This window comes from Adiantum capillus-veneris, chromosome 19, assembly GCF_014529385.1.
Source record: "Adiantum capillus-veneris isolate H3 chromosome 19, ASM1452938v2, whole genome shotgun sequence".
NCBI classification, from domain to species: domain Eukaryota; kingdom Viridiplantae; phylum Streptophyta; class Polypodiopsida; order Polypodiales; family Pteridaceae; genus Adiantum; species Adiantum capillus-veneris.
This window is the reverse complement of record NC_140949.1, coordinates 143,789,292-143,861,380: the sequence shown is the minus strand read 5'-3', so window position 1 is coordinate 143,861,380 and position 72,089 is coordinate 143,789,292. Positions and strand designations below refer to the sequence as shown.

At 44.0% G+C, this 72,089-nt stretch overlaps 1 protein-coding gene across 1 annotated transcript; it reads left to right on the top strand.

The window, feature by feature from the left end:
* Positions 1 to 13,715: 13,715 nt before the first annotated feature.
* On the top strand, positions 13,716 to 48,335 carry LOC147435010 (3-oxoacyl-acyl-carrier synthase-like protein (Protein of unknown function DUF455)). The gene is given in 7 exon segments (XM_086489712.1): positions 13,716 to 13,844; positions 15,112 to 15,170; positions 16,606 to 16,798; positions 16,933 to 17,052; positions 46,663 to 46,893; positions 47,005 to 47,036; positions 47,142 to 48,335. Coding segments are annotated over 7 exon segments (1,074 nt in total). The 3' UTR covers positions 47,452 to 48,335.
* Positions 48,336 to 72,089: the final 23,754 nt, after the last annotated feature.

Genomic DNA, 72,089 nt, shown 5'->3' with positions numbered 1-72,089 from the left:
AGTAAACGGTTAACCTTCGAAGTTATTCGCCGATGCTTGTAGGGTGCCAAAGGCACATGCATTTGCGCTCTGGTCATGTGCTAGAGATGGAGCAACTAGAGAGAATTTTGACTTACGCGAGTTCTCATTATCCACCTACCTTAGGTTCCGGGCCCTTCGCGGGGACCCAAGGTAGTACAAACCAAGACCCAAACATAGCGGCTAGTGACTCTTCCTCTAACTACGACGTCATGGAGGGTTTCCCAATGCCTAATCTCGATAGCTCAAGCCAAGACATGCATGCCATTGGCCCATGGTCCGGGCCGAGCGTGCTTAGCCGCTTGAAGGAAACCTTTAGTAGAGCCACTCACTCTGAACATCGATCTAATGATGTAAATGAGGGGGGTGGGGAAGTAAATTCGCCATTCATGACCAACGTAGACCCTGTGCCCTTAGAGAGTGTGCACGTGAATACTCCATTCACTGCACCCCCTGACTCTTCAGAGCTATTCCCCTCCGAGGTTATATTACCTGATGGTAGAAACCTTCGCCGAAGTGCAAGAGATTGAGTGGTATATCCTTGCAGCCAGGGAAAAGGAAATTGAGAGCTTACGCAAGGCGGAGCAACGAAGAGAGTTAAAATCGAAAGCTCCTATGTCAATATCCTTGCTAGGAGAGCCATCGAGTGCTCTTGAATTAGCGACCACTAAGGGTCAACCCATAGAGAGCCACATTGCATCTAGTTCACAGGACACCCCTAGCACCTCAAGCTTAGATGGAGCGTTCCTAAATGAGAACTAGGAGTACGACCTACAAACGAAAACTCTAACCGACCTATACACAAGTCACACCTATCACGTGGGTTGGTTAGATGTCCTACAATTCACAATGGGTGCTACTAGTGTGGAGGATCAACAACAAAGAGTTTGTGAGGTCATCCATAGGGTCATTGAGTTAGAGAGATAGAATAAGGGGATCCACATGCCTTCAACGGGTCTCATGTGATTCTTGGATACAAGGAAGGCTAAACAACCAACCTTATCGCAAATGGAGACTCCCTTGGTAAGTCCGATGGATCCTCCATATGTTGTTTCTCCAGGGGTCTCAGTGCAATTTGAACCCACAAGTGATAATTTTACCTTTCCAAGTCTACCTCATCTTTCCCTTGATGACACTATGGCTACCATGCCTACCCCAATGATGGGCATGCCAAGAAACACGCCATGGACCTCATTCATTAGTAAAGCACCACTACATGGTAGCTCAATGCCTGCAACAGTATCTACAAGTGTGTATCAATCATATACACCCATGGTTCCTCGTACTCATGTAGTCCCTACCCCTCCCATTGTTTCAACGACCTATGCTCCACAACCACAACACCCAAGTTCTTATTTCCATGGGACTATACTGGCTAGCATTAGCACGTCTACTATGCCTAGGGACACACATATGAACTTTGGGCCACCACATGGCACAACATCGTACCCGACGTGGAACCCAAGGGCTTCCTATGAGCCAAGCCCAATGCCAATACCTACTCCACATGTAGTCTCTGGAGCACCTTCACCCACAGTGCCTGCTCACTTAGGTGACTTGGCAACAGTTGCTCAAGCTATTGGTTGATCTATTGCTTAGAATATGCGTAACACGCCTGATAGAGAACCTAGAAGTAAAGCAGTACAAATAGCCAAGCTCACACAAAAATTTAGTGGAGATGGGGATGTGAGAAAGCATATCGAAGTGTTTGAACAAATATGCGATTCTCTAGGAGAACACAATGACCTGCATAAGAGTAATTCTTTAAGCCTAACCTTAAGTGGAAAGGCTAGGGATTGGTATAGAAACCTAAGGGTGGAAGAAAAAACGATTTACCCTACTCTTAGGAGACTGTTCTTGAAAGAATACATATGAGAGTGAGTGCTTTGGGGTGTAGCCTCTCAGCTCCAGAAAGCCCAATAAGAGGAAGGAGAGTTAGTGAGACTTTATTAGTCGCTTAAAGCATTTGAATTCTCATTGCTTCCAAATGAACGCTTCAACAATAACCAATTGCTTGATAGCTTCATTAGGGGATTACGACATGACGATATCTACAATAGCCTAGTCATTAGAGGTATCACCACTTGGGAAGCAGTCACCACCAATGCGATCCAATTGGAGGATAATTTAATGATTCAAGGAGAAAGAGTGTCTGTTGAGCCTAAATCTATTAGCTCGCAAGCATCGGGGCATCAGCCAATGACCCTAAAGCCTATCTCTAAGGAGCCAAGGATATCTGAGATGACTTTAGCAGATCTCACCAAGGCTATTCAAGAGAGTCTTAGAGACAGTTGTGCTTCCCAAAACAATCATATGTATCCAAGAAGGGAGCAACAATGGTGCTCAGTATGCTATGGACCGCATAGTACCAGTGAATGCCCTACTTTAGAGTAAAATTCAATGGGAATTGCAATGCCTGTTGAAGGTATGGTCATCAAGCTAAGGATTGCATAGTATTTAAGTGCGCGATGGCTAATAGACCAACCTTAGCATGGACAGACACACCTCGAGTGCCTGCATTGATGCCGGCCCCACCTCTTGAACAAACAGCACAACACATGCTCCCTAGGGCCCAAAATGTTTTTCAAACAACACCCTTACCACCTCCAGTGCTAGGATCGCAACCACCACATCCGAGAATCACTTTTTTGAATCAAGTGGGTTGTGAGTCATCAATTGCTTGTTTGGAAGGCTGTGAGGAAGATATAGACCCCCTATTGCCTATGGGATGGATGTGCTTAAACAAAGTCCACAATACTACTGTTAACCCTCGTGGCTCACGGACACCCTATCGCCTACGACGGACACCGTAACCGTATTATTTATTTAAGTAGAGTCAGGCACCGAGCTTGTCGGTCCAATAGGGAAAGGTAGAGTGATCGCCGATGAGAGGCGCACACTAACATGAACATGCTAGGGTTAGTTGGCTAAGCATGGGCGCCCAAGTGTGAATGGGGTGAGCTCACATAAAATCCAATTAAACCTAAAATTGAGTCATTCTCTCATTGTGCAATAGAAGCTGCTCTTGCTCCATCTCCACCTTCTCCTTCACCATCTCCTTGTGTGTGTGCGTGTGAGAGAGAGAGAGAGTGTCAGAGTGTGTGTGCGATCGAGCGTTGCGGCGGCACGACGGCAACGAGGCGGTTGAGCGCAGCGTAGCGGCGTCTCCCTCTTCTTCGCGGCGAGGAATCCACCACGAAGGCGAGCGTAGAGCAGTGAGTGACACACCCTTTGCTCTCTTGAGCTTGCTAGTTTAGGCTTGTTGTGTGCTTGGAGCCATTTGTGGCTCGCACACGGTGTATTGGCAAGTCCCTTGCTTCGACAATGCGGCAAGGAGCGCACATTTTTGGCGCCGTTGCCGGGGAAATGCCCTACACTAAGCTCGGTTAAGCACTTTACGCTTTCTTGTGGTGCAATTTCTATCATAGGAAAGGCAGGGAATGAGTGTGTGTAGTTGTGTGGAGATTTCTTTTTTTTGCGTTTTCTGCGTTTTCTGGTTTGCACTGCACAGTTCTGTCAAGTTTCAATTTCTGCATTTTCTGTGTTTTCTGTGTTTTCTGGTTTGTGCACAGTTAGGCGCACAGTTAGTTAATTAAGCAGGTTAGTAATTAGGTGAACCAGTGATTAGCAGGTCAGTAGGTAGGTGGGACAGTAAATAGTTAGGTGAGGTCAACGCGAACCAAAACGCGTACCAAATAATATCGCAAAAAAAAAAAAAAAAAACGAAAAATAAAAACGTGAGCGAGGGGGAGGTTAGATTTTCGAAAATAAAAAACGTGAGTTATAAAAACGGACGAGTTGGTTTGTATAAAAGTTAGATCGGGATCGGGATCATAAGCCTAAGCCCAAGCCCAGGCCCAGGCCTCAGTCCTCAATCTTATGATATATACTAGACTCACTCTTATATATATACCCTACCTCCTCAAGAGGAAATGAGAGCATGTGGGACAAGTCCTCCACTCTCCTCCCCTCTCTTCCCACTTGCACCCTTAGACTTGCTATTTGGAGCCTAGTTCCCCAGCTAGGAAAAGACTGTTTCGGGCTTTTTTGGAGCAAAATAGAACCAAACGGTGGGCTGTAAAGCACAGCGCATCCCTCCTAGCGATACGCTCGTTTCGAGCTATCACACGGCCCATTCCACGACACGCTCTAAAAAATCTAGCAAAAAAACAAACAAAAAACACGCTAAAAACTAGTCACAAGGCCTCCTAGAGCAGCTTTTTGACACCTTAGGGTATCAAAAGCACATGCACTTATGCTCTGGGCGGGTGCTAGAACACGAGCATATTGAGGGTGCCTCTGTTCATATGGACACCCATTACCCATCCACGATAGGCTCTAGACCCTCAGCGGGGACACAAGGTAGCACCACCCAAGACCCTAAAATAGCCGCTAGTGATTCCTCCTCCGACTCAGAAATCATGGAAGCATACCCTACCCAAAACACTGAGAGAGACGGCCATGCACCTCTCGAAGCTCCACAGCCTAGTACTAGTATGTTTAGCCGTTTCATGGATACATTAGGTAGAGCTACTCGCTCGGAACCTGATGCAAATGAAGCACACGAAGGGGGTGGGGAAGTGGACTCTCCTTTCACATCACACGTGGATCCCACACCCCCAAAGAGTGTCCATGTGGATATCCTGCCAACTTCTTGCCAAGAAGGCCCTGTTGAGCTGCCTCCTTCAGAAGTTCCCTCTAGAGTACCGTTGGTGACAAGTAAAACCACGGGGAGCAACATTGCTTCTACCTCACAAGAAACCGTTAACACGTCGACTCTAGAAGGATTGTTCATTAATGATCATTGGACATACGACCTCCACACTGAGGTGTTGACGGATCTACACTCTGGCCACGCCTACCATGTAGGATGGATAGAGATTGTACAATCCACCTCTAGTGCCACGAGCATCGAAGATCAACAGAAAATGATCTGTAATGTTATCCATGGCATTATTCAATCAGAAAGGCAAAACCGAGGGGTAAATATACTCTCAACTGGCCCCATGAGATTTCTGGATACGAGCAAGGCTCAACAGCCTACTCTATCACAAATGGAGACTCCTCTAATGAGCCCCATGGACCCATCTTACGTCATTTCACCTGGGGTCTCTATGCAATCTGAGCCTCCGAGCGACAACTTTAGCTTCCCTAACTTGGCTCAACCCTCTATTAAGGAAAACACAGTGCTCACTCCAGGGATAAGCTTGACAGAGAATGTACCGATGACATCTACGGTTAGCGCAGTGCCACTACCTAGTGTCGTAGTACCTAATATGGGGCCTCGACCGTATGTGCCTCTAGCCCCTTATGCACACATGGCCCCACACCTCCAATTGTACCACTTGTTTATGCTCCTCGAGTGCCGGTCCCTAGCCCTTATCCGAGTGGACCTATGCCCGGTTATGTTCCATATCCTGCATCATCCACACATATGCCAAGACCGGTACCCGTCCCTCTCCCACATATGATTCCAAGAGTACCTCCACCGGCCCTGCCTCCTCAAATAGCTGACTTGGCAGTGTTTGCTCAAACCATAGGTCGATCTATCACGAAAAATATGCGTCATGCATCTGATAGAGAGCCTAAGTAAGGCAATACAAATTGTCAAACTCAGGCAAAAATTCAATGGGGACGAAGATGCTAGAAAACACATTGAAGTGTTTGAACAAGTATGTGATTCCTTAGGGGAATGCAACGAACTACATAAGTGCAATGCCTTAAGCTTGACATTAAGTGGGAAGGCTGGAGATTGGTATAGAACCCTAAGGGTGGACGAGAAAACAATCTACCCTACCCTTCGAAGGTTGTTTCTAAAGGAGCACATACGAGAAGGTGTGCTTTGGGGTGTAGCATCTCAGCTACAGAAGGCCGAACGTAAGGAAGGAGAGTCAGTAAGGGACTTCATTAGTCGTCTAAAGCACTTAAACTCTCGCTGCCCTGTAAATGAGCGCTTCAACAATAACCAACTGCTTGATCGATTCATTCGAGGGTTGAGGAATGAAGGAATCTATAATGGACTAGTGATTAGAGGTATCACAACCTGGGAAGATGTCACTGCCAATGCAATCCAATTAGAGGACAACTTGATGATAGCAGGCATGAGGGTGTCTACTGACACGAGATCCACTAGCTCACAAGCCATTGAGTATGAACCCATGACTGCAAAGCCCATTGCCAATGAGCCAAAGGTATTTGAGACATTCTTGACAGACCTCACCAAGGCAATCCAAGAGTCTCTTAAGGATAATCGACCCCCTCAAAATAGTCACATGTATCCAAGAAGGGAGCAACAATGGTGTTCCATTTGCTTAGGTCCACATAGCACTAGTGAGTGCCCTACGTTTAGAGTAAAATTTAATGGAACTTGCAACGCATGTGGTAGGTATGGTCACCAAGCTAAGGATTGTTTAATGATCAAACGTATGATGGCAAATAGACCACCTGTAGCCTGGACGGATGCACCTCGAGCTCCTGTATTGATGCCTGTTCCACATGTTGAGCAACTACCGCAACACATGGTCCCTAGATCTCAAAATGTTGTACAAGCTACACCGCTACCACCTCCTGTGCTAGGACCGCAGCCCCCGCATCCAAGAGTCGCCCCTATGAACCAAGTGGGTTGCGAGCCATCTAATGCTTATGCAGATGGCTGTGAGGAGGAAATAGACATTAGTATTGCCTACGGACTTGATACATTGGAAGAGTGTCCTATATACTACATGGAAGATTGTTGGGGGCAAGTCAAGCCGGTTTATCAAGCTGCTGCTCTCGCATCCAGAGGTCAAAATATCAACACCCAGGCTAGGAGGCCACCTCTTCAATGCTACGAGTGTGGTGGACCACATCGGGCAGCGGAGTGCCCTATTAGGCTGCAAAAGAATGCTGCACAGATGCAAATGAATCAAGGAAGCACTTCTGCAATGCCAATACTCACATGTAATCGTTGTGGCATAGATCACTTGATTGCCCAATGCCCCTATAACCCAAATGCGCCTAAAATCACACCCCTAAATTTGGTCGAAATTGCTAGTGTGACATCGCCAATACCACCCGTCGCACCCGCTTATGCGATTACACGGTCCATGCTTCAAGGGCCAGGCCATATCCTCGAAGAGAGAGATACCGCGTCAGTTATCCAAGCAAAGAAAAAGAAGACACGAAGGAAGAGGTCGCAGAATACGAGAAATTCAAAGCCAAGTTCCAAAACAAACATAGGAACAGGAGATGACCCAGTGTATATGAATGACCTCGAGGATGATTCAGATTCAATCGAGACAATGGAGACTAGAACCAATACCACAAAGGGAAAGACCGACAAAGAAAACCGTAACATGGAACCAAATGAAAACCGAATAAGAGAAAACCATAAAGAGCCTCTGAAAACACCACAAGTGTTTCCAAATCCAATCCAAGACCCCCAAGATAAACCGCAGGGGCAAAAAGGGAAGAATCGTAAAAAGAAGATTGGGACGTACCCAAACCCAGTAGACGACATTGAGCAGGTGAAACATCTAAGAGGTTTAGTGGAGGAAACTCAAGGGGAACTAGAACCAGAACCCATGCATGTCAAAATTCATGACACAGTGTTTCCCACACAAGTTCATCCACCCCACATGAACCATAGACCGTTAGCCATATCTAGTATCATCCAAGAAGGGAGTGAGAACGGGACATCAGAAAGTGAGCATACACCTTTCTTGTTGGAAAGGATGTTTAACGAAGGAATACCCGATCCCATTGAGGAATGTGAGATTCCATCCTCACCAGTTCCTAGTCAAGGACCTACACCCTGCAAAATGCCAATGAATGTTGCCAAACTAGTGGACTTCATGTCTTCTGAGGTCCGAACCACGATCATAGCAAAGCTGTATGGAGATCCTGAGTTATTCCTTGCACTTCGAGCATTCCTTAACGGAGAGCTACGAACGAGATTACCGTAGTTTGCGCAACCAAATAGGCCTGACTCGATTATGATTGATGAGGAAAATCATGTGCAATCACTTGACTTAGATGGACACGAGTCTGTGATCGAGGTACCCATTAACGAATTAGGGCAGTATTTTGAAGGCGACGAGTCTAATGCGACCCTACCCATCACTACCAAGGGATTAACTATAAAGGGAATTCTTGATGGTGGTGCGGGAGTTAGCATCATTACAAAAGATTGTTGGGAATCCATGGGAAAACCCCGCCTCAGTGTTACTAACATTGTGGTAAAGATGGCAAATGGTACCATAGCCAAACCTATGGGGATGCTCAAGGATCTTAAGATCAAAGTTCTAGGACACAAGGTACGACATACGTTCATTGTAATGGATTTCTCTAAACACCTTATGTCATATGAAATGATTTTAGGACGACCATTCATGAGGGAAGCACAAATGGTTCACGATTGGTCTAAAAATCATGTCTATTTGCAATTCCAAGACTCTGTCCTTAGAGTGGATTTGGTGACTGGTAAGGTACACCCCTTAGGGAGTAAAACCATTATTGATCATCGCTCTGACACCACAGTTCACTCGGCCCCACTACAATATTGTTACACTTGTAAGAAGGATACAGACATTGGCCAAGATTCTCCTTACATGGATGTGTTACCGGGTATGACGGAATCAGACAACGTAGACTGGGTACACCTAGCTGCAACCATAGATACCTGGGGAAATAGAGGAACCACTTGGGTCACACCAGAGGGGGAAGAGGTACCACAAATTGCACCTCTGAACATGATAAGTGCCATACATGCATCTTCTACGGGCAAGGCAATTGTGGACCAATCTGACAGTGACACCGATAGCTCAATAGAAGACTTTAACCAACACGACTCAGACACTGACTTCCAGAGTGAAACGGATTCGGAATCTCATGAATTAAAGAGTGGAGCAAGTTCAGAGTCAAAACATTCGGAAGGACCGAGCACATCAACCCATGATAGCTCCTCCGAGAGTGAAGAGGACACCAACGAGGACTCCTTTAGTGAGCCAGATCTAAATGCAAATCAAAAGCAGGTCTCAAATAAGAAAAAGAAAAACCTTAAGAGGCGTCGATATCGAGCCAATGTACGTGCTAGGATAAAAAAGAAGAGATCCTCAGCAAAATGGCTCAGTTATATAGGAGCATGTGATGCTCATCGAAAATTGGTAGACAATTGGGGTGATTATCTCCAAAATGTTATGTGGTGTAGACCACGACCCCATGACATAGCCCAATTAGAGATCATAGACAAGCCAAAGTTGAGCCGCACTGCAAGGAGGCGTCAAAACCAAGAGTTAGCTCGACAACACAAGAAAGCAGAAATAGAAGCACAAACCAAAGCACAACCAGAATCCACAGACTTGCATCCTGCACCAGAACATTTAAATCTTACACCACAGGGGAAGCAAAGGTTGTGTACACAAAAGCCCAAAGAATACCTATCGATGGGAATAATGGAATCTATGATGGTCCGGCAATAGTTAAAGAAATAGAATTAGCCGACCCCGGTGAAGAATCAAAACCTGTTTTTATTGCCCAAGACCATGAAATATATACAAATACCTCTTCCATAATCCATCCTTCAACCATGCATGCCTCTGGCTAGGCCCGTAGTCGCACAAAATCTTTAAGAGTCTTAAAAACCCTCTCTAAAAAGAACATCCATCGTGCATGCACTACTCTACGTATAGATATCTCCTTAGCCACATAAACTAGGAGGTGGATTGACTAACAGGAATGGATCGAGGAAATGTATCCTTAATGGCACACACTATTTCATGGTAAGCATTTTAGAAGCAGGGATGGCATCTATTTCAATTTCTTTAGAGCTTACAAATCTACAAGATAACACACAAGTACACTAAGTGCATGTTGATGATTTAGTATATATAGAAAAGTTTAATGGAATAGAGATATGATGTACTTAACTAAATTATCAAATTTGGAAATATCTTCCCTCACTTTCTTGTCCCCACATGTGCACATACTCATGGGAAAAATGAACTATAATGTTTTAGTCAAAGCTCAAAATTCAATATCTAAACTATATGAACTACAATATTTTAGTCAAAGCTCAAAATTCAATATCTAAACTATATGAGGGACAACATACAAAGTTGAAGAATTACTTGTAACATCTAGTGCCAATTGTGAGACTTAAACCCATATAATTGGATGCTTTCACCTTTCTTTGCCTTTGTGAAAGGTCCCTTTAGTGATCTCATGTATCATGTTGGGATACATGTATAGAGGTAATGGAACCCTTCACTCGATTAAGCTCACTCTTTGGTTAAAATCCATGGGGCTTTAGAAAACACAATTTTTCCATTGGGGCCTCGACGTAGAGTGGTGGATGTGGGGAGACCTTTCAAGGCTTTCAAATCCTCCCTCGCTTCCAATGAGTCCTCCCTCGTTTCAAGGCTTTCAAATCCTCCCTCGCTTCCAATGCTTGTGCTATCTACCATTGTGCACTTTAGAGGTGTCTTCCCATTTGTCGGAGCCTCACATTTGCTATGACTTTGGGCTAAGAAATGATGGTTGTTTGGGTAGGTTACCTTGTGCAAGGCATCTAGCCGCTCCATCACCAATGATGGCCCGCAAGTAGGACAAGCATTTGTGGCCTGATGTAGAGAAAAGCTTGAAACTTCAAATGCTAAAGAACGAGAAGAATGAACACAACATACCAAAAATCTCTCCAAGGCCAGGATAGTCATCCATAGTCCATATAAAGATACCCCTCACAATGGCCTCTCTCCTCTCCTTTAAAAGTGAAACATCAACAATGGAGATGCCCTTCCATAACTCCTCCAAATCCTTAAGGTTGACATCAATATTTGTCACTTTGTACTTCCCTAGCACAAGCAAGGAAAGAAGTATACTACCCTTCTTGGTTGTCTCAAAGGGTGGAACATTATAGTTGATGATCACCATTGGCCAAGTGCTCCATGATGTAGATTTGGTACCAAAGGGATTGGCACCATCACTTGCCAACCTAGGCCTCAAGTGCCAAGGCTCTAGCCAAAACTCTGGCCATTGAGTCCTCGAGGGAGGTCACTATATGTAAAACCTATGTATCACTATATGTAAAACCAAAAAATAGACACTTTTTATTATAGTGACACCCTCCCCCCCCTTCCCCCCCGAGATTGAGTCTTGATGTGCCTCCATTCAGGTGAATCGATGGGGACACGCATCATTCCATCACCATCATTAGAGCAGTGGTTGTTTGGTGTGCCATGTGAGAAGCTCCACCATAGACTTGTATTTAAACATGTGTTGAATCCAAGTGTTAAATCATAAGTGAAAAATGCCTCAATAACTTACAGGGTAAGTGAACCCCAATCATGCCAGTCTTGTAGCACACTTCTCCGCACTCGGACAGAGGTGGCACGGGCATGTTGATTCTGGTAAAGTATGCAATCGTTGATGCATGCATGGATGTGCTCATCCTCCATGGCAAGTACAATGACATATGATATTCCCATTGACAATCCGAAGGCATGTGGTGATCTCTAGGAAGCATTTTGCCCATCAATCTCTATGGAAAGACCAAGAAGACATTGAAAAAAAAAGGAGGAAATAGAACTTACTTGAGGAGTACATCTACACTAGCATTGCTCCAACCAAATTTTTCTTGCAAGTTGAGGACTTCCAATGATGCTCGAGACACCAAGTATTGTGCACCATCATAAAGAGGTGTTTGGACACTTGATAGCAGCTTGTCATCCATTGCTTGTGTCCGTTTAGTGCATGGTCTATAATCCTCTTTGCACATGTTGGCTTCATATACCAACAAATCATCAACCATGGCGAACATGTGCTCATACTCAAACTTAAAGTGTCCTTGAGAGACCCGTGGAGGAGCCATCAAAGTAGAGCTAGTGTCACAATCACTAGACACCATGCTATCGCTCACCCGCTCTTGCCGTTCTTTCATTCTTGCATGCCCTCCCACCACCACCAATAACAAAAGAATGGTCAGCATCCTCAAGTGAGGGGAGAATGGTGCTCCTATCTATTTGGAATGCTTTTTTAAGGGATCCAAAGCCCCTCCTTTTCCACATGCTCCAAGGCAATGCATCGTAAGCAAGGAATTGCACCTTTGTACTTGGCACAAGAGCAACGGAGTTTGACCTTGGGCAATCACTCGCACTCGAGGCCGTTCGGAGAGACACGATCATCCTAAATCACCCTACACATGCGTAAACAAAAGTTATATTAATTACAAAATCTCTGAAAATTCACATGTGCTCTAAAAAAATGAATAGTTGGAAGATTAATTGTGTAAGCTAAATTTTGAATAGTGAAAGAAAAGAAAAGAATAAAGAAACAAATTTTAAAAATGTAATAAGTAGGAAAAGAGAGAAAAGCTTTAAAAAAAGTAAAAATAGTACTAAAGCTAGTGTGTATTCTAGAGAGGGGGTTGCAAAATCTAAAGCCCTACAACATCACATACTTTTTTGAACGTTTTAGAAATTTTGAATAGACATAGTACCAGAAGTGATAATATCCACAATAATGTATGGGGCTCCTAAAAAGGAAACAAAGCAATATATGCCGCATTTTTGGGCATACTTCTCTCTTCATTTCCCTGCCATCGCACTTGCTAGCCAAAACCTCTCCGACATTTATGAGCCATTGGTGGCTCTTTATGGTTGTACATATGAGTAGTAGATGTTGGGTCATCAGGAGTATCTTCTTGGTATATGGTCCAGCGTCATCGTCTAGAGTAGCGAGTCTATACACACAACACGTCTGCACCATGCCTGCACATCTGAGCCTTGACAGCCCCATTGTACCCGTGAGTTGTGGGCTAGAGTTGAGTGTGTTGTCACGCCAGAGTCTGTACTGGTTCCTTTGAGATAGTGGAGTCCATATTTTTTGTCTGCTGTTGTGTCTCTGTGTTGATTTGTTGTTATCTATTGTTTCTTGTGATTTCGTTCTGTTTTGAGTGAGATGTCACCACGCACATTGCAGTGAGGAGCACCCACTGTAGAGAGCACAACACACTATCCGTGCTACAAGTGCTCTCACCTTTGAGCATGACCAAGTTACCTTTTTTTATTATCCAAGAACCATTGCCAAACACTATAGTATATCGAAGATCATAAAGCTTTCTTGCTGAAACCAATCTCTTAGTTAGTTTTGACACGTCTAACACCTTGAAGTATGAACTTGGTACAATTATGCATACACAACTTCACATCTCTAATGCCACATATCTTAAGCTGATGAGAATCATCCAGCTTAATTGAACCATGTGTTGAAGCATAATTGGAGAACTACTCCTTGTGAGGAGTAATATGAAAACTGGCACTTGAGTCAATGATCCAATTCTATGCATAACAGTCATCAAAAACTAATAACGCCTCTAGATTCAAATTAGAAGTGAAAACTAGTACTTTTGATGATTGTGCCACATTAGAAATGATATTTACATGTGAAGACTCAACAACATTGAGCTCCTCTATCTTCACACTACTTTTAGAAGGTGCATGACTTATGTAAATGAATTTACCCTATTCTCTTTGCAACAAACAAGAATCCTTTTTCATGTGTCCTTTCTTGTGACAATGGTAGCATTGAATGTTCCTTATGTCATGTGCATGACTCTTACTACGAGCACTCTTGCAATCTTGAGAATGATTGCAACTACGACTATGACATCTTTGCCATTGATGTTTTTTTTGGCTACTTCCACTAGCCATATATGCATCACCATGCCCACTAGTGTCAAGAGATCAACGTCAAATCTCTTTCGTGAGCAAAGGACTAGTAACATCACAGAGGAAATGCATGCATGTGATGAACAAGATGAGGATAGCATCATTGATGCTTTCCATATTTTGGCAAGCCGATGACCGTGAACAACAAGCCCCAAAATTGGGAAAATCTATCTGCAATCGCATCTCCACTATCTATTGACAACTTTTGATCAATATCTTGATGCTCACAACTCCGTCTGACAATCCGTCACTTCTTGCTAGCTCCAAATGATCCGTACTACCTCTGTAGTCCCTAGTGAGCTTGAAAAAGCACCCAATGGCACATTTTCCATGGCAGTCAAAATGGTGCAAAACTAGTCCCTAACAAAACTTTTTCTGTCCATATCTTGACTATTCGAGATTCGATTGCTGATCCAAAAAGACCAGCATGGAGAGCATAATTTGGCAGATAAAATGGCATTTTTGACGATATTTGTGCATCATGGCATACATGCATTAAAAAAAATCCATACTGTGCATTTCCCTTGAAGAAGATAACAAGCATTTGGTTGCCTTGCCACCTGGCAGCTCTCAGTGAGGGTTCAAAATTTCATCACTACTCCTTATTATTCTATATGATTAAAAGAATAAATATGGTTAATACGATCAGTGTGATAAGTGTCCGGACAGTTGGCCCGAACCCTAACACAGGATAGTTCGATGCCACTTGCAAATTCTTATACACTCAACATATAAGAATTGCTTTATTAAGTTCAAAGACCAGCAACCCAATCATGTACACTATGTTGAGGAAGTGTTGCATGCTCGATTTCTGAACGCCTCCAATGAGCATTTCTTGACGCAATGTTTGGAGGGGTATATCAAAAAATTTCTAAAAAACAAGCAATCAAGTATGTGGCATGCCAAGGCCAACCGAGTCGCAAATCCATGGAGGAGCTATCGTTGTGGCAACATAGCAGATGCAGAGTGGAAGTGGGCCATGCAAAAAAGGGTGAGGAAGTGGCAACGGGCTCATCCCACAGACAACAACATGAAGCTCGGGCCGAGCAAACTCCCACACACCATGGTTCATGGGGAAAAGCAGAAAGATAAATATGTAAGTACTTTTTGATTGTGCAAGTTCTTAATAGACATTTTAGCTTATGAAACTTTTTTGGTTATTTTTAACTTAGGAAAATGTCACCTGACCTATCCTACTAGAGAAATGGTCAAGTACTGAGAAAGACACACGGAGTTCGATACTTGGCGATGATTTTTGGAAGACCATCGTATCTCTCGAGAGCAATTCTATTGAGCAATCAAATCTCTACAAGCGGTAAGTACAATTAATGAATATTATAATAATTGTTTTGAGTTATTGATTTATCTAATTTGGTTTTGGTGGTTGTAGAGTCAGAGCGATCAAACTTACATACCTCTGGATGAGGATGAGGAGGAAGAGGAATTAATGTGATATTTTTTTTGTTGTATTACTCTTTTACAAGTGCAACTATGACACAATAAACCCTAGTGATTTGTACATAAAACACATTTGAAATTTTGACTTTCTTTAAAATTTGATTTAAGCATTGTTCTTTTGTGCTTCAAATTATCCAAGTTTGAGTGGAAAGTCTGGTGGTGGCCCAAGAGCAGACATTTCCTTAAACCGCAAGCCAAAGATGTTTACCACACTTTAATGTTTGCAACTGATGTTTCCTCCCTAAACAAGCAGTGGAGAAAGCAATGGCTAGAATCAAGATGGGTGGCGATAGTGAACAACATCTGATGTCCACAAAGGCCACATGTGATTATGATATTTTTATGGAAGATACTTTGAAGGGAATTTTCGATAGGCATGAAGGTTCTAGCTAGAGGTATTGGCTCATATAGATGCTTGGGGTGCAAAACGGCTTGTGAGGACCTCTCACACTAATTCAAGGAGTGCTCGACGATCTGCTGTTTGGCAGGGAACATATGCAAATAGATCCAAAAGACCTGGAAGATAGGGTTGTTCAAGAATGATCTCTTCTTGGGTTGAAGGGTGATGAAAAGGGCTGCTTATCTGTATATAAATTGTTAGAGTCTGTTACTTTAAGCACGTTTGGAAGGCCACGAATTGCCTGGTTTTCAAGAATGTCCTCGCTACATCTAGCTTCACAGAGATTACACAAGAAAGCAGGGAAGTGATTGTTGCCATCAGTAAAAGGAAGAGCTTTGAGGAGTGGAATAGGGGACAATTGTGCCATAATGATCAAAATGCACTTACGTATCCGTGGGTTGTGGTCTACCTCTGCTCAGGCCATGTAATTTTTTGGTGTATTACGAGATTCCTCAAGGCTCGACACGAGCTTGAGGTTATCTTGTACAATTCTTTTGGAATATACATCCACTCACAATTGTGAATTTGAAAAAAAAGAAAGAAAGCCAACAATCCATTAAGGGGTCTATGAGGGAGGCTCTAAAGCTTGTGTCACACATGTTCACTCGGACATGTCTGCGAATAACTTGGCAAATAACTATTGGTGAGGAGTCATGTCTGCCATTGTACGAAGCCAACCGTTCTACCCCCTCGCCCATCTCCGCAACTCATAGGACATGGAAAAGAACAATGGCGAGAAATGTTGCAATAGGACCCTGCATCTCATGCATGAGAGATGGAGATTTTCCAACTTGCGTAAGCTGGTTTTCCATAGATACTCCGAAGAAATGTTGATGTCCACCACCCGTGTGACAATGCAATCGTGCATACAAGCTAGTTTGGGGCTTGCCCAACGCTCGTGTGTGACACGGGCCTAAGTGTTTTGTATGAAAGTCTACCATTACCAAGTGTTGACTTGGGAGTCGTTGAATTACAATTTGCTAATGAATAGTATCAGAAAGCGAAAATATAATGGCGGGAGAGCAGCGGCTTCAGAAAGGAGGCCCGCCGAGCACACAAGAGGGAAGCGGCCATCAAGGTGCTAAACACAGCAGACCCATGGCTCAAGGCTTCTTATGGGGATACTGCGGCCGCTCTCTGGAAAGGCGGTCTCATTTCTCACGCCTACTCTTGCAACGATTTTCTGCTTCTCCCTCAGCGTCCTGCCCGCCCCGATTCTGTACGTCTATGCTTCATTAATACGTCTAGATAGCTGCATTTAGCTGCCACTTTTGGGGCCAGTCTCCCTTTATCTGCTTAGGGAAAGATGCAGCGTGGGGCTAGATTGTATATAATTTTGCTAATTGTGACCAGGTTCTACTCGTTCCTCCCCAAAGCATGCCAAAGTTGGGGAAAGGGGGCAGCTTGCAGAGCAGGCAAGCCCTCTTGCATAGCTTGGTTCACATCGAAAGCTGGGGAATTGATCTTTCATGGGTGAGTTCCTCCATATAACCGTAATTTCTCTCTGTATGGTTTGAGGATTCTATTTCTGTTCAGCATGTGAGCTCTTTTGCATTAAGTTGAAGGAGCCGTTTGATTAATATAACTTCAATTTCTCTCTGTATGGTTTGAGGACCAGGATCTTTTTCCCACATTTATGGTGAAGGAGAGTCAGGCAGATTTGGAGAACCCCATATAGGGGAGCAGGTGCGCCCCCATTTTTGGTAAATTGTGCAATTTGCCTTGTACTCTCTTGTGCAGCTGAGCTTGACCTGTAGGGCTTGAGCACTTTCTCTCTCTCCATCAAGGTTGTCATTGTACAGTTGTATGGGTACGCTCGTGTATAGGAAAATACAGTGTATTTCAAAGGCCTATTTGAGGGGCGAGGTGGTCTCGGCCCTTGCTGCATTGGACCGGATGCTGACGTGTAGAAGCTTTGGGGAACTGAAGAAGTACTAGCATGATAAAAGCTAGGGGATGTGAAGTTGTTGTGCATACCTTGCATAGGAGGTGTTGTCAGCAGAGGTGGCATCTGGTTCTGATGGCTATATGGTGACACCAGGTTTGATGCAGGTGTAAGCCCTTGTTGGAGAGAAGGACATAGACTTTGTTGTATCTGCCGTAATCCCTTGATATAGTAGCAATCCTTGTCTTCATGCCCAGACTTCTCGTAGAAGTGGCAATAAGTCCGAAGGGGACAGTCCTGTGGAGGATGTCTTGGAGAGCGACACGAGCTGCACCATACCATAGCCTTAGTCTCTTGTTGAGACCGAAGCTCTTTCAGCTCTCTCTTGATTTGATCCAAAGCCTCAAGATGTGGAGGTTTCTCTTGGCGAAGAGAGATATTTTTCTCCTCTTGAAGAGCGCGTTGTAGTTTTAGGGCTTCAAGTTCTCTACGTAAAGAAGTCAATGGATCAGCAAGACTTTCCGAAAACACAGAGGGGGTCTCTATGTGAGGGGAGTTGTTGAACAACTTCCTATCCCTCTCTATCCTAGTAGCAGTTGCGATGAACTCCTCCAAAGTGGTGTCGGGTCGGAGACTCTCTCGGAGTTTTTGTTGAGAAGTTTTGGGAAGCGCCTTCTCCACCCACTTCTTCACCATGAATTCACCGGGTTGCTGAGGAAGCTTGGCAACCAGAGACTTGGTCTTAGTCATAAGCCTCCTCTGGCTGGAGCACCATGTTGGCTAACTCATCCAACACCTTCTCCTAGTAGTCACCGGGCCTGAAAGCTGCACAGAACTGTTGCCTTAAGGCTGCCCAGGTTGCAAAATGGTTCTCTGCAAACTGGCTATACCATTTGTTTGCTAAGCCATCCAAGGTGGATGGAAAGAGTACCAAATAAGCATCTTCCCTGTTAAGACCACGACCCCTACAGAGAGATACAAACCTCCTTGCATGGTCGTCAGCATCTTCTGAAGAGAGTCCTTTGAATGTAGGGAACTTGATGTTTACCTTAGCCAAAACGCTAGCCAACGGCTCCATGGCCCTTGCTGAGCCTGAGTCTGTTGCTCAGTAGCCTGTTGTAGCAGAATAGGAGAGAGCTTTGCTGGAGAAGGTGATCTGGAAGATGTGGAACCGGATGAAGGAATGGGTGATGTATGTGAAGGTATAGGTGATGAGGTTGATGGACTTCTACTAGGTACCAAAGGTCGTCTTCTGTTATGGGCTCAGTAGTGCGCTTTGACGCTCGACTGACCGCCTTGTATGCAGTGACCACCAATCCAACCAACCCTTGGGCAAGAAAACCTTTAACTGACTGAAGACTGGTCTAGACTCTACTAGACCAGGCATGACTAGACCAGGCTGGACCAGGGATGAGGAGGACTAGACCAGGGTCGAGGAGGTCTAGACCAGGGACGAGGACAGGTTGGACCAGGGCGAGAGAACAGTTGGACCAGGCGAGAGGAGAACAATGCTAGGCAAGGTCGACGAAGCTAGGCAAGGTAGGTGAAGCTAGATAGACCCAACTAGCTTCAAGATTTGCACCTCACAGGGTGAGATTTCAATTGAGGTCCCATCGTGATCGCCAAAATGAGAGCACCTGTAGCGCGGATAATGTGTCGTGCTCTCTACAGTGGGTGGTCCTCAGTGCAATGTGCATGACAATCTCACTCAAACAGACTGAACAGAAAGGAAATAATAGACATCAACATAGCTCACAAAGACACAACAGCAGACCAGAACATATGACTCAACTATCTCAAAGACTGATACAGACTCTGGCGTGGCAGCACACTCAACTCCAGCCCAGGACTCACAGGTACAATGGGGGTGTCGAGGCTCAAATGTGCAGGGATGGTGAAGATGTGCTTTGTGTCTCGACTCACTCTAAACGACTACGTAGAGATAATGCTAATGGCCCAAAACGACTACTCATATGTACAACCATAAAGAGCCACCAACGGCTCATAAATGTCCAGTCAGCTAAGTCTATCTCCAAACTGAGTGGTGGTGGTGACCTGGCCACGATGTCCACTAGACCACTGTCGGTACCCTGCCACGTGTCACTCCCCAGCCCAGAGGGTCCGTCCAGTGTGAACCAGACCAACTGTAACTAACTGTCCAACTGTCTGTCTGTCCTGTGAAGTGACACTGTAGCCCTGCTACAGTGCAGGCTGTGTGAATGTCAAAATGTGGTCCGACAGGTCTTCATCAGTGATGACTTCACCACCTCCCCCTATGCAAAGATAGTTGCAGGGGTTTTGTGTAAGGAGAAGACAGAGGATCTTGAGTTCTGGAAGGAGCTCAAGAGTTTAAACACACAGGTAAAACCGGTGGTTCATTTTCTTCAAGTTTTGGATGGCATGGACCCTTGCATTGGCAAGATTTATGAGGCAATGGACGGCATGATCGAGCCGCTTGCACAACTTGAGCCGGATGCAGAGCGATATGAGGAGATCTATGCGCTTTGCAGCTTGAGGTGGAATTCATATGCCTCTCCTTTACACGGGGTAGCGTACATGGTGGATCCAGAGTTCCAAGGTGCAGGGCAAGAGACAGATAGAGAAGTCATGAACCAATTTACTGAGATCTAAACAAGATGGTCCTAGATAGAGATGGGCGATGCATTGTCAGAGATGAGTTGGGACAATACAGAGAGATGCAGGTGTCATTTGGCAGTCCAGATGCTCAGATTGATCGCAGGAAGATATGTTCAATGCTATGGTGGGAGGACTATGGCTATGATAGCCCTATCATGGCCCTAAGCTTTAGAGATTGGCGATCCGTATTCTCAGCCAGTCAGTTAGTACCTCATGCTTGGAGCAATTGTGGAGTACCTTTAGCCACATTGCTTCCAAGAAGAGGAATCTACTTGGAGTGGAGAAGGCAAATGATCTTGTCTTTGTCAGCGTAAATTTGAAAATGCTTTGCAAGAGTGCAGGTAAACAAACAAATTCTTTTACACAGTGGGAGATGGAGCTAGAGGCTCCTCAAGCAGGTGGAGATACAGAGGCACTGACACCGGGTACTTTATCCATGGCTGAGGTCGAGTCCGGGCCTAGAGCTTGATGATGAGGAATGGGAGGATGCGCATGACGTACAACCGGCTACTACTAATTGGGAGGCTTCTCAAGCTAGTGGCTCTCGAGTCTTGAGTCGTTAGACTCGGAGTTGAGACTTTAGGACTTCCATTATCCATACCTTTTTGTATTGTTGCTTGCCCTCTTTGTAGCATCTTTATGGTATTTGTCACCTTTGGTCTTTTGGTATTGTGGTTTGCCCCCCTTGTTGTCTCATTATGGTATATGTCACCTTTGGTTTTTTTGTAGCGCCTTGGCGGGCCTTGTTAGTCGAAATGAAGCAAAAAGTATATTTTTCTCAATGTTATGGTTCAACTTTCAAGTCTTATCTTTAACTTCTACTCTTGCAATTATTTGAGAGCTCTAATATGTAATTGCATGTGTTATTGTGTATGGGCATTGTGTCTGTTGTGTATGTACTATGACCGTGGCACCGCACATCACAATCAAGTCATAATAAGGTTGAATGGTCTTCAAATCGTGTTTTCTGTGGGTATTAGAGTCAAAGGACTCTAGTACTACACGTATTCAAACATGTAATGGTAAAAATTGCATCATTTGGGTGTTTTTTAAGCCTCCCGTTTCGCGCCATTCCCGTTCCCATTCCCGTTCCGCACCCGTTCCCCTTCCCTCGTTCCACAGGGAGGCCCGTCGCCGTTCCCGTTCCGCATTCTGGGTAACTATGGTTTGGCATCATGCTTTACATACGTCTAAACACTGTTCTTGGCATATATTGTTGGTTTCCAGGCGCATAACCAGCCATGTTGTCACGGGACATCTAACCCTATGTGTACGTGGACAACCTACAGCATGACAAGGGTTCAGTTCAGTCCAGTCAGTCTAGAATAAGAAGTGATCTGGCACTTTTGTGAGTCTGTTTGCAAACCGTGCATGTCCAGACACTTAGACTAGATGAATATCCTTTGGTTGCACACAGCATGATCATCAACATTATCATCAGATTCCATCAGGATCATTTTCCAATGCATTAAACCTATTTTCCCTATTTTTGACATTTTTCACTTATTATTTTAAGTGACTTTTGTTGGAAACTAGATAGGGCAATTTTGCTACGTTTGTATATATAGAAACCTAGCGCTAGCACTTTCTGGCTGAAGAGGCAGCAGGAGCACTTGCTAAATAGGCACCTCTCAGCAAGACCCCCAACAGAGGAACCCTAGCATTTTGCAGCAGGCAAGGCCTAGCGTTTTTGCATGAAGAACCAGCCCTGGCGTTTTTGCACAACAGATCAGCCTCGGCGACAACACGACACAATAGATCAGCCCTAGCGTTAGCAGAGTCCACAACAGATAGCAGATTTCCCTAGCGTTAGCAGATTTCCACCGCAAGGTCAGTTTTCAGCCCTAGCGTTTTCGGTTGCAGATCAGCCCTTGGCGTTTTGCAGTACCATCGCGACAAGATCCACAGTAGCATCAGCGTTTTCAGTTTTCAGCAGTCAGACATCACAGAAGAAGTCCCGAACCTCGCAGATCTCACCTTCCCGTAACAGATCCTCGCCGTGCGGTCAGATCCCATGAAGTTTGCAGATTCAGCCCGGAAAACGCAGATTTCAACATCTGCATTTTCAGCGCGTCGTCGTCGCATCGTCGTCATCGACATCGTCACCGACATAGAGTCATAATTCAGCAGATAAAGATTTGCAGATTTCAGCCCTTAGCATTTTCAGATTTCCGCCCGTCTTGTCGTCGTCCTTATCGTCATCGACATCGTCGGCAAGTCCAAGCATTGTAGAGATTTGTGCAATCAATCTATCTCTCAGTCTCAGCACCTTCATTCACAGTGTTTATCCACTTTGTTTGTGATCACTTGCACTCTCTCATTAAAGAACGGAAGGCTCTCCCTTCCCTAAGTAAAAGGAATCTTGAGCACAGTTCGGAGCACTCATCTTGAGCAAAGTTCAACATTCACTTCCGTTGCACCTTACACATGTTCTGAAACACTGATCCACCCCCGAAATACCTAGGATGTACCGTGGGTGGTGGAAAAACGTGTTGCATAGAGTGGAAACTGGTTCCCTGTCCATTTAATGCAACATGCAGACTCTGAAAGGTGGCTGGTTGAACTGGTAAAGCCTGTGGAATAGGCGTCCTAACCACTCGTTCGTGGACAGAAGGAACTTGTCTTGGAGCCCCATGTGACTTCGCAACATGTGAGTGCTTCCCGCCTTGCTGGGACGCACAAGGGACCTGGGCTTGAGCCTCAACAAGCTCAACTGCATGAGACGGTGGCCTTGTCTGTTGTGGCATTGGCGGCGCTTGCAGATATTCCATAAATATAGGATTCTGCACCAACCGAGAGAACACATTCACAACAACAACAACGTGTGTCCTGAATGCATCCTCGTCTAGTTGCCCAGTGATATACCCTTGACCTTGTGGAGCATTCAAATCAACAAAGGTACAAACGGGGGTGGCCGTGAACTCTCGCCAACCTCGAACACTGGAGGAATAGCGTGTCTGTCTTGTGAAGAGGAACCGACCTCTTCCTTAGCGTCTTTTGTCCTTTCAGCCATAGTGTAATTCCAAGTTCCCGTGCTTTGTCTCTTCGTCGCAAACCAACCAAGGCTCACTCTTTAAGGAAAAAGTGATTCTATCCCGGCATTGGAACCATGAAACCGGCCCGTAAGGCGATAGACTTTAGCTTTCACCCGAATCTTTACTTGACTTTACGACACAGAGGAAAACTTAACGAATAAACTTGTGACCAGAATTAACACTTCACACAAACCACGGCTTGGTAGCTAGAGCACTCCCAAGCAGACAACGGCACCTTGTAGGCCCCAAAGACCGGCACCCGTTTTGGTATTTCTTTATTCTTATAAAACTTGAGAGAAAACCTGCAAGTTCCTACGAGCTGTCCCGCTTTTACCGGGCTGAAAATGGCCTACTTTAGCTCGATTTCGGCAGCATAACCGCAGTATGAGGCTCTACAAACAAAATCCCCATGTAAAAGATGACTCCCCCGGCGCATACGACAAACGTGGCGACAAGTTGCATGTCACAAAGTGATGACGTGGCGGACAACAGAAACCCTAATTTCCGGAAATCGTAGAGGCTGATTTTTTTTTTTTTGAAATAATGAGCGACGCGAATTTTGCTTTTTTTTATTAAAAAAAAAAGAGAGAAGACTCTCTAAGAGAGAGAGAGAGAGAACTGATGCTTTTTATTTTAAAAGCTTTTGGGGCATCCCTTGTATCTTTAAACAAGTGGTGAGGGCTTCACTGTTGAGAGCATCTGGACGCAGAGTCTGAGAGTGAAACCCTAACCGCTCTCTTGTACTTTGATGATTGATTAAAAAAAAAGAAAAAAAAAGGGCGCTAGTCTCTGGGGCCAATATCTCTAGGCACGGAACTCCGTCGGGCCAGTGCAAATCTATTGTGATCTGTGAATTGTTTTGAAGTGGTTATTTGGTGCTGTCACGGTTGATTCTTGACTTGGAGTGTCCAAGTTTGTTACAGTGGTATCAGAGCACGGCCGATTTCTCTTCTATGGGAAATCCGATCCCCGAATTTTTTTTTCCGCGGCACCTATGGCTTCAGGCAATGATCAGTCGACTCCCTCTGCATCTGGAGATGCGAGCTGGGATCACAACGAAGATTCAGACAGAGAGTATGGCCCGCCTCGGCCTACTCAGGCGGAGCAAAGAGAGATGGAGCGTCGTCAATTGATTGGCGATGCAACAAAGATGATGCTCAATTTTGCCAAGGACCCGAAGATGGCAAAATATATGAACCAGACCTCTTTGGAAGAGGTACAAATAGAGTGGCAAAGAACCACAACACCACTCCTGAAACCCGCTCTCAAGAAATCTTCTGCCTCCAAGAAATATACGGAGAAGGAACTGGAGAACGTGGTTGATGCATGGATTGCTCAGCTTTTCGACGTGCAAAAGAAAGGCAAAAAGCACGGCAAAAAGCAGAATAAAGGCACTGACTTCCCGGGATATTTGGTTCGTCGGTCGACATTTGACAAGGCAAAGAAACAGAAGAAGCGTGTTCGATTTGAAGGAGTACCCAGTTCTTCTTCTTCTTCTTCTTTTGATAGTTCTTCTAGCTCTTCAGATTCGAGCGAAGAAGACAGAAAAGGTAAAAACCAAAGCAAGAAACAAAGCTTCGGAAAGGGAAAGAAGAAGGCTACATCTCGCCCAGAGACTGACAATTCTACTGAGGACTTGTCTACAGACAGCTCAGATTCTGATGACGGAAAGTTTTATGCGAACAAGAAGAATTTTTACAAAGCCAACCAGTATGTTTTTCTCGAAGATAAAAGTAAGAAAGTCCGAGAGTTTAAGGAAGGTGGCCACTCGATCAAGTTTGATACTTTTCAGGATACTCAGATGCTTCGAAGGCTTTGTCTTTTATACAGCAGTTTGACATTGCTTTCGCGGGAGGACGCTATTCAGAGCACTCCAAGATTCGGAGAGCTACCTCTTACCTTATGGGGAATGCTCGTACTTGGTGGTCCACGCTTCTTTTAACAAGAGTGCGCCAGTTAAATGGCTGAAATTTAAGAAGCTTTTTATTTCTTCTTGGTTGACGCAAGAATATGAACGAGATGTATGAGCTGCTTGGAACCATCTTCGGATGACCAAGAAAGATACAATCAATGCTTATTGTGAAAGATTCTGGAGCTCTTTTCTACCCGCCTCTTCATTCAAGAAGATCTCGTTCAGAGAACAGATTGAGCGGTTTACCTGGGTCTACCTACAGAGATCCGAGATCACTGCTTGGAACAGAAGTTAGCTTCTATTCAGGAGTTGATGAGTCATGCGAAGCAGGGCTTTGCCATTCACTCTGGCAGTTTGACCTACCCCACAGATGAGGCCATGACACAACGAGCCGAACAGACTTCTGGGAATGAAGTAGAAAGAAAAAGAGCAACCCAGAGAAAAATGATGCACGACCCAAGCTTACTCCTGAGGAGAGAGCTCGCTTCATCAGAGAGGGGAAGTGCTTTGGATGCGGGGAATAGGGACATATCTCCGCGAAGTGCCCTAATAAGGCACAGAAAGAACAGAATGATAAAGACGACGACGTGTCTGAGAGTTCGAGAGCAGCTGAGGAATGTGGCAGAAAAGGCAGATAGAAAACCAGAACTGGCACCACATGGCGTGGGACCTGCACCGAATCTAATGAATGAAAGTACAAACTTTGCTGCTTTTGGGGCAAAGTGAAGGATCAGGAAGCTCTTTTGAAGGAGCCAAGGCCAACTTCTTTTCACTTGGAATTGGCGGCTCGATTTGGAATTACGCCCGACAGACTGACGCCACAGGCGGAGGTAGTTCGACTGGATGGGATGTTGCCATTACACCGAGCATTGGCAAACTTCGTTTGCAATGACAGGGGTGTTCAGGGCACGCGAGTGACGTTCTACTCAGGATCCCTTGGTACCACAAGAACTACGCCGTGGTTGACTACCGGGCCGAGAAAGCGACTTTGATAAATGAAGGGTTTAGAGATTGTACTTGATGAACTTCAGTGTCTTACTCATTCTTTTGGGAGAGAACTGAACGATGGATAAAGGTTGAATATGTTTTGACCTGATCAAAAGAACGCCAAGATTTTTCTCCGCACTCATGCCGATTGCTTTTCAGAGGGCCTGATCAGACCATTGATCTCATACCTGGAAGCACGCCACCGAATCGGCCACCTTACCGTGTGAGCCGAGTACAGAATGAAAAGATTATGAACCCAGTGAAAGACCTCTTGGAAAAGGGTCTTGTCCAGCCTAGTACTTCACCGTATTGCTCTCCAGTGTTGTTGGTTTTGAAGAAAGACGGATCTTGGAGAATGTGCATCGATTATAGCTCTCTCAACAAAATCACCATCAAGAACAAATTTCCGATTCCTAGGATCGATGATATACTTGACATGTTACAGGGATCCTCGTGCTTTAGCAGGATTGAGTTGAAGAGTGGATATCATCAGATCAAGATAGTGCCAGGAGATATCTACAAGACAGCTTTTCGAACGACTTTTGGGTTATTTGAGTTTTTGGTGATGCCTTTTGGCTTAACTAATGCTCCTGCGACATTTAACCGAATGATGGACATGATTTTTCGAGAGTACAGGCTATTTGTTGGCACTTTCTTTGACGACATCATTGTTTTCTCCAAGAATGAGGCTGAACACAGAGATCAATTGCTTCAAGTCTTTCAGGCATTACGAGATCACACGTTAGTGATTAATGCAAAGAAAAGTGAATTTTTCCTACCAGAGATACACTTTTTGGGACACATTGTGTCAGCAGTAGCAGGAGTGCAAATGGACCCGGCCAAGATAGAGATTATCGTGATTGGCCCGATTTGAGGAATGTCCATGAAGTTAGAAGCTTCTTGGGACTGTGTTCGTACTACAGGCGGTTCATACGAAAGTTTGCAGAGGTTGCTTCCCCTTTGCATATCTTGACACAGAAAGGAGTACCTTTTTCGTGGGGACCCACAGAGGTGACTGCCTTTCGGACATTGAAAGAGAAATTGACTACGGGACCTATTTTGACTTTGCCGGACTTGCAGAAGTCATTTGAAGTATATTGTGATGCTTGTGGTCGTAGTCTGGGTGCGGTCTTGATGCAAGAAGGCCATGTCATAGCTTACGAGAGCCGTTTGTTCTCTAGGCCGGAGATGACAACATAGATTTATGAGAAAGAGCTTTTGGCGGTTATCCATGCTCTTACTCAGTGGTGGCATTACCTACTCGGAACGGATTTCACTGTCTTCATAGACCATCAGAGTTTGCGCTACTTCTTGTCACAGAAGCAGCTTTCGGAAAAGCAAATGCGGTAGGTGAACATCTTGTCACAGTTCCACTTCCAGATTGTCCATGTGCAAGGACAAAAGAATGTGGTGGCAGATGCTTTGTCTCGGAAATCGTTGGTTCTGGCTATTTCCGCGATACATCATAGGAGCTTCGAAGATACGGTCGATCAGTATGCCACAGATACAGATTTTGCAGATATTTTCAGACGGCTACGGGATGGGGACACAATAGCTGGATACTCCCTTCGGGAAGGCTACTTGATGAAAAAGACTATGTTGTGCGTTACACAGCCGTTGAGGGAGAAGGTTATGACTGAATGCCACTGACCACTTTTTACGGGTCACCGCGCATTGCTACCACCATGAAAGGGGTAGAGAGATATTTCTTTTGGCCGAGACTCAAGAAAGATGTGGAAGAGTTTGTGCGCAGTTGCTTGGTATGCCAGAAGGTCAAGTTTGACAGGCATAAAGCACAGGGATTGTTACAGCCTTTACCCATACCCACCCACCCCTGGAAAAGTATTGAAATGGATTTCATTGATCTCCCAAGAACACAGAATGATCACGATGATTTTCCGATTACATGGCAGTCTGAGACGATTGTCTCCGACAGAGACCCCAGATTTATGAGTTTGTTTTGGAAGGCAATTTGGGAGAACATTGGCACGCAGTTGCAGTTCTCGTCATCGTTCCACTTGCAGACTGACGGGCAATTTGAGATTGCCAATTCAGTGATTTTAGATTTATTGAAGTCTTGTATCTCGGATCAGAAGACTCAATGGGAAAAGAACTTACCTTTGGTGGAATTTGCCTACAGTAACACGATACACTCTTCGACGGGGAAGACGCCATGTGAGATTGTTGAAAGTGCTGCGAAGGTTCCATCCTTCCTGAGCACGAAAGATTAGATATTTGAAGCGGATGAATATTCGCGAGATTTGGATACGGCTTTTGCCAAGGTTCGCGAGACTTTGCAGGAGTCTCAAGAACGACAGAAAAAGGCAGTGGATCGCCATCGTCGCGACTTGAAACCGAAGGAGGATGATTGTGTGCTCTTACGTTTTGAGAAGGCACGCCTACGAAAGAAAAAGGGAAAGGAGAGGCTTTTTCCAAAGCTTAGTATGCGATACTACGGACCTTTCCAGATAACTGAAAAGATAAATGATGTCTCCTTCCGATTGAAACTGCCAGATACTTGGAGGATTCATAATGCATTGCATGTGAGTCTCTTGAACCCTGTTAAGGGTGATGTGCCTAATGATGGGGAGCCTGATGAGCAACCCGAAGTGGAAGAAAACGAGGAGATCCTTGTTCCTGAATAGATTTTGGCACATAACGATACGAAGAAAGGTAAAGTCCGAAGGCGGTTCTTGGTTTAATTCAAGAACTTTCCTGCATTTGATGCGAAGTGGATGGAGGAGGAGGACCTAGCAGATACTCCTCGGACTGTGAAACTTTACCTCGATGTTTTGGTTTAGCATAGTCTACTCCAAACGGAACCCAGAAACTCAGCTTGGCCGAAGATCTGGTGCAGTGGGATTCACAAGAGGTGAGTTACTCCGCTCCTTTGTCAACAGATGCCTCGATTTTGATACTAAAGTCACTGATGTCTCTTTGAGCTTTAGGGATACTGAGAGCTGACAGTATTCTGCTGGATGACTTTATGGAATGGAATTCCTGATAATGATACTGATTTGTTCTTGACTTCTTTTGAGTGCAGGAACTGATAGCCGAAATGACTGCAGCATTTTGGTTTGATTGATCTCGAAAAGACATGGTTGCAATAGGGGTTAGTCAATCGGACATCGATGAGGTCCCGATTGGACCTAGATGTGATTGCTAGCTACATTGCCGATAAATCATGCTCTAAGATCCGAATGAATGTTAAATGTCATGTGATGTCCTGTGATGTCGTGTGATGTGACTGTCGATTTTGTACATGTGCTAGATGTGTGCTCCTAGTACGTAGGTACTAACAGTCAGTGTCTGCTAAGATGGTTTATGGCTTTTGTCGGTTTTGCAGGCGTAATCGCGGTCGATTACAATGCTTTCAAGAGGGGGGTATGTCACAAAGTGATGACGTGGCAGACAGCAGAAACCCTAATTTCTGCCAGAAACCCTAATTTCCGGAAATCGCGGAGGTTGATTTTTTTATTTTTTATTTTTTTGTTGAAATGATGAGCGACGTGAATTTTGCTTTTTTTATTAAAAAAAAAAGAGAAAAGACTCTAAGAGAGAGAGAGAACTGATGCTTTTTATTTTAAAAGCTTTTGGGGCTCTGCTTTTGGGGCATCCCTTGTATCTTTAAACAAGTGGTGAGGGCTTCACTTCTGAGAGCATCTGGACGCAGAGTCTGAGAGTGAAACCCTAACCGCTCTCTTGTACTTTGATGATTGATTAATATAAAAAGAAATACCGAAAGGGGCGCCAGTCTTTGGGGCCAATATCTCTAGGCACGGAACTCCGCCGGGCCAGTGCAAATCTATTGTGATTTGTGAATTGTTTTGAAGTGGTTATTTGGTGCTGTTGCGGTTGATTCTTGACTTGGAGTGTCCAAGTTTGTTACACTGCAGCAAGCTGAATTCTTTGTTTTCTGCCTCGAAAATGCACCCGATCACCTGTACAGTGATCCCATTGCTTCCCTGAGCTCCTCGGGGTATCAATTAGGGTCAAAACCCTAAACTTGCAAAAATACACAACAGGCTGTAATTCACTGTTTCGCGCTCCGTTTTGTGTGCTGGTCGCATCCGTAGCAAGCTCTGGAGCTCCCACACCTGTACGGCTACTTGCCCTTTAAATCGGACGAGATTTCTCGCATGAAATCTCTCCGAATTGACCTGTACCTACGGGGGCTTAGCAATTAGCTAATCTAGTACCTTTGCAAGAGGCTCTTGCCTTGGCAATCACGCATGAACCCATACAACTGTACATACCGATGAAAAGCCCTTGAGCAGGGCATCACGTTTTTGTATTCCAAGGGGGAGAGAGATGCACGAGAGCAAAATCATCGTGCTACATAGTGCAAGGGAGAAGACAAGCTTTCCATTAAAGCTGAGATCACCTGCACCCACTACTCACACACACATTGTAGTCACTTCGAAGCAAAAATCAGCCTCCACTCTCTAAATGGGCGGCCCCTCTTCATGCAGACTTGACAAATCAGCTTGGAGCCGCCAAGTGTCCACTTTGTTTCTTTTGAGTTAAATTCCTAGTACCCACCGACTTATAACATTTAGGAAGGGGCCTAAATGACTTTGAACTGAGCTTAGATACCCTTTTATTGCTCGGATTCCAGTGCCGATTGGCCCGACCATCTCGTGGCGACCTGCCCTTCCCGACTGCGGGTGAAACTCTCGGTCGTTGGCCGTTTCAAACTGGCCACACAATGTCTGGCCATTTGTGACTTCGAAAAGAGGGATACAATGGTCCTAGATGTTGAGATGTCGATGAGATCTTGCGGTGGATGCTTGAATCTGCGAGGCTAAGGGCTAGAAATGCAAAACGCTAAGGTACTTGGCTTGGATTTGGATACTTGAATAAGGGTTGGAAATGCAAAACTCTAAGGTACTTGGCTTGGATTTTCAGCTTTGAATGGGTCTCTCAAGGGATTAGTCATGGCCCTAAGAGTGTAGATAATTCTGGCCTCTCGTAGTCCAGAGGAAACTAGTGACAAAAGCGTCTGCCTTCGGTTTCTGGGTGCATAGTCCTGGTCGTTCTTCTTGTATACTTTTTTGGTTTATGAGGGGAGCGGCCGGGCGTGCCCTACCCGACTCCGAAAACAAAACAAAACAAAAAAACGAGGCTACGAGTTGATTTGCTATGGCCGATGTGGAGGGTTCTGATGATGATGACGGAAATGGGCTGAAATCTGAAAACGCTTGCTGATGATGGCTGAAGAGAGAAACCCTAGGCTGTTGTGATGCCGGAGGCTGATTTGGTACAAAAAACGCTGGTACTGGCTGGGAGTTTGACTGCTGAAAACTGCTAACGCTGATGTATTTGTTGGTCTCGAGGACGATGGGCTGAAAGTTCTGCGATGCTGAAAAGCGCTAGGGAAGATTGCTACTGGTTCTAGGGCGCTTGTGCCCAAGGGTGTTTGGCATTGCGTCTGATACTGTAGTGACTTATGCTTCTAATGGGTGACCCTGGGGTCACCTTTATAGGTATTTTAAGTTGGGTCCAGTAGGAACCTCATAGATTACCCCACGACTATATAACAGGCTGCTATATGTCACTTATTAATAAGTTGATGAATCTTTAATAAGAGGTGCTTCGTATGCGGTAACTACCTAGGCTTGGTGTTAATGCAACTGTATGAGAACACTCGTGAGTGTCTACACCTAGTAGACACTTATTGTGCTTATGTGCAATCAAAGGGTCTGCAACCAAAGTAAAGTGCCCGGGCATGCAGGTCTTGCGTACAGGCTCACAAGGGTGCGAGAACACTTCCTAGGTTGTCCTAAATCCTAGAAGTAGGAGTTAGCTTGTCCACATGCACATAGGGTTAGATGTGCACGTGACATCAAAGGTTCAATGTTGAGCAAATATTGCTGTTTATGTATGCTCTATGTATGCATGTAACATGTAGATTCTTCAAATGTTAGTCATGATAGACTTGTTTGTTTGATTGAGACTGAAAGATGAATGTTTGCATCATTGGATTTCTGCTATTTAGTGCATGTGATACATCACATTGAGTCTGTGATGACTAGTTAGTGGAACTAATGCTTTAGATATAGTCCGTTGGGTTTGATGAGTTAGACTTGAATGTGATGACTACTTAGTGGATAACTATTCCATCCGTAGGATCCGACCTGTCTAATGTGAAAGGTTAAACTTGGATGTGATGGGTAGCTATGTGGTTGCATGCATGATTGCATGTGGTTTGAATGCCAAATGTGTACTATCTTGCCTAGCGAGTTTCATGACATAACGGTAAACAAGATAGTTGGAAGCATTTGTGCACGATGTGAATGTTAGCTAATCTGTGTTGATGAATGCTTGATGTTGTGTACGCCATATTGTGTAGTGATGCACTGACACCATGATTCGCATACATGTTTGTAAGCCATGGTTACTAAAATTCTATGTTATCCACATGTGTAATCAACTCCTCTTTTAAGGGGAGGGAATGTCACCGATTTGGCCCATAGCCATGTGCATGGCTAAATTGAGTGCATTTGATATGCTTATTGATTCTGGCAAGAACCACTTTAGAAGCTACAGGAGAGCTGTAAGAGACTTTGCTGCTTGTGAAGCTCCAAATGCTAGACATTTGTAGGGCGACCAGGAGAAGGGAAGTTGGAAAAGTGTGCAGGGTGACCCATAGACTGGCAAAGAATGTAGAAGAAGAAGAAAAAGAAGAAGAAGAGGATTTTAACGTCGTAGAGAAAGGGGCGAGTCTATTGGTGCCCAACAACTGGAGGCAGGTGGACACTTGGATGGTTTATGCATGGCAAGTGGGAGTCCATGCAAGGCATGTGGACACTCGGATGGTTTATGCGTGGCAAGTGGGAGTCCATGCAAGGCATGTGGACACTCGGATGGTTTATGCGTGGCAAGTGGGAGTCCATGCAATTAACTGGAGTCCATGCAAGTCAATTGGAGTCCATGCTTGGCAAGTGGGAGTCCATGCATGGCAGGTAGTAGTCCAACTCCAACATGCAAGGAAGGTGGACACTCTGATGGTTTATGCACCGCAAGTGGGAGACCATGCATGGCAAGTGGGAGTCCATGCAAGTCAACTCAAGTCCATGCATGGCAGGTAGCAGTCCATGCAATTCATCCGGAGTCCTTGCATGGCAGGTGGCAGTTCAGAATGGCAGGTACTAGGCAACCCTAGTGAGGGCCAGTTCAAGCATAGTAGGAAGCAGGCGACCCTAGTGACGGGCTGTTCAAGCATAGTAGGAAGCTTGTGATCCTAGTGAGGGGCAGGGGGCTGCCATTTTCAGCCTAGGCACTTGGAGCTGAGGAACTGGCCACTTGTAACCTTGTCCAAAACAGCCCATTGGAGGCTCAGTCAAAAGAAGAAAGTACAAGCACTTGGCACTCGGGCTATGGTTAAACACACACACACACACACACACACACACACACACACACACACACACCCCTCTATTTAAAGGATTGATTTAGCCATTTGTAAAGGTTTCTTTCCGGTCCTTCTGGCACTTGAGTTCATTTTTATTTTGTACCCAGACATTGTATTAGATCCATCAAGATTGTATCAGTTTGGTCTCATAGGTCATTTTGGCCTTTTGAAGACGTTTAATATAATATTTCATTTCATTTCATCTCTCTCTCTCTCTCTCTCTCTCTCTCTCTCTCTCTCTCTCTCTCTCTCTCTCCTTCCTGAAGACCTATGGGACCAAACTTAAAATAGCAGTGTGGAACTGCAATGGGTCTCTCAAGCTTGATGTGGGTGCCTTTGAGGACAACTTTAGAGACAACGATATTGTGTTCTATTCAGAGACTCATTAGGCCTCAGATCAGATGATGCCACATGTGACTGGATACAGATGGGAGATGGCTCATCTAGTAGATGCGAGATTTGAGCATGGGAGTAGAGGATCGGGACGCGGGGGGGATTCTTTTCAGGGAAGATTTGTAGTCGCTTGTAGATATTGTTCAGAGAGACGATCATGCCAGTTACATGTGGGTGAGATTGAAGGCTGACACATGCAGAGTTCTCTATATTGCCATATGCTACTTTGCTCCAAGTACAACAATCTATGCGTCACCTAGTGGAGAGTCTCCTTTCTTTGTGCTTGATGATGACATATGGGAGTTCTCTAGGGATGGGGACATCATCTCTAGGGGGACTTCAATGCCCGAACGGGCAACCATTAGACAGTCTTCTATTACCTCAGAGGAGATGTTGAGAGAGCTCGACACCATAGACATGGGGCTAGATAGATTCTCACAGGATATAGAATGTACAGAGTATGGGAGATACTTGCTAGATATGGGCACCACACATTGGTTAATTATACTTAATGGATTACAGAGATCCCTAGCAGCTGCCGAGTTTACTTGCTTCCTACATTGTCACGGGGCTAGCACTGTGGATTATATTATGGCCACGCCGAGCTTTCTTTCCCATATTGAGGACTTCACAGTTGGACCCCGGCCCATTGGGGTAGCAATGGACCATGCCTTTTTGACACTCGACATCTCCTTCCAGTTCACCACAGTTCAGAGGACACGAGCAGGAGGTCCTACAAGATATACTTTCACTTCAGAGACGGACTTTGTTTACATGAATGGGATTTATGGACGCCTATGCACAGAGGATCCTAGGCGACCTTTGGAGGAGCTCACCCATATTCGGATTGAGACTCTACGGATGCGGCGAGGGAGGCTTATGCACATACACAGCCCGAGAAGAGACGATGTTCTGGGACTATGCCCCATAACAGTTGGTATGTCAGGTGTAGCGGAAGTGTTTAAGGATTTAGCTCGGATCTAATACTCAGCACAAATACAAGGTTACTTTACTTCACTTGAAAAGTGTTGTTACAGTGACTAAATACTGAGATGTTGACGGGAGCTTGAGCAGTTGCTTGGTACTGATGGTATTGTGTCACGTGGGCACTTCACTTGCGCTACGTGGACATGCTTCTGCTACAGTCTAGCATGAGTCATTAGCTTAGGACTGAGCCTGGCACGTTGTGAGTCTCTAGCAAGACGTGCATGTCCATGCCAGTCATAGTGGCATACCTCTCTTGCACAAAACAATATTTCAGTATGTAGGTAATTTGCCGCATGTGAGCCATGTCACAAGGCGGGCACCACGTGCCAATAGAAAAGAACAGATTGAACAGACTTTTAGCACTTCAATAACAACTGAACTGAAAGAGAGAGACGACACGCGACACGGAGTGGCAGAATTCCACCCCAGAGAGTATTGGCCCCAAACCTTGGCGCCCCTTTCGGTATTTCTTTATATTGCATCATCAAAGTACAAGCCAATACTTCAGACTCTGCACCTTCGTACTGAAGCATACCAGAGAATGAGCCTTAGCCTCATATTTAAAGGCCCTTGGCCTAAAAAGCAGTTTACATGAAAAGCTTTCAAAATCAAAAGCTTCTGGTCCAAAAAGCAGTTTACATGAAAAGCTTTCAAAATCAAAAGCTTCTGGTCCAAAAAGCAGTTTACATGAAAAGTTTTCAAACTCAAAAGCTTCTGGCCAAAAAGCAATGCCAAAAGCTGCCAGCGTAAATCACGGAAATCCGTATAGCCTGCCACGTCATCGGCCAACGCAAAACGCGGAAATCCGTACAGCTTGCCACATCATCATGTCAGCGCAATTTTCGGAATTTGTCTGCTGCCTTAGGGTTAGGGTTAGGGTTTTTGGCAGAAATTAGGGTTTGCAGGTTTTAGGGTTAGGGTTTGCAGGTTTCAGGGTTAGGGTTTCCAGCATTAGGGTTTTAGCAGTTAGGGTTTCTGGCAGACATTAGGGTTTAGGCCCCTCGGCCACATCTGTACGTTGACTCCGTTCTTTAGGCTTTGACACGTCAGCAGTTTGTTACAAGCCACCTCTTAGCCTGGCTTTATTAATAAGTGATTTTTCAGCCAAATTATCACTTGGTCGTGGAGTCTCATTTAGGCCTGCTCGACCTAGCCTGTGCATGCTATAAAGGAAGCCCATTGGGCGCTTGTAGAAGGCAGAAGACCTTGGGATGGCAGTAGCATCAAGCAGTGCAGCATGACCAGCAGTCCCCAACCTTTTCTCAGTAGGAAGGCTAGCGTTTTCCGCCCAAGGCAGCCAGCGTTTTCAGCCTTTCACGATCAGCGCTTTTCAGCCAGAACCGCCAGCGTTTTCAGCATGGAGCGCTTGCAGATTTCAGCCTAGCCTCATCATTGGTTGCAGTCCTTAGCCATCAACACCGCTAGCAAATTCAGGCATTCAGCCGTAGCGTTGTCTTCGTCGTCATCGTCATCGTCATCACCGTCGTCGACACAGTACCCCAACACCTAGTATCCCTTGTGCCTTGGCTCGGCATGAGGATCCACAGAACCCATCAAGAGCCTCATCGTCGTCGTCATTGTCGTCGGCACAGACCCATCAAGAAACTCGTCGTTGTTGTCGTCGTGACATTGATCCATCAAGAACCTCGTCGTCGTCGTCGTCATTGTTGTTGACATAGCCCCCATTAATACCTCATCGTCGTTGTCATCGTGGTCGACATAGACCCCATCAGTACCTCGTCATCGTCATCAACATAGAACCTATCAGTACCTCAGTACCAATCAATACCCGCAGTACCCCTCAGTACCTGCAGTACGTTAGTACCCAACATCAATACCCATTAGCATCAGCATCTCAGCATTTAGTCATTGTATCAGCATTGTGCAAGAATAAAGAAAGCACTTGCTCTGGCAACAGAGCAAGGGGGCTCTTGAGGGTTTGGGACCCGACATTCGGTGTCGTCTCCTTTATTTCTCTCTTGTATCTCTCTCTTTCATTCAGTTCAGTTCAATTCTTTCAAGTGAAGTGAAGTGTCCCTTGTGTTTGTCGGAGTACTAGATCCGAGCTAAATCTATAAACACTTCCGCTGCACCTGACATTGATATTAGAGCTTTTTGTGTGTTGCACCTGACAAACTAGATACTGATGCTTGGTACTTGCTGTAGGTACTTGGTACTGATGGTGATAATGGGGCTGAAATCTGTAAATGCTGATCTATTGAAACTGATGATGCTGAAGGCAGAAATCGATGGTGCTTAGGACTGAAAAACGTTGGTGCTTAGGGCTGAAAATCGCTGGTGATGAGGCTGAGGAAACGCTGAAACACTGATGCTGAATGCTGGTGCTGAAGGGCTGAAAACGTTGGACTGAGAAGGGCTGAAAACACTGGGTACTGATGCTACGGGTACTTGGTACTTCTGCTTCCTCTGCCTCTTCTGTTTCCTAGCGCCCCTCATGGGCTACATAAATACCATCAAAAGGTTCGGTCGAGCAGTCATTACAAAGCCTCCACGATTTGCAATAAAATGCCAAATGTCACTTATGAATAAAATGACCTAAGGGGCGGTTCACATGCAACTTTAGAGATGGTTCACATGCCTATATGCCGACTGACTGTACTGTGCAAGAGAGAATATGCAACTATGACCTACCTGGACATGCACGTCTTGCTAGAGGCTCTCAAAGTGCGAGGCTAGATCGTAAGATAGACTAAGACTGACGCTAGATCGTAGTAGAAGCTTGTCCACGTGGCTCAATTGCAGTGCGCACGTGACATGGTATGATGAGGAGTACAGAGATTTGAGAGCCCGACTACAGAGAGAGGTTTCTCTGGGAGTCGTCACTTATAGACAGTCGCGTATTGCCTTTTGGCGTTTAGTACGTAAGAAGAAGAGGGCCTTTCTGGCTACCCTTGAGCAGGAGTTATACCAACTCTTTTTGAGTCAAGATTTGGCTGAGGCTTGGCAGCTTTTTCATGAATCCTCTCCCGCTCTCGCTATTACTTCTCTGGAGGTGTGGGGCAGATATGCAACATCCCTATATACAGTGTTGGGGCAGCCATCTCTACTAGATCCACGGTAGCTTTGTGAATTTCCGCAAAGCTTTTGATGCAATACCCAGAGCTAGACTTATGCGGCGATTGCAGGTCATGGGGGTACCCATAGAGCTTATTTGGGGGATTATCGCTTTATACAAATTAGTTGCGGAGCAGGTACGCACTCCCAAGGCGATTTCTACCTTGGTTCACTCCACCATTAGAGTGAATTAGGGATACCCGTTATCTCCTACTTTGTTGGGTATGCATGTAGATGAGGCCTCTGATTACATTATGAGACTAGGAGACAAAGGAGCACAACTAGCAGGGACATGGATCCCACTTTTGTTATATGCTGATGATATTGTGCTTATTTCTGACCTCCCAAAGAGAATGCAACGCCATTGGATGCCTGATTGTCTGTCAACCTTGGTAAAACCAAGGTTATTGTTTTTAACACCACACCGTAGTGGGTCAGGAGGTCAGCTCCCACATTTACCTATGGGCAAGAGATTGTGGACTATACAGATGCATATACTTATCTGGGGGTAGTTTTCAGTGGGGCAGTTTTTTCGCTGAGAAGAACAATAGAGACTAGATTGACTAGAGCCTATGCAGTCTTGGGCAGACTTGAGAGGATGAGTTCACAGGTTTAGTTTCAAGAACCTTGAACCAAACTTTGGCTTTTTGATACTTTGGTGACCTCAGCTATCAAGTATGGGGTGTAGATTTGGGGCCTCTCAGTTGGTTGTCACGGTAGAGCTGGCAACACTAATGGATGGAAAGGGATGGGGAGGCCCTTGGTATCTATGATTTCCCGGATGATTAGAGCCAAGGCCTTAGTACCTCATGAGATTATTAGAGTAATGATAGCTGTCACTCCGGTGGTGATTGAGGCACTTACTAGATCAGTCTCTTTCACCTTCTTAAAAACAGATATGCTCGGCTTGCTCTCGAGTCTTCCCGGCAGTTGGCCTTACAGGAAGACACGGCCTGCTGGTATGGACAAATGACTTCTTGGTTCCACATGCATGGTTTTATCATGGACAAACTGCCTACCTTCCAGTACTCTTTGGAGGCCCCCTCTCTCATTGTGACATGAACAAAGATTACTAGACTTATCCGCCATGACTTGATTCAGATGGACACCAGGAGGACTTCGATAGAGCCTACTCAGAAGTTGGCCACGAAGATGGCTTTTTGCAGAGAACATTTTCTCCAACTTACGGCAGATGGCTTTGTAGTCAAGCCGAGCTATATGGATACACATTTATCGTATGGGGTGGGGGTGCGGTATGGTATTGGCTAGATACGCACATCTTCACACCAGCTTGAGATTGAGATTGACAGATATAGAGGAGTTCCGGCTGAGGCCAGGCTATGTCGTGTATACTATAGGGAGCCAGAGACAGAGCTTGGCGATTCCATTGCTTATTCAGGGAGGGTTTTGGACCACTTTCTAGAGCTATGACATACCAGGATCAGAGATGCTTGCGTCTGTTCTTGCTTGAGTTCCGGAGACATAGAGTTGAGGCGACCAGTCACCAGAGAGACATACTCAGTTTACCACTAGACAGCTAGACAGACAGGTTTTGCAGTAGACTTTGGATCCCACCTCCACTAGAGGCACACTGATTGACTGTGCGATGGACCTAGGGAGATCCAGGCGTACACGATTACAGAGGAGGGCATCCCAGCATAGACAAAGATTACAGAGGAGTATTCGGATTATTTGGCGCACCACGCATGATACCCAGTCAGGTTTTTGACCATGGAGGACATCGAGGAGATCCGACACTGACCGATGCTAGATTTACTCTGAGCTGGAGGATTATCCCCTTCTTAGTAGCTTAAGTTTCTTGCATCCCTCATTATTTTGTACCTTTGTATTGACTAGAGAGTCTCTAGTCTTTTCCCTACTTTCACTTTCACTACAACATTTTGTTTAGGATGCTAGTCTTTCTTTCAGCACACAGACTTTGTATTAGATTCACTAGTTGTAACTTGTTGGTCTCATAGGTCATTTTGGCCTTTTGTAGACAATATATCATTTCATTTTCATATCTCTCTCTCTCTCTCTCTCTCTCTCTCTCTCTCTCTCTCTCTCTCTCTCTCTCTCTCTCTCTCTCTCTCTCTCTCTCTCTCTCTCTCTCTCTCTCTCTCTCTCTCTCTCTCTCTCTCTCTCTCTCTCTCTCTCTCTCTCTCTCTCTCTCTCTCTCTCTCTCTCTCTCTCTCTCTCTCTCTCTCTCTCTCGGGCGAGGGCGAACTGCTGGTCTTGGACGAGAGACGAGCTCGACTGGGTGGGCGAGGGGCGAGCTGCTGGACCTGGTCAAGGGCGAGCTGCTAAGCCTGGGCAGGCTGCTGGTCATGTGTCAAGAGGTCGAGCTCCGTGGTCGACGAGGAGCCTACCAAGGGCGAGGACGAGTTGCCGGCCAAGGGCGAGGGCGAGGGTCCTGACCTTTGAAGGACGAGGGCGAGCTGCCTACCAAGGGCGAGAAGAGCCAAGGGCGACGAGACGAGACCAGCTTGCCAGGGCTAGGGCGAGGACTTTGGTGACGAAGGCGAGGCCAACCAGGGCGGAGGCGAGACCTCTACTCATGAGTCTTTGTTCTTCTCTCTCAGATGGACCAACCAGCCGAGGATGGTGATGCAAGTGGCTTCACCACCCCACAAAAAATGAAAGCGACTTTTAAGCGGAGGAGCAGAGATAGTATACTCTCGCCAAGCTCACTGAGGGCAGGGAAAACCGTCAGAGTCCAAGATGATTTAATGATGGAGAGGGTTCAAGTAATGATTAAATCTGAGCTCAGCTTTATGAGAGATGACATCAGGAAAGAGATGTACGCAAATGCAGATAGTTATAAGAATTAAATGTATGCAGATATGAGGAAAGAATTAGATAAAGCGATGCTTGATAGGGATGATGAGATGTATCTATCTGTGAAAGGGGAGATGCAGGCTCTAATGCGGGCAGAACTGAGTGTAATGGAATGTATTATGCAGAAAAAGTTGGATGAGGCAATTGCAAGCTTTCAATCTTGGAAAACCAATGTGGAAAAGTGCATGAAGGAAAAAGATGCAGTGATTGAAGAGCTTTAAGGGGAACTTGCAGCTTGCAAAATTATGCCCAAAACGGAAGGGGGAAATCAGCCCTCGATGTTAAAGGAGCTCGAAGATATTAAGGAGCAGGTGAAAACTCTGCGCGAAGGGGAAGAACAAAACTCGAAAGAGGCTTCCTCATGGGCGGAGCACCTATTTAAAACACAGGAGAAAGTTGACGAAGCAGAAAAATGGATTGAAGGTGCAAAGAAAGGGAAGGCCCGGATGCCAGAAGCCGCACAGACTTCTACCATCATCAATATGACCATTGAGGAGGAACAGAAGAGGAGGACTAGAGCCCTCCATGTGCGTATTACTGGTATCAAAGACACCGAAAATGTAGAAGACGAAGTGAAGGAACTTTTGCAGCGCATGGGCATCCCGGAACCTATGCACACAGGTGCTTGGAGAGTAGGAAAGAAAGGAGTGGATGAGAAGGGAAACGTCAAAGAGAAAGCACTTATTTTGCGTTTCCCGACTTTGGAAACAAGGAAGGAATTCCTGAAGAAGAGACCGGCACTTAAGAAAACTGGAATATTTATGGGGGATGACCTTACTTTAGCACAAATAGCACATATGCAAGAGTTGATGCCAGAGATCAAGGCAGCAAGGGAGAAGGGAAAATTTGCCTTTTATAGAGGAGGGAAAGTAGTGGTTTTGGAAAAACGCACAGCATGATGGTGCGAGACATATGGAACCACACTCCGGATGGCGGCATGGAATTGTAATGGATCATATAGGCTGGATGTGGGTGCCTTTGAGGATAGCTTCAGAGATAGAGACATTGTCTTTACTCAGAGACACATCAAAAATCTGGACAGTTGATGCCAAGTGTGACTGGTTATTTATGGGAGACAGCTTGTCGGCCATACGCTAGATCCCAGCATGGGAGTCGAGGTTCAGAAGGGGTAGCGGTTTTATTCAAGGAGGAGTTGCAGCCGCTATTACAGATTGTCCGGAGAGATGACCAGGCAAGATACATGTGGGTGAGACTGAGAGCTGAGACAGGCAGATTCTTATACATTGCTATATGTTACTTTCCCCCTAGCACATCAGTCTATACCTCACCTAGAGGGCAATCCCCTTTCTCTATACTTGATGATGACATATGGGAGTTCTCTAGAGATGGAGATATCATTCTCTTGGGAGACTTTAATGCCAGGACGGCCAACTCCCAAACGGTATTTTATGATACCTCGGAGGAGATGCTTAGAGAGATGGATATATCGGAGATGGGGCTTGGCAGACACTCACAGGATAGAGAGCACACAGAGTATGGGAGATATCTCATAGAGATGGCGACTACACATGGTTTGGCCATACTTAATGGTCTAGAGATTTTTCCTTCGTCTGGGGGATTCACATGCTTTCCACACAGACATGGGGCCAATACAGTAGACTATGTCATGACTTCACCGAGCTTCATCTCTAATATTCAGGATTTCAGTGTGGGCCCTGGGCTGTTGGAGTAGCAGTGGACCATGCTCTCTTGACTTTTTCAATCTCTTTCCAGTATAGTATTTCTCAGACACCACGGAGGATTGCACACACACGGTATACTTTTACACCAGAGACGGATTCAGTTTATGTGGAAGAGATTTACAGACGGATGTGGGCAGCCACACCTGTATATACAGTGGAGGAGATCACCACTTTATTGACGGAGATCTTGCATGGGGCAGCAGCAGAGGCATACCCACACACTCAACCAGATCAGAGAAGGCGTTCTGGGAACATGCCTTAGAATAGTTGGTATGATGAGGAATGCAGAGAGATGAGAGTTCAGATTCAGAGCGAGCTTATACTTGGAGTCATTACATCTAGATAGTCTCGGAATGCTCTTCGGCGTTTAGTGCAACGGAAGAAGCGGGCCTTTTTAGCCCAGATGGAACGTGATTTGTATCAGCTCTTTTTGAGTCGAGATTCAGGTGAGGCCTGGCGTCTCTTCCGTGAGCACTCACCTCCTCCAGTGATTACCTCTCCCGAGACTTGGGGTCAGTATGCAGCATCATTATATACAGTACTCGGGCAACCACCATTACCAGACCCTCTAGAGCCATGTCCAACCACTAGTACCTTCTTTACCACTGAGATGGTGAAAAACGCCATTGACAGGATGAGGACTAGGAGAGCATATGATCATGATGGTTTGGTGGCAGAGCACTTGATACATGCTAGAGATTACTGTCAAAGGTTCTTGCACGGTTGTTTAACCGTGTCATGTGTGAGGGACTACCCGAGTCGTGGAGATTATCTACTATTGTACCTCTCTTCAAGGCAGGGGACCCCACAGTGCCAAGGAACTACCGTACTATTATGATAGGGCACACATTGGCACGGTTGTATGCATCCATTCTTGAACAGCAACTGAGTAAATGGGCAGAAAATGAGGGCATACGAGCAGCAGGACAGGCTGGATTCAGGAGGGGTTTCTCCACTTTGGACCATATTCTTACACTCAGAGCCATTATTGAGGAGGGTCGGGCTCATGGGAGACGGATGTATTGCTGCTTTGTGGACTTCCGCAAAGCATTTGACACAGTGCCGAGGGCCAGATTGATGCACAGGCTACTGAAGCTGGGAGTACCCACAGAGATCATATGGGGGATCATGGCTTTATACGGCTCAGTGACTGGCCAGGTACGCACTCCTGAGGGGATTTCTGACATTGTTCATTCCACTATTGGAGTGAAACAGGGGTGTCCTTTGTCCCCTACACTTTTTGGTATGTATGTAGATGAGGTCTCTGACTACCTTGACAGAGAGGGTGACAGAGGCGCTCAACTAGCAGGGACATGGATCCCTGTATTATTATATGCTGATGACATTGTGTTGATATCAGAGTTGCCAGAGGGCATGCAGAGACATTTGGATGCATTGCACAACTTTGCAGAGGATAGTGGACTGTCTGTGAACCTTGGTAAAACCAAGGTTATGGTGTTTAACACCACACCACAGTGGGTCAAGAGATCGGCACCTGCATTCGTATATGGTCAAGACACTGTGGAGTACACAGATGAATATACATATCCGGGGGTGGTATTCACGGGACCGAGGTTTACTCTGAGGAGAGCAGGAGAGACTAGATTGTCCAGAGCCTATGCGGCATTGGGAGGGCTAGAGAGGATGTGTTCGCAGGTTCAGTTTCAAGAACCACGAACAAAGTTATGGCTCTTTGATACTTTGGTTGCTTGAACTATGCTTTATGGGGTCCAAGTGTGGGGACCATCTGTGAATCAAGACAGTTGGAGGAACATGGAGAGACCCTTGGTATTTATGATATCCCGGATGATTTGAGCCAAGGCCTCCGTACCACATGCGATTATTCGAGCTGAGGTAGCGCCCCTCCTATAGAGATTGAGGCTCTTACCAGATCAGTGTCCTTTATGCACAGTCTATGGGATACACATAGAGGCAGATATACTAGATTGGCTCTTCAGTCCTCTAGACAGTTAGCGATGCAGGGAGATGCATCATGTTGGTATGCGCAGATGACCTCATGGTTTCAGAGGCATGGTCTCAGCATGGATAGATTGCCTCCCTTTCAGTATTCCCTGGATGCACCCTCCCTACCAGTCACACGGACAGAGATCACTAGACTCATTCGGCAGGATCTTATACAGTTGGACACCAGAAGGACATGGGTAGAGCCGATGCAAGAGTTGGGCACCAAGATGGCTTTCTACAAAGAGCACCTTCTCCAACTTTCGGGAGATGGGTTTGTGACTCGTCCAAGCTACATGGACACTCATTTGTCTCATGGTCTGCGATGTGCTATTGGTCAGATTCGCACATCCTCACACCAGCTGGAGACTGAGACGGGTAGATTCAGAGGGATACCGCCGGAGTCTAGGATATGTCAACTATGTGGTAGAGAGCCAGAGACAGAGCTACACTACATATGCCACTGCACTCTGTATTATGAGATACGAGGGCGCTTCCATTGCTTATTTAGGGAGGGTTTTGGACCCCTAGATAGAGTCATGAGGTATCAGGATCAGAGATGCCTTGGCCTATATCTACTTGAGCTACACCGACATAGAGATAGGCTGTTGAGGAGACATGGAGTACGACAGTCGCAGAGACACATCATAGACTTCTTTGGATCGAGGGAGCCAAGAGACCAACCACCAGCACAGGGTTGTACCCGCATTCATACGAGAGGCACCTCATTGACAGGGCGACTGAGCTCGGGAGATCGAGACGACCACGACCGAGACACAGGAGCACACTACATCGACGGAGACTCCAGTAGAGGATCAGAGGCATTCTAGCACGACACCCAGATTGTCATTGAGGTCCTATTCTACATTTTCAGATTTCACATTTCACACTTCATTTTCAGTTTTCATTTTTACTTTTAAGTACTTTTTGTACTTGTACTTCAGACATTGTATTAGATTCACCACTTTGTATCTGATGGTCTCATAGGTCATTTTGGCCTTTTGAAGACGTTAATATATCATTTCATTTCATTTCATTTCTCTCTCTCTCTCTCTCTCTCTCTCTCTCTCTCTCTCTCTCTCTCTGACTACAACAAAGGATTAGAAGCATTCTAGCCAGACACCCAGAATGCTCCTAAGAAGTTTATCTAATACTTTGTATTTAGTTTTTCGCATTTATTTTCACACTTTCACACTTTTCAGACATTGTAACAGATTCACCACTTTTGTATCAGTTTGGTCTCATAGGTCACTTTGGCCTTTTGAAGACGTTAATATAACATTTCATTTCATTTCATTTCTCTCTCTCAGCTCTAATAGAAGCAAGGCACCATCTCTCATGGGCTTTGTATTGTACAGTTTTATCTAAATAAAACAAATAGCCAAAGGGGTGCCTATTCAGGGGCCGGTACAGTGTATGGGAGGAACTCCGTTTCTCCATTTCTCCCAATCTCATCTATATCTCTCAGCCTCTCTATCACCTTATTTCTCTGCCTTATATCTCCATCATCCAAGTGCTGAATTTCTGGTTTTCAAAGCTGAAAATTACTGTTTATGCTGTCTCGCACCGCCTCGTGGGCAGTAGGCCAGGTTACAGGCATCAATCTTCCACTACTGTCTTCATTGACAGCTAGACTTTCTTCTAGAGAAGTCAGCTTGGCGAATGTGCCTACGTAGGACAACCCTACTGATCTTTTCATGAAGGCTTTGCCTCGTGAGAAGTTCGAAGCTTTTCGCAAAGCATTGGGCTTACTCGCCTTAGTGGGCTGATCACATAGGGTTTGACACTTCTCTACGTGAGCACCGACTCATGTTCAGTGCATCACTCCCATGGGGGATTTGTTACCAGGTTGTGGTGATGATGTGTGTGAACATATTCAGGATGGCCGGGGCACTTCTTCCTTCACTAGGAGCTCCCCCCCCCCCCCTGCTTGTATATACGTAGATCATTCTAGGGCAAGCCGAATCTTTGTATTAGCACACTCATATTATCATACTCAGTAATACTACTTCTTGCCTTATCTTCGCATGCATTCCTATAGCTGTATTTCCAACACCCTAATGGGTGATATATTGAAGTTCATTTACAATTTACATATATTAAAGAAACCAATTTGTCAAGAACAGTTGTCATTTATTGGGCGGTTTACTTGTTTGTTCTTCCTCTCGTCTGGGTAGTAGGGTGCCTGTGTCTATATTTACATTTTTGATCCATTGGTGTTAGTCATATAGTTTCTGCAAAACATTTGCATTCAGGATATTATTGCACGATTTGGAAAAGCAGCATCTATGCCAAAGGAGTTTTTTGATGATTTCGTGAAGGTGGCAGAAGATGAGGCTTGACCCTTTCGATTGCTAGCAGCACGTCTGGTAGATCTGGGGTCCTCATATGGAGCTCTTCCAGCTCATGATGGGCTTTGGGAATCTGCTGAAGCTACCTCAACTGATATTGCAGCGCGCCTGGCAATTGAACATTGCGTTCATGAGGTGAGCTCCACTCCGTTAGCGTCGAGCGATCTCGCTCCTTTTGGTTTTTGAACACTTATTTCATCAAGGAAGTTTTATGGGTTGCAAATGCTACCTCAACTGATATTGCAGCGCGCCTGGCAATTGAACATTGCGTTCATGAGGTGAGCTCCACTCCGTTAGCGTCGAGCGATCTCGCTCCTTTTGGTTTTTGAACACTTATTTCATCAGGCACGGGGCTTGGATGTTTTGCCAACAACCATCGACAGGTTTCGCAAAGGCGGTGATAATGCAACTGCTGATTTGCTTCAGTTAGTGGTGTACCCAGAGGAGGTTTCACATTGTGCAGCTGGAATCAAGTGGTTTACATATGTGTGTCTTCGACAAGTACCAGTATATTCTCACCTGGAACTGGGAACCTCTTTTGACGATCGTGAAGCTGAGCAGGTTGTGGAGGCATTTCATACAGTAGTAAGAACTTATTTCAAAGGAGCACTGAAGCCCCCCTTCAACGTTGAGGCCAGAAATGCAGCTGGTTTTCCTATCAGTTGGTACTTACCTCTAGCTATCAAGGATTAGTACCTTTTATTTTAATGATGGGCTGTCCTGGGTGCCAAATTCTGCTCTATGAAAAGGCCAAGCTTCTACATTTTAGGTGATCTAGAGATCATTCTTATTGAAGGCTACATAGAGAACCAAGAAAATTTTGTCATCCTAATATTGACCTGCAAGTGCCGCGAACTCAGCCAAAATGCCGAGTATTGGACGGCTGTTTCAACAATGAGGGCAATAGGGCTTAGAGGCATTGGATACTCTTGACATGTATGTTGGTGCCCATTTTCAAGATTTTTATTTGGGTTCTTCCTTACAGAGGAGGGCTTAAACAACTGGCATTCTGCTTTCCCTGCGCTTTAGGTACTTTGTCAAGGTTAAGCAATGCATGCAATTATGGTGCGAAACAAAGTAAGTGCCAGGTTTTAATCTTAGGGCAATCCTCAAATCCTTGTGCAGTGTATCATGCAAATACATGAGCTCTATGCTTGTTAATTCCCCTGATGTCCAATGTGGCTCTTTACCTCAGCTACAGATTCATGATGTTACTTGATTTTTTTTCTTTGTAATGATGGGGAATTCTGCAATGCGGTGATCTCACCTACGGAGTTTTTCAACCCAACCAGAGGCTATGCTGGAGCCTGGAACCCATTTTGTAAATGCATGCAAGTTTCAACCCTGAAGAATTGTACTAGTGACCTCACTCTTTGCATTGCCTCGAGCCCTTCCATGTTCATATTTGGAGAATGTCTGTATAATCTATATCATGTATAGCGTGCAGACAGTTCAACCTCTGATTAATCTCTTTTTGTAAGTAAGCTTCTTGCAAGATTTTATTTTGCATGACTGTCAAATCCTTCCTCACAAAGACCCCAATAGCAACACTTGGGCAATAGAAGTTTTCCTTGTCTTATTCGGGGAGGTGCGCCCCCCCCCCCCCCCCCCCCCCCCCCCCCGGGGGGGGCCTCCCCCACACACACACACGAGCATGGAACTTAGGAATAATCCCAAGAGACCTCAAAGATTTATTGACTGTGCCAACCCATCTTTGTAGAATGACAACTTTTTGCATGTTGTATTTGATTAAACTACATGCTTTACACTTAATAGAGCTTGTCTATTCATACCTTGCTTCTATTTTATGACCAAACCCCTTTAATGTGCCAAAAGTGGAAAAGCAATTTTCAATGCCATCTGTAGACCGAATGCTACAGCAGAGTTCCTTTACATATAGAACATGGTCAGAAGTCACACTGGCTTGCATAAGAGGAGAAAGAGTGTGTGCGACCCATTACTCAATGTCCCTCTTTATAGAAATAGGAAAACTTTCTCCCACAATGGCCCACATAAGTGTAAGACTAAATCCAAGAAAACAAAAAAACAAGGTGAAAGTTGGCCCACATAAGGCTATGAGAAGAATTTAATAATAAAAGATTTTTTTTGGGAGAAAACGAGAAAGTGACTAATTTTTAAAATATTTGTTATCACAATAAAATATTATGTTTTTTGAAAAAAGTGTAACATTAAACTATTTAGATTATGATATATTCCAAAAACATAAAAATAATGTTTGAAAAACCACTTGGAAGCATTGTAGCAATTTGAAGGAAAAAAAGGTGGAAGAGGACGAGAAAGATTTTGTGTGACCAAATATATATTCAATGGCCCTCTTTTAAGAGAGGTACATCAAATGTCAACACCTCTCGCAAAGACTTAGAAGAAATATTTAAATATAAAGTTTTTTGCCATGTGGCACTAATCTGCAAGCTTTATCCAATGGTCCACAATTGCACCAAAAATCCAATGCTTTAGTTAGGACTCTTTATGTAGTTCAACAAGGTGAAAATTCTCTATGGTTTACAGAAGGCTATTGAGAAGATTTTCATAATAAGAGACTTCTTTGTGAGAGAGAAAAGTAGAAAGCGACATTAGTATTTTAAAAGCATCTGGCATAATAAAATATTATGTTTTTGAAAAAAAGTGTAACAATGAACCATTTAGATTACAATATATATCAAAAGCATAAAAAAATAATGTTTGACACGATACTCAATGCCCCTCTTTAAAGACAGGTACACAAATGTTAACACCCTCTCACAAGGGCCTAAAGGAAACAATATTAATAAAAAGTTTATTATTATTAGCTTGTCATGTGGCACTAATATGCAAGCTTTATCCAATGGTCCAGAGATGCACCCAAAATCCAACCCTTTACTAAGGACTACTTATGTAGTCCAAAAAGGTTTGCCATCATTAACGTGCTATGTGGCACTAATTGATGAACTTTTGCATGCTTCACTAGCACGGGGAAGGTGGTAGGGAGAACTTTATACATAGCTATGTATGTACATCTATATACATCACACCCACAAAGGGGCCTTACCATGGGAACAACTTTCTCAATGGAGAAGTTGGTAACACCCATCAAGAGCAACCCGTGAGCCTTGAATCCTCAGTCTTGGGGTTACATCGACCGATTTTCACTACAATTGAGTGTCATCTACATTTATTTCCCCTTGATGTACACTGTCATTATGGCAATTGACTTTCATGCATTGACCGATGAAGAGCCGTGATGCTTGTCTGTAAAGTTAGTAAGTGATTGTGTCTAATTCCATACATTGAATTGTTGCAGCTCCCTTTATATAGTCCCTGTATCAGCACAATCCAAAGTTAATGCGCATACAAAGTTTCATTTAGAGGATTACCTAGGAATTTTTTCTTAGAGTAATATCCAATTAAGCTTACATGTTTGGATGTTCCCTAATCTAAAGTTCAATAGTAACCATTTTGAATTTGAAATCTCCATTGATTGGCATTGATGAGACATTGTGAGTTGTGCTTTGGATATCCATAACTTGAGGCCCGTGTTGGCAGGTAGCCCACCACGTAGAATTGAGTAGCCCACCAAGTAGAATTGACACCTTATGTACTAGTCACATTGAAGAGAGAGATATAATATATATGTGTGTGTGCACGCGCACACGCATGACCCCCAAAAAAAATCCTAAAAAATTGGAGCATATGTGCATGGAGCTGACCATATAAAATGATAAGGTGCCCTTTTTATGTAAGAACATGGAGGGCAGGACATTCTTATAACTCCTTTTGCGGAAGGGTTTTAGCATTCATTTGTGCATTCTATACTAAGAGGTTTAGAGTGTAGTCTTGGCTCCAACGTGAGAATTGTGTTCGAGTAAAGCTTTGAGATAGGTTGTCTTAACGATTTGAAATCTATAAAGTCTCTATCTAGCATAGTCTATAGGCATAGGATGTCTACACAAGGCCTTGATGGTGAAAAAAATATCAATCAATGACCTCGCGCACAAAGAAGGAAAAGGTCATGAGAATGTGGCACTATTGATAGTTGAATGATACATAGGGTAAAGGGGCCAACTTAAGGCCACCTAAGAGGAAACACACACTTCGGAAAGCACGCTAAACAGAATCGAGTGTTTAGACGCTCAAAATGAGGATCGAGATTGTCTTTACCAACATCAAAAATTTGGAATCAAGTTGCATTTATACAGGTGAAGAACGTCCGCACAACATTTTTTATGTGTATAAAAAATGGGTGTAAATAGGAAACCAGAATGGAAGGGCATTTAGAGCCATTGTGCCAACAAAGCTTGAACCCAAGATCTAATGGCCACGATTGCAAGTTGGCTACATTGTCCACCCCAACTCTCACGCATTTGTGTCTCACAATGGGTCTGAAAGTGCACAAAAAAATGACCCCGGTAGTCCCCCTAAAGGGGGGTGGTTTTTTATTGGCCCCTTTACCCTAAGCAGTGCACAAACAAAGCAAGCTCACCACAGGGACGTTATGCCCAACATTGAGGGGCACGTTATGTGCCACACCTTCTTGACCCTTTGTTCTCTGGGACATGTTTTAACATGCCAAAAATTTGCTAGAGAGAGAGAGAGAGAGAGAGAGAGAGAGAAGGGGGGGGATCTATACATACATACATATATATATATATATATATATATATATATGTGTGTATATGTGTGTGTGTGTGTGTGTGTGTGTGTGTGTGTGTCTTGTGGTTGCAACAAAAAATTTGTGTGCAACCACAAGAGAGAGAAAGAAAGAGGAACAATATATATATATATATATATATCTATTTAACATAATATGGCGAAAAAGAGAGTCTTTTACATGGGTCGCAATTTGCGACCTGAAAGCTAAAGTCCAAAACAAAAACAAACCCCTTTGCACGCGATAAAGAGGGAGAGAGAGAGAGACCGTCGAAGGCGACCGACAATATTAGTATATATATATATGTCACCACTTCTAACTAGATTCTCACAATTTAGTCAATGAAAGAAAAGAAGAGAAGCATCTCCCCATGTGAGGGCCACCAACTTAAGAAGGTGAAGAGGAGAGGGGCGGTTGAACCGTTGAAGATGCCATGTATGAAGAGGAGACATAGGTATAAAGAGAGACACAAGGTTGAGTAGTGACAAGATGGGAACCAAATAATAGAAAGAGGAAGAGTCAAGGGAGGGAACCAACAGAGGTGGTGTCTATCACCGTGTAACTTATTTGTTTGTGTGGTATCCAAGCTATTTCAGTGGATGGTAGGACACTTTACTTTGCATAAAGGTGAAGAGCCTTCTTCTTGCACATGGTTTTTAGAGAAAGGTAACTTGTTTGAAAAGTTCCCACATGTTCTATTGATCGACGACGACCGCTCCAAAAGATGAGAACGCACAAAAAGGATAAATAATTTGTCTTATTATCTTTATTTAGTTAATGAGCCTAATATGTAGGATGTCCAAGAAGGTGGTATCCCAACGCAAAGAGTGTAGCTTAGTTGGTTGAATCTTCATCCTGTAACCCCAAGGTTGCATGTTTGAGGCTTACGGGCTGTGCTTGATTGGATTTGCAGATTAAGTAAATTAAAAAAATTTGCAGATTGGATTGCACTAAATCTAAGTTTTCTTTCAAGCACTAGTTGCTAACAACAATATTATGAAATTGTGATGTTAAAGTCACAGAAGCATTAACTTCTACTACATACGTTGCTCGGACACACACACCCCCCCACACATACATCTACGTATAAACAGATGTAAATAAAAGACCATACACACACATCGTATGTGCATGTGCCTGCACAAGCACATGTGAGGTAGTGTGTGCCCACACATACATACATACATACATCGAGTGTTCACTCTGGAGTACCATGTTGCTTGTGTTCAAAGGGTACTATGAAACTATCCTATTTGGGACTTTTCCATTATTATAACACACCATTTGTCTATCCTATTTGACGCATGTCATAGGTATATATAGTATAGGTGAGCTCTTTGAGTCTCTCTCTCTCTCTCTCTCTCTCTCTCTCTCTCTCTCACACACACACACACACACACACACACACAAAATATGTGTGAATATAGATTTAAAAATAAGTGAATAAATAAACACGAAACAAGTAGGATTCATGCATACACTTTTACTTGTCAAAGAGACTTTTATAGAGTGAATGGGGTTGGTATGATTGCTTTTTGGCTTTCTAAAACAACCCTTAGAGAAGAAGAGAGATATGCATATATTCGAAATTTTATAGTTTCCTTTGGCATTTTATAATTGCTTGTTTTTTGTTCTGCCCAAAGGGTAGAGCCTTAGTGTTGCCTCACCCTTTTTGGGTTGGTCAAAATTCTGATTATATAAATGTCTTTTGAGAAATAATCCAATTGGTGAATGGCAAGGGTTGTCACTATTATGACAAGGTGAACGTTCACTTTACGATTCATTTGTTGTTGTTGCAAAACTCACAAAATGTGAGAGAAATGTATTAAACCAAAAAAATTACAAATCTAGCCATGCTCTCACCGAGCCATGGCATTAAATATCACTGCAACATCCCAGATTCGTCCAAAACCAAAGATTGGGATTTCACAAGGAGCCCCTATCTGAGCAATACAGAATACAAAAACACCTCAAGGTCCTGCTTGGTTGCCACATAAGGCACTCCCCCTGCCACAAGGAAAGCTTATCCCAAACCGGACCAGGCTACACTAGAAACACGTAGAAACCAAGCCGAGGAGCATATATTGGCTAACCAGGGTGCCACCCTGGTTAGCTAATGTTCTCTGCCACCCTCGCTAGAGAACACAACATCATCATATAGTCGAAGAAGGGACGGGGCCCATGGTCCCCATCACCTACAATGAGCTCTTGAGTTGCTACCATAGGATTGTTGCTGCCACCATCAACTGCCATGTCTCAAGAGGACCAAGATTAGAAGATCAAGAGAATACACCTTTCACTGAAGCATGCAGATGAGTGATGAAACATGACCAGGCTTTTAAGGCTGAACCATGCACCCTCGGCCACCAAATCGAGGCTGCCCTTGATTACCACAAGGAGAAGAGAAGCTGCCACCACCCCCCCTCCTCTTCAAGGGTACCACCGCTTCGTAGGCAAATAGCAAAACATACCACTCCTAACCACCATTGTAGGTTCCAAAAAAGAGGGCAAGGGCACGAGTGGGGCTACAGATTACAATGTGCAACAAATTTGGTGCCATTTTTTAGATAAACCATGTTCAATGGGGCTACAGTCAATTATTCTTCTCAAGTACGACCATTTACTCAAGTGTTCTGGGAGGTCAAGGAAGGTGGAGTGGATAGAAGCCAATGTTGGGATTGTAAACCTGTGCTTAATGCACGTGGGTTACGTTGTGTTAGTGGATACTCCTTAACAAATGGAAAAGCTCTCAAGTGTAGGCAATTCTCATGCTTCTGTATGCAAGGCAACTGGAGGAGGTGTTCTAATAAAGCACATGTTCTTGCATGGGATTATGTCAACCTTGAACCTACAGATGATGTCGAATATGCTAATGAGATTGAAGAGTTTGCATATGAAGGACACCATGATGCGTTCAATGATGTACTTCGTGTTGGTGACAATTTTGCTATTATAGTTCCTCATGACAATGTGGAGCTTGTGGATTTCTATGTCTTGAGATGCATAGCAGAAAAGACTTAAACTAAAAGTTTGTCGAACGATGCATGGGGGAATGCTTGCAATGCCAACTCATTTGTTGTCAAGGGGTTTTGGTACGAACAAGAAAAAGGAAATCCCTACGAGTTCATGCTGTTGAATTATAAACCTAAAGCTACCTTGCAATCCCAGCTTGTACGAGCTATTAATTTCCCAATATAGAAAGTGGGATGCCAAAGAAAATTCTTAATTTTCTCAAATGTGTATGAGGCTATTTACAATAGCACCCCTTTGATGTATAGCACCCCCTCAACACCTTTCTTGTCCTTGAATGTAAGGTTTTTCAAAGCATATTTGGTAAAGGCTTCTATCTATGCTCCTTGTATACTGGAGGCAAGTAGGAGAAGGGTAGCTACCATGCACACTAGGATCTACCAACGATATCCCAGTGGCTACCAAAGATATCATGGTAGCTACCAAATATGTTGTGGTAGCTACCAAGTGTATCCTGGTAGCTATCAGTATTATCCTGCTAGCTCGCTGACTGAGAGCTACCATGAGATACTAGTAGCTACCAGTGTTGCTGGCAAGACTATGCATCTACTACGCACAAATTGGTAGCCACCATGAAGAATGGTAGCTACCAATGCAATAAATACTAGTGGTGGCTACCACTATTATACATTGGTAGCTGATGTTGCTTCCTAATAGTAGAGTCAATACAAGGGTTGTTACCAGATAGATTGGTGGCTACCAATATATACTTTGGAAGCTACCACTCAATACATGGACTCAAGAGTATGCAGACCATGCATACAAGGGTAGATACCATGCAGACTATGAGACACCAATGATATCCTAGTGGCTACCAAAGATATCCTGGTAGCTACCAAGGATCTTCTGGTAGCTACCAGTATTATCCTGCTAGCTCACTGACTGAGAGCTACCAAGATGACACTAGTACCTTCAATATATGTATACCTCATACACACGAAGACTTTGGAAGCTACTAAATGTACTCAATTCATAGACTTTGGGCTTTCAATGTATGCATACCTCACACCCATAAATAGTTTGAAGTTTAAATCTTGATAGTTGTCACATAGAGGTCACTACACTGCCTACAAACCTTGCACAACAAGTTGAGTGTGCAGCAAAAATAGAGGCATGAGACTTTGGTTCAAGATAGTAAAAAGAAAGGGGTTTTTATCGACTCGTTCAAAAAAAGCCGGGGAAGGAAACACCCGTACCCTTTCATGGTATCGTGGAACCTTGCACAATAAGTCGACTATGCCACAAAAATAGATGCATGAAACTTATCGTTCAAGACAAGTGAAAGCGAGGGGTTTATACTGACTTTTTCAAAAAAAGCAGCAAGAAACGCATTTTTGGCTTCTGAAAATAGGAGGAAACACCCATACCCTTTCCTAGTATTGTGGAAACACCGTCTAAGTGTGTCACTTTGACGGTGCAATGATAAACAAGGGAAAAACGTAAACAATGCACTCTAAGTCAACAAAACTTGCTTTATGACATTAATCATTGAACATTCATCCTCTTGGTTTAGTACAAAAGAAGATACATGTATCACCATTCCCAGCGAGCAAAATACTAGTTAAGACAATTACACCGCTTAATGTGATTACATGTCAGAACACAGTGTCTAGTAATCATATTCTTTGTGCCATTTCCTTGCAACTTCTACGCTCACATCATTGATTGATCACGGAAACAGTGAGTGAATGGCAAATTGGAGGCGATCTTCGGCATAAAGCCAAGACATGAGCCAAGATTTGACACTTGTAGTGAGTTATTCTTGAATCTCGGTGGGATTCTGATCTTCCATTGTCTTCACTATGCATGTTGTGCCTTTAGGATTCCCCAACAGCTTGTACTTTGAGTCATCCACTACAATTGTGGATGCGGGAGTGTACCACTATCTTGTCTCCAAGAAGTCACATAGCTTTTTGAAAATACAGGCTTGCCACCTTGCAGTGCAAATCTGTTATCTCTTGGGTAGTTTTCTTGGGAAAACACTGCCTTGAACCTGGGAAAGTGCTTTGGGAAGCAGCTTTTCAATTGTTTTTCTGCTTTCCTCCTCATACAACATGTCCACGCAGAAACATCAAAGTGCTCAAGACACCATTCCAAGAAGGTAGGTGCATCCCTTTTGAACCCAACAGACTCCCCTGCTGCCATTAAGCTGATCCCAATAGGAAGGCACATCTTTATTGTGCTTTCTACCTATTGAACTCAGCAAGACACCACTAATGTCAAAGATTACTGTTGGCTTTGTCTCAAACACTGTATGCTTTGGATGCTCCCATGGCCAATACATTGTCCCATCCTTGTGCTTCACATATTTATTGGCCCTAGATACATCGCCACTTGCATCACCACCTGCATCACCCCCAGCAACACTTCTAGATGCATCACCCTCAGAGGCATCACCACCTGCATCACTATTCGCAACACTCCCAGATGCATCACCAACTACATCACCCCCAAAGGGATCACCACCACCTACACAATCTGCATCACCATCAATCTCGGATGCATCACCATTTGGTTTATTAGAAATATCCACAGATGCATCATCACTATCCTCAACTGCTTCAGACTTTCCAACAATGAAAGCTTTGATTGCCTTTAATACTTCACCTGTGCTAACCACATTTAGCCCATAATCCAACTCATTGAGTTCCTTATGCAGTGAAGACAATCCTGCCAGTTTCCAACAATCCCAACTGATACCAAATCTCGTGTCCTTATCCTCTTGCTCCTCAAGAGTGTTAGCACTTGGAACTTTGTCCTCAACCTAAATGATGTACCTACATTGGGAGGGTCTTGCACTGCAGACTTTACAACCACATCTATTATGTGATTTAGATCCTCAATGAGGCTACTGACATCTTCTGAGCATAAAAAACAACAATAAGATAAAGGACAACAATATACAAGACATTACAAGAAATCAAATTTGATTGTCTTAATACAAAGGAAATGGAGAGCTGTTACAAAGCTAGGATTTAGGAAACATGCCAAAAATGGGGATAGGCCACAAAGAAAAAATATAGAGACTAAGTTGCAGTAGCACTTTTTCTTCCAACATCTATGGAACTATTTTCTTTCACATCTTTCTCCGCCAAGTCCTTTAATGTCTTTGTTGGCCCCACTACATCCTCTGTAGGCTTTTTAGTAGCCTCATCTGCAGGGAAGAATCAACAATGAGCAGGATTCAACTTGAAATAGTATAGTCTGCCTTAAGGACAAAATAGAACCAAAACTACCATCTGTCATCTTTCTCGTTCTTTCCCTTTGCATCATCTGTATGGTCTGCAAGATGGGAGGATTGGTGTCTATGGATTCAACAACATTGGTCTTCTCCAGTGAAGGATCATCTTTGGCTCCATCTTCCTTCTGAAGGCCATCCTTGTCCAACACACCTTTCTTCTCAACATGTAGGTGCACCTCTGGAAATTGCTCTTCACAATTACCATATCCTTTTACATCGATTATGTGATCTAGATCGTCATTGAGGCTAGTGGTAGCATTTGAGCATTAAAAAAAATAAGAGATAAAAATTAATGATAGTCAGGACATAAAAAATTGAATTTTGTCTTTCAAAATACATAGAAAATGGTACAGTGTTACACAGACAAAAAGGGTGAAATGCTAGTTGAAATTAGCCAAAAATGGGTTCTGAATATGGAAGTAGCACCTTATCTTCCAACATCTCTGGAAATATTTTATGTTGCTTCTTTGTTCGTGTGGTCCTTCGATGTCTCTCTTGGCCTTTGTCCATGCTATGGAGGCTTTTTGGCAGCCTCATCTGCAGCCTCATTTGCAGGAAAGAAGCAACAATGAGTGATTTAACTCTAAACATTATTGTGGTGCCTTAAGGACATAACATAGCCATCTTTGTCTCACACACCTTCCTTCTCAACTTGTACGTGCGCCTCCAGAAATTGTTCTTCAAAATTATTACCTCCTACAATCTCCACCTTTTTGGTAGGCTCAACCAGTGTAGTCATGACAAGTATTAGGGAATTAAGGACTCTACCTCAAGCTACATATGGCTACAACATGACAATGGTAGATACCAGGATAGCATTGAGAGCTACCGATCATATCCTGATAGCTACCAATGCTTTCATGTTAGCTGGTTGAATGAGCTAGCTAGTTTGGTTGCTACCAGGCTGATAGTGGTAGTTAATATAATTAGAGCCTAGCAGTAACCATTCCAAGGAGTAGCATGCCAGCTAATTGTGTAAAGGTGGCTACCAGGCTAGTAGTGGTTGTAATTACTCAACCAGGGCAACCATGACAGACTGAAAGCTACCACTATCAGCTTGGTAGCTACCTTGATCAAGACACACTTGGGAGCTATACAACTATGAGACTGGTAGCTACCAATATCAGCTTGAAAGGCTGTCATAAAATCTAATATCTAACCAACCCAAATGATTTACTCATATTAAACTAATCATTTAATGTGGGAGAATAAACGGGAACAAGGGTTAGAATATAGACATGTGCTTATGGATCTGTCTCAATACGGGGCCAAGGTTAAAGGGGTCCAAATGAGAGATGGTCTATTAAAGAGCAATGCTACCTAATGGAGCTTAAAGACCTTAGGGTTATCTTCATTAAAGACCTCCAAAAGTTAGTGTGGGAATCCTTCCCAAGCATGAGGTGCTTGTCGGCTTGCTAATTGTTAGTGGGAACCTTGCCCAAAAGCTTGAGGTGCTTCTTAAATGCTTAAATGACTAAGGTTCTTGAAGTGTTCTATTCAAAGATAAACTCTCAAGAGGCATCAACGTTTCCATGCTTGATTGAACGTGTGTGTGTGAGAGAGTATACCCTCCTCTCATGCTTGGTCCACATCTCTCTCTCTCTCTCATATTATTTAATTATTTCATTTGGATATGTGTCCTCTTTTTCCTCTTTGAGAGAAAGAACTTAATTATTTATTTTTATGTATCTAAATTCTCATTGGATCCCTTTAAAACCTATCCAATAGCACTCAAGCACTTAATGAGGGCCACATGTGGAGGATCATTTGAACATGTGTCTTTATGCTTATTAAGTCATTTGGTTTTAATTGAATAATTCAAGCACTTACACATTCTCTCATTGTGTGGAGTGCAAAGTGCAAGAGCTCCATCTCCTTCTCCAAGCTTGTTGAGAAGTGGAGAGCCTACACCAACACTTTTGGCTATGGAATGAAAATCCAACCAAGATCCATGCTTCAATGCTTAAGCTTTCCATCTTCTTCATCTTCATTACTATGCTATTATGCTATGCTAAGCAAGAAGAGTGATGATAAGTGAGGAACTATTTCTTTCTCCTATGGATGATTCTTCTTCCTCTTCCCTACCCTCATTCCCTGCTAGCTCTCTCCACCTTCGAAGTTGTTTGAGTCCTTGGGACTGAGGCTTGGGATAGTTAATTCTTTTTGCAAAGTTTATGTTATGCTCGTGATGCATGAAGCTTTCCATCTTCATAGCTTTACCAAGGTCACAAAGAACACAAAGATTGTATTGTAACAAGTCTCTCTTGATGGGAGAATCTATAATACAAATGCATTTTGGAGGGGGACCGACTACAAGTAAATCCGGTCCTCAACTATTGTCATGTTCTCTAATACTCTCTCTCTTGCAAAAGTATTGTTCATGCCAAGTTAATTAAGTATTATGTTCATGTTTCTACCATCAATTAAGTTCACCCTCTATGTTCTCAAAATAATCTCACAAAAATGCTCACTCTAATTCTCTTAATTCCCCTATTCTCAAAGTTCATAGGCCATTTCCATTACAAAGACCCCAGTGTAATATTGGCTACCAGTACCATAAAGGTAGCTACCACTATTACATTGGTAGCTACCTTGCTGATAGTGGTGACTACCTTGCTATCACCAAGACTTCCATGGGAGAAGGATATATAATGGGAGAGTGGTAGCTACCACTACCATACTGGTAGCTATCAATATGAGGTTGATACCTATCTTTACAAGTAATAGCATGGTAGCTACCATATTGTGGTAGCTACCACTACCATACTGGTGGCTACCACTACTAGGATGGTAGCTATCTTTAGTAGTAAATAACATGGCAGCTACCATTGTGAGGCTGTAGCTACCAGTATGGTAGGTTCCACAACCATAATGGTAGCTACCTTTACCAATAATAGTGTGAAAGCTACCACTATGAGGCTGGTATCTACCAGTCATGTACTTCATTAGGCAAAATTTGGACTCAACACAAAGGGGCCTTTTAAGAAGTTTGACTTTACCTCTCTCTACCAAAACGGGTGCATGGATAAATTTTTGCAAACAAACTCCAAAGTTGGCGGAGGTTTGGTAGTTAGAATGTCCTCTTCAAGCTCTATCTACTAATATATAGCACGCCATGAGATTCCTCGTATTTTAGAAGATTCTTTTTTTTCATTCACTTAGATTCCGACAGAGTTGTCACATCATAGGTGAATCAAAAAAAGAATCTTCTAAAATACGAGGAATCTCATGGCGTGCTATATATCAGTAGATAGAGCTTGAAGAGGACATTCTAACTGTCAAACCTCCGCCAACTTTGGAGTTTGTTTGCAAAAATTTATCCATGCGCCCGTTTTGGTAGAGAGAGGTAAAGTCAAACTCCTTAAAGGGCCCCTTTGTGAGTCCAAATTTTGCCTAATGGTGGCTACTAGTTTAAGCAATGCATAATCTAACCACTACTAGCTACCAATTTGATCCTGGTAGGTCCCAGTTTCATAGTGGTATCTATGTTGTCTACCAAAGGTAGCTACCATCCTAACACTCATAGCCACCACTTTTTGATGAGAATGGTCCTGGAAACTACTAATCTGAAAGTGGTAGCTACCTTGTTAGCCTGGTACCTACGAGTCTTGTATTGGTGGATCCCTACTAGTCTAGACAATGGAAAATTTAACCACTGGAAGCTATCAATGTGATCCTAGTAGGTTCCAGTCTCATAGTGGTAGCTACATTATCTGCCAAACGTAGCTACCACCCTCTCATTGGTAGCCACCACTATGTGATAGGGATTGATCTATCTATGGTCATTAATAATACTTATCGTACAAGAAGCTATAGTAAACAGGGTTCTCTTGATAACAACAGATAGAGGATAAGTTCTAACTCAATGCTACAAAAAGAAATAAGGTTGAATACCATAGTCCATAATTTTGGATGCATCAAAATTGCTTTGAGGGCATCGATGATGGTTTGGTTTGTGCCTGGATTCCTTGGAAATTGGCATCAGTACTGCCGACCATCACTAAAGCGTGCATAGCTCTCAAAAAAGGTTGCAAGCATCCCATCTCCATGCATGTATCTTTGCTTGCAGCAATGTGGCCAAAACAGTACATGTGAAAGGCATGATTACAGGGCAGCAGAAACATGTCGAGTGCATCATCGTCGTACATCGTCAACCCGCAAGAACCACAAACTTTGTGGAAAGCAAAGGTACCCATATCCACAGGTGGAACTTTCGAGGGAGACACAGACAACAATATTGTACTTCTTTTGACCCGCATGCTTCTCACAAAATCCATCTGTGCGTGTGTACACTCCTCCATTTCATAAATCTCTTTCCTCTTGAGCCCTAGCCATAGCCTCAACTGATCCCTTGTCTACAACAATTCCTTGCAATGTTTGGATTCTTAGTGACAACCTGTCGACATTATTTCTTAGCTGCTCCACATGCACTACATCCACATCATCCATGTTGTCTTCTGCCTTTTGTAATGCAGCCTCTGCATCCTTCAATTTCCCGATGAGTGTGTCTATTAGGAGGTTGGCACATTCATCTCTAGCTTATGCAATTCAAGATTCCTGGTAGCTTCATGATACTCTGACAATGCCAAAGCATGCCTGCTTTCAACTATGTTGTAAATAGTATCTAGATCTGCAAGACATGGTGGACCAAATAAAATATTTTTTTGCACATCATCCACATTAAAGACTGGAGTTTTGTGTGCTTCCTCCAAGTCATATGGAGTCCTCATCAATCGCTAAGAACCCTGCGGGGCAAAAGAGGAATGGAAAATTTCCCATCTCTGCTTCTTTGCCTACAATTTGGTTGCATCCATATGTGCGATCATACTAAAAACAAGGCCCAATTGACATGTCCCTTCAGTGGTTTGTGTAGAAAGCCCATGGCAAATGCTTTAGTCACCTCCATACCATAATTTCCTCGAGATTCCTGATACACAAATGTGAACAATGTATAAAACTTGTTCCCAAACTCTAGCTTCACATCTCTACATTTTACTTTACTGCCCCTCTTTGGCACCTCCTTAAAGCATTTCAACCAATCTTTGGTTATGAAATTTGCCTCAGCCAGGGATCGTTCATTGTGTAGAAGCATTGTGTGCCAAGCTTATTATCTCGCTAGCGCAACAAAATCAAGAATGGGCCATCATGGCTTGGGGTATGCTAAGCAAAGCAGAGCTCACCTCAAAACAGTGCAAGACAAGGTTCTAGTGCCTCTCTGGACGTTCCTTAAGCTTGGCGACAGTACATGGGAATTGGCACAAAAGTGCAACAAAGCAGCCTTAACCCTAGAATGGGGGGAGAAGTTCTGATACTTCAAGGGCTCCTCTTGCCAGTGGTCCCCTTGGATATCCAAACTTGGAAGGGGTTCTTTGAACCCTTTTTGGAGGGAAGTTGCCCGCTAGGTCAGTAACAAAGGAATCTCTAAACTTGCTCACCTTTGGATGACAGAAATCTTTGTTGAAAGGATGTGAAATTTTTAGTGGAACGACATGATTTGGGCCTATATGAAAGACTTCTGATCAACAGACTTATAGAAGCTCTGTCTGCATCACCGTCACCCGTCCTCGGGGTAGAGTTAGACTAGAGATCTTGGCATTGGCCAAAAGTTAGAGTGTTTTTGCTCCCCAAGACCAAGGATATATATTATGAGCTAGCTTACAAAGTAGACTGGTTTGCCCCACTCAACAAAAATCGAAAAAAAATTGGTCAGAAGAGCGATGGCAAAAAAGAGTTAATGTCTTATGGGAGATCAAATGGCTGGATTACATGAAGTATTTTGTATGGAAGGTGTAATGGGGAGCCATGCCAACTAGGATTAAGGTCCATGCTAGAGGGATGGGCACTGACACATGCTCTAGTTGCATGGCGGCTTTTGAAGGTCCGCTACATTTGTTTAGCAAGTGCACAAAAGGCACTTGCCGCCAAAGTATACAAATGGGTATGGAAGACCTAGAAGATTTTCTTCTTTATCGATGACATGATTCTGGGAGAGCGGAGCTATCATAACCAAGCCATTCTGGTGTGCACCCAAATCACCAGATTCTGCTACCTTTATCAAGTTTGGAAATCAAGGAACCTTTGGGTGTTTGAGGCGAAATTGGTGGGTGACCCAATTTGGGGGTATAGTGCATCTTAGCATCGAGCGCATCCATGTTGTAGGAGCTGAAAGAGAGACATTAGGTAAGGATAAAGAGTGGCATCATGCACTAAGTTATCTAAGTTTCTTGTAACATGTTTTAGTTTGTGTTGGGGCTGAGCCCATACCCTTTGGATTTGTTGTCACTTGAAGACACAAGTGGTGCTTGAGGAAGATTGTATATTTTCAAGATAATATAATTTCTCTCCACTCACAATTGTGAGTATGGCCCAAAAAAAAGAGTATTTGCTCATCCAAGTTCTTGGTTGCTTCATGAAAGCAAAGTGAATTACGCATTAAGCTACGATCAAGTTTATACCTCTCCACACATATTGCCATCCACGATTAAGCTACGATCAAGTTTATACCTCTTGACACATATTCCATCCACCACTTCTCTAATGGAAAATTATATACTGATGTAATACTTTATGCCTTTGATATCATTGGAGTGTGGTAGATTGGTTATCCCAATTCCCTCTTGAAGAACAGGTCTTGAATTCAAGAATCATTGGGTAGATCTTTGAGGTCTATTGGGATAGTTTGTATGATGTTAAAACTTCTCTTCTTCTTCTTCTTTTCCTTGCTCGATGCTTACGAAGTAGCTTACTTATGAGACAATAAGAGATTTAAGAATGCTTGTAAATTTTTTTGGTGATTATCAATGTAACATCACTCACATATTGTGAGTTCCTTAAAAAAAAAAAGAAAAAAAATGCTTGCATGCTTGTTGAGGGAGGTAGAGCAATGTTCCATCAAAGCTTCTACCAACAATGTAACGTCAATTGACTATATATATTTTGACCACATCCAAGAAAACAAACACCTTTCTTATCACTTTTGTAGGAACCAATGACAACCTTTCTCGACTATTTCACCATATGCTTCCGGCTTTTATTAGCTAAAACCACTCCTCCAAATACACATTGCACTACATGAGCACTCATCTACCCTTCCCCCCCCCCCCCCCCCCCCCCCCCCCCTCTTTTCCTTTTTATTACTTCATAGCACTTCCTTAACATGCCATCCTGATCCTTTACCTTGTTTAATGGTCCCTTCATTTCATAGCCTTACACGACTTCCTTTAACTTCATAGCACTTCCTTAACATGCCATCCTCATCCTTTACCTTGTTTAATGGTCCCTTCATTTCATAGCCTTACATGACTTCCTTTAAATTTTTTTTATTGCCCTTACATGACTCAACTTTCTTTTGATTTTTTCGTTTTAGAATGCCACCTTGAACCTTCACCTTGTTATTGATATTAGAGGAACATCTCCTAAGAATGAAGAAAGAGAATAGTTTTTCTACAAAATATCCTCGTACTTATCTTTTTCTAGTGCTTAGGGTAGAGGAGCTAGTAAGTGGCCGAGCCCCAATCGAAAGCTAGCCAGGCCCCAAAATAATTTACAAGCATAGGACCAAAAGAAAGCTGCTTTCACACCAAAACCATGTAGCTTGATGGTTACGTGCTTTGTCTCGAGTAGATGTGGCAAGAGTTCAAGCCTTGTTGGCCATTTTGACTCTTTATACCCGTGAGTCCGGTTTGCTACTTGCCCTCATGTTTTTTACATAGGAATTCAGTGTCGCCTGCAGTACGGTCGCTACAAAACACCATCGATGACAATATTTTTGTTGCAATGACATTGTCGTGCAAGCTTTTCCAATGTGCCTTTTTTTGCTCAAAATGATAAAACAGCACAATGCCACCAATGGCCAAATCAAAGCATTGGGAGTGGTGTCACCTTCGCAACAAGCATGCTTGGTATGGTCCCGGGGCAGTCACTTATCAAAAGCTTCCTATATCACGTGAGTTCAAGAGGTTATTAATAATATCTCAATATACATACTATATTTACACTACGTGCCTATTTAAAAAACCCCCACCCCCCTCTGTATGTATACATTTTGATACATTATGATCTTTTAATAATCCTCTCCGGTTAACTCACGTGATAGCATAAACATTCTAAAAAGTGACCGCCCCGGGGGTATGGTTTCTTGCCAAGACTCTTGGGCCCAACCTCTCCAGTCCATGCAGGGCTAGGGGCAGGGCAAGTGAACTCAACTCCGGCGTTAAAATCACCTACATTTTCTCTCTTTAAGTTTTGTGCGCTCCTTGATGCACTGTCGAAGCAAGGGACTTGCCTAACACTGTGTGCGAGCCACAGACGGCTCCAAGCACACAACTAGCTTAACTAGTAAGCTCAAAGAAAGCGATGGTGTGTCACTCACCGCTCTACGCTTGCTTCGTGGAGGATTCCTCGCCGCGAAGAAGAAGGAGTCGCCGCTTCGCCGCGCTCAACCGCTTCGCCGCCGTGCCGTCGTCGCAATGCTCGATCGCACACTCTCTCTCTCTCTCTCTCTCTCTCACACATACACACACACACAAGGAGGTGAAGAAGAAGAAGATGGAGATGGAGATGGAGCAAGAGCACTCTTCTATTGCACAAATGAGAGAATAAGTGAATTTTAGGTTTAGTTGGCTTTTATATGAGCTCACCCCATTTACACTTGGGCGCCCATGCTTAGCCAACTAATCCCTTGAATGTCCCAGTTAGAGTGCGCCTCTCATCGGCGATCACTCTTACCCTTTTCCTATTGGTCCGACAAGCCCGATACCTGACTCTACCAAATACATAATACACGTCCGTCGTAGGTGATGGGGTGTCCGTGAGCCGTGAGGGTTAACATGCCCTCCTTCCTGATGTTGATTCCGTCCTCGGAAGCTATTGAGTTGAAGCTCGTTGGTCGAGGTGGAAGAGCATTTGAGATGAATGTCCTTAGCCTTCTTCAGTCACTGCAAAATCAAACAACATTGGCACAGTAATTGCATTCTCATAAGTGATTAAAAAGCATATGCAGTTTTAGGTAGACAAATTGATTGGTAAAAGAATTTCAAACAATTTGTCAGCAATGAACATTAAATTGCAATGTAATCAAATGCATAAACAGATGTAAAGGTAAAAAATTAAACAAGTCTGGGGTCGCTAATTTGACGGTCGAAAGGCACTAGAGATCGAATATTAATACCATGGGTAAGCTTCTTAATTTTTTGTGGTCAATTAAGTTGTTTAATCGCGAGAGCCAAGTATTCATGTTCGAGGGCTGACTAGGGGCTATATCTAGAAGACCTTGTAGTTAAGCTACCATAAAAGGAATTTCTCATGAAATCATCGCCTGACTGATTACTTTTTCTTTGACCCCCCAAATTCTTTTCACAGTGATTCAATTTTGATGTGTGTGCTTATTTTGTATGCCTTGGGTTTTTTGCTTTTCAAGAAAAAGCGCCCATACTGGGAACCTCTAGGGCTCTAGTACCATAGGCGATACATGTGAGTGAAGTACCCAATCAAGCTGAGATTTCTCTTCCAGCTTAAGATTTTACAATGTGGCACTTTGATTTTTTGTTTGTTCATTTTCATCATTTTAATTTTGTAACTTTGGGGGGTCATATAACACTGATACACCTCCCCAGGCTCATCACACTAGTAAACTCCCTTTATAATACTTAAGCTAAAGGTCAATAGGGTCAAGCCCACTAGAAAGCCCTAGTACATTTCACACAATGCTGCCTAAATCGGACTAAGAACCTAAGTAACCATTAATTATTAGGAAGGAATTCCCCATGGTATTAAGAGAAGATCTCTAACACCTAACTTGGTCAAACTAGCTTAGTCGGACTTGCTTGATGTTTAAACCTAGACAAGGGATTATGACAAAAAAGACATTGAATTAAATGTTTGATACTAAGCAAATGTGCTGGATATTATGCTACCAATCACAATCAAAGCAGACAATCATAGATGCAAAAAAGATAAGGGACAATGCTAATGGACAAGAAACACCTGTTTGTGTTGATGGTGGCGCTTGATCTGAAGTGTGAACGAGAGGAAGGTTCCATGAAGGTCCAAATCCTATCAATAGCAACACGCTCCTGTACACACTAGGAAACAAAAGGAATACCTCCAGGAGGCACATTAGTGGGAAAAGGTACCAACACTTATTGAACACAACAAAAAACATAAGGAACCCTAACCTAATTAGTTGCACTCCCCCTAAAGAGTCAAGGGAATAGGATATTGTAGAGGTTAGGGGGAAACCCTAAGGCTAAACCCCTTTCCTCGTCGTCGAGATAAACAAAGTCATCATCCATGAGACCATATGTGCCATCTGTGTAGTCCTGTAAATTTTCTTCTTCATCATAGGTGCCCATGTTTACTAAGAAGGTCACTAGACGCCTACAGTCATCTTGGTCAAAAGGGTAGGCTTGTGCAATGGGAGAAACGCTCTCTACTAAGTATGGATCAGACGTGGTCAAGAGACGTACCAGCCATTCTAACTCCTCAAAATTCCTCTCACATGCTAGCGTACCTATCAAATCCCATTCACATGCAAGCACTGGAAAGACCATGTGAAATATTTGTGAAAAGTAAGTAACACTCTGTGCGAGCCACAGACGACTCCAAGCACACAACTAGCTTAACTATTAAGCTCAAAGAAAGCGATGGTGTGTCACTCACTGCTCTATGCTTGCTTCGTGGAGGATTCCTCGCCGCGCTCAACCGCTTCGCCACCGTCGTGCCTTCGTAATGCTCGATCGCCCACACACACTCTCTCTCTCTCTCTCTCTCTCTCTCTCTCTCTCTCACTCACTCTCTCACATACACACACACACAAGGAGGTGAAGAAGAAGAAGATGGAGATGGAGATGGAGCAAGAGCACTCTTCTATTGCAAAAATGAGAGAATGATACATTTTAGGTTTAGAATGACTTTTATATGGGTTTGCCCCATTCACACTTGGGCGCCCATGCTTAGCCAACTAATCCCTTGAATGTCCCAGTTAGAGTGCGCCTCTCATCGGCGATCATCCCCTGCTTCCATTGGTAGGTATTCGTTGGGCTTTGGCATACACAACCTTTCGCTCCCCCGTGGTATAATTTAAAATGTTCAGGAGCTGTATGTAAGTCAGCAAGCTCTTGTCCTGACAGCGACCTTTCTTTTAGTTCTGCCTCCTTTTGTTGTTGAGCTAACTCTCGGTTTTGACGTCTTCTTATAATTTGACTCAATTTCGGCTCTGTAACCTCCAATTGAGCGAGGTCAATGGGTCGCGGGCTGCACCACATGACACTTTGGAGATGTTCACCCCAATTGTCTACTAGCTTTTGATGAGCATCACATGCCCCTAGATAGCTAAGCCATTCTGCAGTAGATCTTTCCTTGTTTATCCTAGCTCTCACATTTGCTCGATATCGTCGTCTCTTATATGACCTTTGTTTCTTGTTAAGGTTTTGATTTTGGTAAATGTTTGAACTCGACTCGCCTGATATGTCTTCGCTTGTATCTTCTTCACTCTCATATAAATTACCATAGACGGTCGTACTAGGTCTTGAGTATTTATTTTCTATACTTGGTTCACTCGATGTTTCCTCAGGTTCTGAATCCATTTCTTCCTGAGATTCCGTTTCCGATGTGTATTGGCCTGAAGCCTTTGAGGAATCATCGGTTTCACTCTCAGGTAGGTGTACCTCTTTCTTATCATCGGATGTTACATGCGCTACACCTAACATGTTTACTGGTGCAATGTGTGGTATCTCTTCCCCATCTGGTGTTACCCAAGTTGTTCCTCTAGCTCCCCATGTATCTATAGTTGCCGCTAGGTGCATCCAATCGACATTGTCTGACTCAGCCATTCCGGGTAGGATATCCATATAAGGAGAGTTCTCCCCAATATCCGTGTCTTCGTTACACGTGTAACAATACTGTAATGGAGCTGAGTGAATTGTTGTGTCTGATTGATTATCAATGATGAATTTATTTCCTAGAGGATGCGTTCGACCACTTAAAAGATCAACTCGAATGGCAGAGTCTTGGAACTGTAAGTAGACGTGGTTTTTGGACCAGTCATGCACCATTTTTGCTTCCCTCATGAATGGACGCCCTAAGATTATCTCAAATGACATAGGATGCTTGGAAAAATCCATAACAATGAAAGTCTGCCTTACCTTGTGTCCCAAGACCTTGATCCTGAGATCCTTTAGCATTCCAATAGGCGTAACAATAGATCCATTAGCCATTTTTACCACTACGCTTGTGGCTTCAAGGTGAGGTCTCCCCATAGACTCCCAACAACTCTTTGTCACCATGTTGACTCCCGCACCACCGTCAAGGACCCCCTTTACAGTTAATCCTTTAGTAGTGATTGGTAGAGTAGCATTAGATTCATCACCTTCAAAGTATTGCCCCAACTTGTTAACGGGTATTTCAATTACAGATTCATGTCCCGCTAGGTCAGATGGTGGTGCTAAATGTTCCTCATCATTCATCACCGAGTCAGGTTTGTTCATATGTGCAAACTGTGGTAATCCGGCATGTAATTCTCCATTGAGAAGCGCTCGCAGTGCTAGGAATAATTCTGGATCTCCGTATAACTTAGATATGATAGTCGTACGTGTTTCTGAGGACATGAAATCCATCAGCTTGGCAACATTTAATGGCATCTTGTGGGACGTAGGACCCTGACAAGAGAATGGTGAAGATGGAATCTCCACTTCCTCAAGGGGGTCGGGCATTCCCTCATTGAACATTCTCTCTAGTAGGAAAGGTGTGTGTCCACTTTCAGATGTCCTACCCTCACTCTCTTCCCGAATGATATTGGGTATAGCTAACGGCCTGTAGTTCTTGTGAGGTTGAACTTGTGTGGGAAACACTGTGTCCGACATCTGGATATGTTTGGGTTCAGGTTCTAATTTTCGTTGAGTTTCTTCCACCAAACCCCTCAGTTGTTGGACTCGTTCAATTTCCACTGTTGGGTTTGGATAGGTTCCAATCTTTCTCTTGCAATCCTCATTTTTTGTCTCTCGTGGCTTATCTTGGGGGTTCGCAACTGGGTGGTTTAACTTTGAATACTCTTTTGGTGTTCGTCGTAATTCCCTCTCGTGATCCTCCTCACTGGCTTTTTCCTTTGTAGTAACAGTTTTGGTGTCCGTGGTCTGTATCGAATCTGAGTCATCCTCAGGGTCATTCATATACACGGGATCCTCTCCTGTCCCTATGTTAGTCTTTGAACTAGGTTTTGAGCTAGAAGCATTAAGGGATTTCTTTCTTCGTGTTTTCTTCTTTCTCGCTCGGCCAATGGATGCAGTATCTCTCTCTTCGAGGATGTAATTTTGCTTTTGGAGCATCGACCGTGTGAGTGCATTCACTGGTGCTATGTTTATAGTTGGTGGTGTCCCATCAACAATCTCTATTAAGTTCAATGGTGTGATTTTCGGTGCGTTTGGATTGTTAGGACACTGTGCGATCAAATGATCTATGCCACAACGATTACAAGTGAGTATTGGCATTGCCAATGCACTCCCTTGACTTGTTTGCATTAGTGCGGCATTCTTTTGCATTCTAATGGGGCACTCAGCTACTCGATATGGTCCACGACAGTCGTAGCACTGAAGAGGTGGTCTCCTGGAAAAACTATTAATGTTTTGGCCTCTTGCTTCTAGCGCAGTATCTTGATATACCGGTTTGATTTGTCCCCAATGGTCTTCCATATAGTACATGGGACACTCCTCAAGCATGTCGACTCCATAGGTGATACTAGAGTCTATGTCCTCTTCGCAATCTACATAAGTACTAGATGACTTGCAACCTATTTGGTTCATAGGTGTAACTCTTGGATGAGGGGGTTGTGGTCCTAGCACTGGAGGTGGCAACGGTGTGGTTTGGACCACATTTTGGGTTCTAGGGACCATGTGTTGCAATGGCAGCTGTTGCTCCATGGGTGGGGTAGGCATCAATGCAGGAACTCGAGGTGAGTCTGCCCAAGCTATAGGCGGTCTATTTTCCATGATGCGTTTAAGCATTAGGCAATCCTTCGCTTGATGGACATACCTACCACACGCGTTACAAGTCCCGTTAAACTTTACTCTGAAAGTAGGGCATTCACTTGTAGTATGTGGGCCCAAGAAAATTGAGCACCATTGTTGCTCCCTTCTTGGATACATATGAGTGTTTTGTGGAGCACGATTACCCCTAAGGCTTTCTTGGATGGCCTTGGTGAGATCTGCCAAAGTAATCTCAGATATCGTTTGCTCTTTCACGATTGGCTTTATCTTCATTGGCTCATGCCCTGACGCTTGCGAGCTACTAGACTTCGGCTCGGCAGACACTCTTTCTCCTGCAATCATTAAATTATCCTCCAATTGGATTGCATTCATGGTGACTGCTTCCCAAGTAGTGATACCTCTAATGACTAGGCCATTATAGATACTTTCATGT